Source organism: Xiphias gladius, chromosome 8, assembly GCF_016859285.1.
Source record: "Xiphias gladius isolate SHS-SW01 ecotype Sanya breed wild chromosome 8, ASM1685928v1, whole genome shotgun sequence".
NCBI classification, from domain to species: domain Eukaryota; kingdom Metazoa; phylum Chordata; class Actinopteri; order Istiophoriformes; family Xiphiidae; genus Xiphias; species Xiphias gladius.
In genome coordinates, this window is record NC_053407.1 from 8,014,315 (window position 1) to 8,086,403 (window position 72,089).

At 38.4% G+C, this 72,089-nt stretch overlaps 2 protein-coding genes across 3 annotated transcripts in view; both read right to left on the minus strand.

Annotated features, from left to right (window-relative positions):
* Positions 1-1,509, minus strand: part of gnao1a (guanine nucleotide binding protein (G protein), alpha activating activity polypeptide O, a) — a 100,064-nt gene extending 98,555 nt beyond the window's left edge. For both annotated transcript variants that reach the window (XM_040133998.1, XM_040133997.1), the window contains exons 1-2: positions 1,392-1,509; positions 545-587 (exon numbers count right to left, since the gene is read on the minus strand). In XM_040133998.1, coding sequence (XP_039989932.1) covers positions 545-587; positions 1,392-1,509 — 161 coding nt within the window. The remainder of the gene's footprint in view (positions 1-544; positions 588-1,391) is intronic.
* A 22,381-nt stretch (positions 1,510-23,890) lies between these two features.
* Positions 23,891-57,062, minus strand: hsf4 (heat shock transcription factor 4). The gene is made up of 13 exons (XM_040132075.1): positions 56,937-57,062; positions 53,515-53,623; positions 53,254-53,381; positions 51,204-51,328; positions 43,824-43,899; positions 40,264-40,331; positions 38,564-38,663; positions 37,056-37,174; positions 36,521-36,751; positions 36,173-36,290; positions 35,907-35,972; positions 28,114-28,211; positions 23,891-26,987 (listed from the first exon to the last, which is right to left on the minus strand). The coding sequence occupies exons 1-12, from the start codon at positions 57,060-57,062 to the stop codon at positions 28,152-28,154; spliced, it is 1,326 nt and encodes a 441-aa protein (XP_039988009.1). The 3' UTR covers positions 23,891-26,987; positions 28,114-28,151.
* Between the last annotated feature and the right edge of the window lie 15,027 nt (positions 57,063-72,089).

Below are 72,089 nucleotides of genomic sequence, written 5' to 3' on the forward strand. Positions count from 1 at the left end.
TCAAACCAGTTCAGTACATGCTACAAGAGGAAGCACTGGACTTAACTGAACATAAGTGTATAGGCAGTAACAGAAGTGTGTATAACATATTATATGACAAACCATTTGATATAATTCAGTTCAAACAATTTCAACGCATACACAGCAGCAGAGCAAATCACTGCACCTGCTTTATATGTTTTTATTCATACCAAGTTGGTATATCTTTCCATCCACTTAGAGCACCATAAGCAGTTTAAAAAGGGTTGAAAGAGTGTTGCTTGGTCACGTGTTTGACAAGACCACATACCTCACAGTTTGGATTTTGGTCAGGCTCGATAGCAATGTTTTTTTCTTGGGGAAAAAAGTCTAAATGAAGGTATTATAGGCCATCAAGCCACAGCTACAGGCTCATATGTGTGTGATGTGTGATGTGTGTGTGTGTGTGTGTGTGTGTGTGTGTGTGTGTGTGTGTGTGTGTGTGAGAAAGAGACAGAAAAAAAAGTGAGAGAGGGACACATATACACACTATAGGGTTATTAGACCGTGCTTATTAAAGACTTACTTCATCTGTTTGACGATGGTGCTTTTGCCTGACTCTCCAGCCCCTAAGGGATAGGGAGACAAGAAGACAATGTTATACAGGGTGTATGTGTGTATGTTTGTGTGTTAAACAGCAAGATGGAGACAGAGTAAGAGAGAGGAGGGGGGTGGGAGAAAGAGAGTGAGAAAGAAAGGGAGAATCAGCCCCTTACAAACCTAAGTGAATAAGAACAGAGGGGTGGAGATAAAAAGATGGAGAAAGTGGCTGCACCCTTTCTTCCTCAAAATCCTTCTTTATCCCCTCCTTTCATCCTCCATCTTTTAATTTAGCAATTCAAATAGATTAAATAGGCTACTTACAAGATAATTTCCAACAAAGAATCATTGAATCAATCTCCCACACCAAACCAGTGAACAACACTGCCTTTGCTTGGCCCTCCATTGCTGCATACTGCCATTTTTTTTGGCATCCATATGCAGTTATCATCTCTAATGTAGTTCCCACCTTTTACCGACATATTGACTGATTCTGCAGAATAACATTTTACCCACCTCGCATATCTTTGATGGATAACATCCTATTACAGCTAGTAGCGTGAAAGTGATGCAATAAGAAGGCAGGGTGTGTTTAGGAGGCACAATCAAGCAAATCAGTTCCTCTTTGCCCATATACTGGATTTTTGCTCGTCACTGTCTTTTTTAGCATATAAACGTCATTTTTAAACATTTATTTCCACCACTACCCTCAGGCGATCATCTCTTACCAAACGCCCACCCCCCACACCACACCTTTGAAGCCCTGAAGGGTTTTATTTCCCTGTCTTGGCTCTTCAGGCCCTACGGTAGGCAATTCAACCGGCGTCTCTTACCGAGCAGCAGCAGTTTAACATCTTTGGCCGCGGTGAGACCGTCTTCCTTGAGGTTTTTTTCGATGGCTTTGCTCCGGTCCAGAGCCGCCCTCTCCTCTGCGCTAAGAGTACATCCCATGGTTAGAGAACACAGCTTGATAGCGTTACCGGTAACGGGATCCACGAAAAAAAGCAATTAAAAAGGTGGATTCAGCGAAACTTGTGCGTGGAAACAAAGCTGGCTCCTTTTTTTTTTTTATAAATCTTGGTTTATTTCCTCCTTTTCTGCGCTATGCTTTCGATGCCTCTATGATCCCTCAGTCTCTTTCTTTCGCTCTCTGGGCAGCTCCCTCTGTCTCGCTCTCAAGCCGGGGATTCGGCACCGTTAAAGCATTTAAATCAAGGATCCACTCGGTTTGATCCACGGAGCAAAAAAAAAAAAACACGATGTAGCCTCCGCAGCTTGTAGCAGTTTGTTTCTCAAGCGTGGTCTCGGTGTTGGTCAGTCCGTCCGTCCTCCGTATCTATTCTGTTTTTCTGTCGGTAAATCACGGTAACGGTTCTATTCTTTTCCGCTCGTCAATGGTCTGTGTTACTGGGCGGCGGTGAGCTGCGCTGGCATCGTTTGGTTCTCACGGCGGCTCACAGTGGACCTTCCTCCGTTCGGCTCCTCCGAGGCGGGCGACGAAGACTCGCTCTATAATGCTACTGCCTCCCGGTAGCTCCGGTAGGGGCTCGGTCCTTCGTTAGTTCATTCGCTCAATTGCAGGTTGCTGACGTCAAAACAATAAAAAAAAAAAAAATTTAAAATGGGGGGAGAGGGAGAGAGCATCCATACTCCCAGTAGCGCGGCCTGGTGGTGCACTATGTAACACTTTTACAGGCACCTTTTCTCCAATACTGGGCTTTATATTAAACAAATATAAAACGCTATTAATAAAAAAAAAAAAAAACATAGAGTGTTCAATAAATCGAACAACCAATTGCTTTAATTGATAACACACTTACTCAATGAGGTCAACACCAAAAGACGTGAATTTGTGAGCTTTAAGTAACCTTAGCAAACAAAGTGATTAAGAGCAGGAGCAGCGATTTTTCTGTCAGCCATGAAAATCTTGATCCAAATTAAATGTTATACGATCAATTAGAGCGGAAGTGGACGTGTTAATTTTTAAGTGCCACATCCATAAATATAGATATTTTAGCCATAAACAAAAATGTTTAGCGCTTATTATGATAGGTCTTGGAAATTGTTTCACAATACACGTCCTTACTGGAAATTTTTTCAGGGTTTCCAACCACTTCACTGGCCTTCAGCAGATGGTGTTTGTTTGACTGTCACGTCATTACAAGATGGTTCAGTCGCTGTCATGTAACCTAAGTAGGAAATTTTGGTCACAAGTGGTTGCTCCAAGAATGTGTTGGTTCCTACTTTGATAATTCATTATTTTTTTTATTTTTTTTTTTACATTTATTCATGGGATTATTTGGTCTAACCAACAACTATTGGATCGATTTTCATGAAATTTGCTGCAGACATTCCTCCTCAGGAATTAATTGCAATAACTTTTGTGATCCCTTACTTTCCATGCACCGCCATCATCAGGTCAAAATTCCCTTTGTCCAGTACTTTGCTTTACAGATACCTGTAAAACTAATGTCATTCCAATCAACCCCAGCTATTCCTTGTTTTTAGGGTTAATTGGCAAATGTAAGCATGCTGACATGCTAAATTAAGATGGAGAACATGCTAAACTTTATACTTGCTAAACATCAACATGTTAGCATTGTCACTGTGAACATGTTAGCATGCTGACATTAGCATTTAGCTCAAATCACTGCTGTGCCTATACAGCCTCACAGAGGTGCTTGCATTACCTTTCTGTCTGTCATAAATAATTCGTTAAAGGCATTTTTCATGGAAGATATTTTGCCATGTCACAGTAAAACAAGTTTACATAATTAAATTAATGAGGACTTAAAAATGTTGTATTTATTAATATTTCACTCTCATTTCCCTGTGACCTATTGTATTTTTATAATTATACAAGCCTAAAACATGTACCATGGAGATTCTGTCTTTAATTTTGTTTAGCATTCATTTTGGTAGCTTGATGTCTTAATATTCTTAATATTCCAAGGCTAGCTTTCTCTTATTTAAGTTACATTGAGTTCAGTTGGCATGGTTATCAATAGCTATTATAGATCTCTAGTGTGCTATAATATAATCATGATGACAAAGCTGTTATCATCTTTTTCTTCTCAAAAGATCCTGAATTGGCCTGAATTGCCCATACCCCATGTATGTCTATCACTGTTTCTTAATGACTTCATATACAAAGCCTCAGAAGATAACAGCTCAATCTCAGTAGTCTTTTGGCAAAACAACAAGACAAATTTACTGGCTTTCATTGGATTTAAGGGAACCATTATCTCCGTGGTTACAGTAATGGCTAATGATTGTTGGCAAAATCTCAGGTTACACGTCCATCAGCACTGTCTCAATTTTTACTTCTGTGGCATCACCAAAGATGAAATCTGCTGACACAAGTGCTTACTTCCCTCGGTGAAATATTTGGTGCCTCTGTTATGGCCTGGCATGGTTTAGATCAATTTAGATCAATTTTGAGCTTCAGAAAACAAGTTAAAGCTAAGACTGTTCTGTGTGGTTAGTTCCTCCTTTCTTAATGATTTAAAACCTGAGGGAAGAGGAATTAATTCATTAAACTCTGTATACATCCAATCACTGGGGTGGTTCATGATTAGCCAACACAAAATATTTTGTTTTAATCAGCAATCGTACAGAAATCCTTATGTTTAAATCGACTTTTTCAAACATGATTCATAGAGTATTTGAACTAAATTTTCCATCACTCAAAAGTGTATTACATTGTCTTTTATACTATTGTACATTTTCTCATACAAAAAGACATTCCTATGTTTTTACTATAAACAATATCACAAATATATATTTTCATCAAATAAAAATTCCAGGCATAAATTTTGGCTCACTTTATAGGGGTTAACATTATGTTAAAACAGTTTAATACAAGCAACAATGTCCTAGTTGAGTCACTGTCCAAAATCTTTCATGCATTTTGGACAAAAAAAGGGAATTAAGTGTTGTTGAGCACCTAGCTCTGTAGGTCTGTGTAGCTTTTAGCTCATTGTTTTGATTTTCTAGATTGCACATAGACTATACATTAGGGTTCAGTGCCAGAGCTCTCATCTGTCCCCACACACGAAGCCCTCGGCAGCTGTTTCCTGCACACACACGCAAACAAGTGGAGTGTACGCTGCCATGCCCATCATGAAATGGCAGTGAGCCAAAGTGAACAAGTGATTGGTGCAGGAAGTCCAGTATCAAACATTTCTTAACTGGTACAGTAGTCACATTCTGGTGTATTTTAAAGGAAGATTGTTTCACAACAAAGATAGAACTTAAGGAAGAAAAGAGAAACAAAACCAAAATGACTGCAGTCTGACACATCCATTGTATGACACAAAATTATGGATGTTATTGACTTTGTTAGCTGCTTTATATGCAACATTCTGCTTAATTTTGAGTAATCCAAAAGAAACCGCTATTTACCTTGCTTGTCAGTGTAACTACACCAGCTCAAAAATCACTGTTTATACACCAGCCTTCACTTAGGTCCCACAGTTAGTTATATTTGTTGTATAGTGTATAGTTGTTAACAAATATATTAATAAACACTTGTATCTGCTTACATTATAGTGTGTTATAAACCATTTATTAAATATTTACATACTGCTTATAAATGCTAAATAGGGGAAATTAAGGTAAAGTGTTATTCCAAAAGAGCCGTCTCCAAGGCTCATATACCTTGACTGCAAATAACCCCTGAGCCTCAATTCTGATGGCAGGTTACTTCAGCTGCACGAGAGCACAGCATTATACATTAGAGTACTATCTTTTCTGTTGGAGATGGTAAAACACTTTCAATTCACAAGCACTATTTTGGTGGTGTTAAGGTGTTAAATGCTTAGGACAGATTTGAAGTAGGATATAAAAAAAAAAAACAGAAGCAGTGACAGCGGTTCCAAACACGTGTGTTTCAGCTGCCTATTCAGAGTGAGCAGTTTTTTCTGTGAGGCAGTCTAAACATAACCTTACTTTATCAGCTGATAGGAGCTAACAGCCCATTTTGAACACAAGTTTTTTGTCTTAAGGAAAATATCCATAGTCAATACTTTGGAAAGAAACATGTTACACATTGGTCTTGTCAGATACAGACTTGTCAACATTAAGCATTCTTACTTGATTAGTTTTTGGGAAATATACTTTTTTGTTTCCTTGCTGAGAGTTAGGTGAAACGCTCAACATTCTCATAGATGTTTGTTAAATATGAAGCTGGAGCCAGGACATGGTTAGCTTATTTTTGCATATAGACTGAAAACAGGGAAAAATACCTTGCATGGTTCTATCAACAGGTAAAAAAAAAAAAAAAAAAAAAAAAAAAAAATCACATACCAGCACCTCTAGAGCTCACTGATAAAACTTTGTTTCTCACTTATTAATCTGGGTGGGATTTGTGGGAGTACTAACTTCCTGGGGTCTTGTTATCACGAATATCACCAAATATTCAGATCCTTTAAAAGTAAAAGTAATGTAAAAATATTTAATGTAAAATATATTCCATTACAAGTTAAGCATGAAAAAGCCTATTTAAATAGGGTACATAAGTATTAGCAGCAAAATGCAGTTAAAGTATTAAAGTAAAAGTACTGGTTTCTCCCTCTGACTGATATATTATTATGTATGACATCATTAGATGATTAATACTGAAGCAACAGTGTGTAAGCAGCATGTTACTTTTTTAGCTGCTGGAGGTGAAGGTAGTTTGAACTACTTTATATATTGTTTTATATACAGAGACAACAGATAAATCTGAGGGATCATGTGATGATTAAATTGGAGAGGAAAGAAGAAAAAACCAAGTTCTGATCCACAAACCTGTTTTCAGTTTTTGTTCATTTTCTCTAATTTTTTATTTTTGGTTAGATATTCAATCATTTGAACATGTATTGAAATGAAACCATGTGAGAAGTTTAGAGGGAAAAAAATCACTATTTTTTGGAGCTGTTAATCACTCATAGACATTTGAAATATGACAACTAGAGACTGCTTTTTTACAAGTCGTCATAAGCCAGAAAGGTTTGAAACCAATGGTTTAATCCTTAACAATGTGTTGTATTTTAAAAGGTTGTTTTAAAATATTATCCACTGTGTAAAATCATCATCTCAAAAGTAACTAGTCACTAAAGCTCACAAATAAATGTCATGGAGTAGAAAGTACAATATTTCCCTCTGAAATGTAGTGGAGTGGAAGTATAAACTAGCAAAAAAAAGGAAATACTGTACTTAAGTACAGTAATTGAGTAAATGTACTTAGTAAGTTTCCACCACTGGTTATCAACATAAGGTTGACATGGTGTCGTTTTTACACTTCTGTATTTGTACGAATTAAACAAACAAGATATAACTTGTTAATTAGCAAGCTTTACAGGTGATGGTAGGTGGACTTTTTAACTTTGGAGAGAGCCAGGCTAGCTCTTTCACCCTGTTTCCCTGTTTTGTATTCTAAAATAACCTGTCTTGGCTGTAGTTTATACAGTTGTGTTTGTCATCAAAGTCTGTTAGAAAGTGTATTTCCCAAAATGATGAACGATTCCTTTAAAGGCAAATGGCACCAATTTTACACATCAAAGTCTCCAGGTGTTGGGGAGAGGATTACTTATACACATTTGGAAAAAAGTTGTTAAATGCCTTTTGTGGCTCCAGAGACAGCTGCACAAAATCTTATAAATTGTCTCAAGTGATGTCGCTTGAGTCAGTATTAATTGGGTCTGAAGACTACAAGTTTGAAAATGACAAAAATTTGGGGAAGTTAAGTTAGCTATTAATCTCTGCTTGAGGCAAGCGACTCAAGGCTACATTAGCCGCTACTAGCATAACACAACCAAATCCCTGAAGGCTTGACTGATCTTTTCTTTTAAACTGTCCATTTTGAATACCACAATATTATGGGATTAAATTTAAGTTAAATAGTGCATTAACTCAAATGTCACAGTATCCTCTTTTACAACAGAATTTTAAACAGCTTATTCTGGATCTGTAGCATTCGTGAGCCTGATCGTGAGCTATTTAGGAAGAATCTCATATCTGCATTATATACATGGAATTCTAGTATAAAATTGTTTTTTATCTACGTATGTGGCATACTCCATATTCACTGATATAAGAGTGTTGTTGTTGCAGCTTCCTTCTCTTTTTCCTTCCTTTAGCAAATCTAGTCAGTCAGTTAAACAATGCAGGCTGTGGTTACTGTTGCACAAGCAGTACACACACACACACACACACACAAGCAGCACAAACACACACACACACACACACACACACACACACACACACACTCACACACACACACACACACACGCGCGCACACCACAAACGCACACACACACACACACACACACACACACACACACACACACACACACACACACACACACACACACACACACACAGATATACACACACACTAACTATCATCAGTGATATGATGCAAGTCTTCCGAGCAGCTTGTAAGAACTAAGCTGTTGCTTCAGACTCAGGGTGGGATCCTCTGTTAGAGGACAGAAAAACAGAAGAAACTAGAATGTCACTCAGTGACCTCATACCACTGCCAAGGTGAAAAATGTCCTTTCACTGCTAAAGAAAGTGAAAATTCCTGGATCCGCCCCTTTAAACAGATCTGCACCAAAATTGAATGGGTTCTGCTGACAGTAAAGAAACCAACAAACAGACACGGGTGAAAACATAACCTCCTTGGCGGAGGTAACTAAATGTACTAAGCAACACATGAATTGGGAAATCTATTCATGGGAATCTGTGGCAACAGTCAGTTTTTTGTTGACATTTTACCCAGTTTAATCCTTTGTTTACCAGGAGAAACCACAAATAGCAAAGCTAATGTTAATTCATTACAACCACCCAACTTATACACATTCATCTTGTATTTAGAGAGAAAGGAGAGTTACAAACTGCACCATTGATAAGTATAGCAGCATGGACAAAAGAGTGCAACCAAAAGCACATGAGCAGAAGTGTAGGGAATGGATTAAAAAGTGTCTTTATTCTAAGCTGAAATTGTTGTTCTGGCTAGCCTCCAACTGCATTAATTCCAAAACCAAGATGCGCATCATTAACTAAATACATTAGTTTGTGGGGTTACAGGTCTAAACCCAGTTCACAACTAACAAATCCACTATGTGAAAGATGGTCCTGGATGCTAGTAGGGTTTAGGCTCATGTTAAAGGCTCTGTCCTGCACTTTGGATTTGGGGAGGTTTAGACTCCAGCAACCCCAGCCAACACTACCCAAGATACAGTTACTTTTGCCAAACACATTAGTCAATGTAAAAATTGAAAACAGTTTAAAAATATTAATAAGTAAGCTACACAGCCAAATAGAGATTAACTAAGTACAAAGTAACAGTCTGATCTTACATTTGTTTGTATCATACTAAACTAGGACTAGCTAGTTCTACACTGCAACACAAAAACAATGCTGCTTCTTTTTTCAGCTGGTGAAGATACTGACTTTTTTTTTTTTTTTACCAGGAACCTGTGAGGTTTAGCCTCAGTGTTAGCATTATTTCATGTATTTAGCCATCAAGTCCACATTTAAAACCCCTTTTACAGGATGCTGTTTAAAACATGTCAGCTGGAGACGCAGTTCAAGCTTTTCAACCAGCTCATGGAGCTAACATTAGTTTAATTAGATCACTAGACACAAAATCCTCCAGCGACAATCATTTCAGCCAGAAAAGCAGAGGTTGCCAGTTAGAAATGAGAAACCTATTTTTCATTTACATCTTTCTAAAATCATTACTGTTTCAAAAATCACTAAAAATTTTGAGAGGTAAGTGTGATCTTGTTTTCATTGTAAATTTTATATATGTTGTGTGAGAAAGGACAGCCTGACAGAAGTAGCAACAGTAACTAAGGGGAGTGGGGCTTAGTGAATGGTGTATAGTAGGTAAGAACCATGGGTAATTTTCTGATAAAAGATGTGTAAATGTTTATAGAACATATACATCTTCTTTTCAAAGAAAGAGGCTGGGGACTGATGTAGCAAGAGTGAAAAGCAGAGTGTGGGAAGAGGGCTTACTTGAGGTGTAGGGATATAATTTGCATTCTTCAGTCTGCAATTTTCAAAGAAATTTGGTTAAAGATGGAAAGAGCTGGATTTTAAAAGGACAGAGTGATGTGAGGGGAAAAGAGACAGATCTAAAGAGGAGGTGGTGAGAGGAAAAAGGGAGATTGGTGTGGAGCAGTGGAAGAGATATTCCACAGTAATGCTTTTCATGATGACATTTTATACAGTGACTGCATTACTGAGTAAATAAACTAGTCAGTAAAAGAGAAGAGAAGAGAAGTAAGGGACATGAAAATGTATTGAATTATTCTTCACAATATAAATCTCTGTTATATTTATTCAACGAAGCAGAAAGAGCCACATTCAGACACAGAGACAGACAGAAACAATCAGGAAGGTTAACATGATATTAAAAAATACTACATGTCAGTAGCCTAATGCTAGGTTTATTTAAAGCACACATTATAGATTAGGGACAACAAACAATGGATAAAAATTATTTTCCTAATAAACTGAGGATTTCCAGTTGATGGATGTGTTTTCTATGTCTTCTCCTTTTCTTCTTCTACTTCTCTAGACCCTTTCTACTACAGGGAGCAAAATGGATTCATGAATAAACAACCTTATACCATTCTCCTCCCCTGCAAATACCTTGGAAATCTATAAAACATTTAAAGAAAAGTTTGACATTTTGGGAGATACACTTATACGTTGTCTTGCTGAGAGTGGCATTGAGAAGATTTATACTTTAGCCAGCAGACGATTAGCTTAGTTTAGCACAAAGACTGGACACAGAGGCAAACAGCTAGCCTGGATCTATCAGGGTAGCAAAATCCACCTACCAGCAAATCTAAAGAATCACCACCACATTATATGTCTTTTGTTAAAACTGTACAAACACCAACAAAGTGTAAAAAAGACAATTTGTGGGTTTAGTGAGGATTATGTGGTGGACTATTTCTTGGTCATTGCCTTGTCATCTCCGGGAGTGGGATTGATATTAGCTCACTGGAAGGACCCAGAGAGTTAGTTCTGATAAAAAATGGGGTGGAGGTGGGTCCCAATAGTCCGGTCAGTTCAGTCGGTCTGCCAGTCCACCACTCTGAAATCGTTGATCCACTGACTTTTACATTAGTGCCACCAGCAGGTTGGCATTTTTGCTTTTAGTGAAATATTTTGACAACTATTGGATGGATTACCATGTAATTTAGTACAGATATCTATGGTACCCAGATGAAACATAACTTTTGTGATCCCCTAACTTTCCCTGTAGCTCCACCTGCAGGTCAAAGTTTTTGTTTATCCTATGAAATATTCAAAAATCTACAATACTAGATGGATTGAAGCAAAATTTAGTATAGACATTCATGGTTCCCAGATGATGAAACCTGATGGTTTTAGTGATCCATTGATCTTTCCATTTGTGCCATCATGAGGTTGGCACTTGGTTTGAATAGAAATATCTCAGCAATTATTGGATGGACTGCCATGAATTCGTGTCCCTCTCTGGATAAACTGTAAAAAAATTTTGATCCTCTGATTTTTTTTTTTTTAATTTGTCCAGCACTTTTACCAAATCTCTGAAACTAATGACTTTCCCATCAGCCTCAGCTGTACATTGTTTTTTGTGCTAACCTATTTTACCAATGTTAGCATGCTAACATGCTAAACTAATATGGGGAATATGGGGAATTTTATAGCTGATAAAAACATGCGCTTGATACCATTGTCTTTGTGAGTGCAGCTCTATAAATTGGTTAGCATGGCAGTACACTCTTAGGGTTTTATTTTTCTGAAATGGGGAGCAGACACAAATGTAAACAAAATCCCCTGGTGCAAACACAAATGAGTTCGACCAGCTTTTCTTTTTTTCTTTTTTTTTGGCGTCAACAGGTACTGGCACAAACTGGGTGCATAGTGGTGGAGATGCTGAATATATTATTAGTGGGAGGAATACACAATCAGCAGGTGGTGTCGAGGAGAGCTTCAGTAATGACCAGTCTCATCCCCCTTAGACACCACAACAGAGGGAGAGAGGCTGAGGTCTCTCAGAGAGAGACAGAAAAAGTTGAATGACCTGAACACCCCAAAAATGAATATACATCACCCAAAATATGCTTTCAGTGGTAGAATTACCAGGCAGTTGATGTATGCTGGTGCAGCAGCTGCTGGAAACTCATTTATGTCCTTAAAGTACCAGCCCTTTCTTTAAACAACCAAATACAAAATGGGGATTTCTCACCATCACCCCCAACTTGGGCAGCTACATGGCTTTGAATTTTAAAGATGTTGACTAAGAACAAAATCTGATTCCTCTATCCTGAAAAGGGTGTTTCTGTTTTAGAGTAGCAGTTATTACACTGGTAAACAGTCAAACAAAGCACCAAAGCCCTGACAGATCTGAGGGCACTGCACTGTGTGGGCCTTCAAAAACAACACACCTACTCCTGCTTCCTGAGTGAAACCTGGACAGTTTGGAAAGTTGTGGGGCTATTGCATACATTTCTTTAAATAACACCAAATCTATCTGACTTGAAGTTTTCATGTACTTGTGTTTGCCTACCACACAACCACCAATGCTATATTCTGGTTTTGTTCATGGTTACATAAGAAATACAATAATATTGATTAGGCAATATTTAATTCTTCTGCAGCTGTTATTGATGTGTATTATATTATTGTTAATTTTAATTATTTTGTTTGAGGGGCATTTTGTGTGTGACTTTGGAAACTATTTTTTGCTTTATGCCCACTGCTGCTTGTCAAACTGTGTATAAAATTTTGTTTAAAAAAACAGTGAGATATGTTTCCATTAATAGTGAAGGGGCCACAGCAACAAAGACCAGCAGTTTCAAATTGAACAGACAGTGTATAGATTCTACTTCAATTACAACATCCATAGTTCACTTTGCTGCAATTTATTTACACATATTCTGCTGTGAATTCATTTTCCATTTTTTGCTAAGGTTTTCCAATATGATCATGGCCAGAATCCTACTCTGAATCTCATTCTTAGCCTGAGGTGGTTTATGTTACATGTCTTAACTGTGATCAATAGTTGCCATCAAATGCCATCTTTGATGAGCTATTCTTTAATCAGCACAGTTTAAGTGACCAGTTAATTAGAAAAATTGTGTAGGCTTACAGTAATGCAATTAACCATTCTCCTCAACATCCTCACTGTACACTGACCTGCTGCAGAGTGTTCATAGTGAAAACTTAATGTGTAGAGGCTGTAACCTGGCAGCCAGAGAGCAACTTAATTTGTGTGTGTAGCTTGGCTTGCATGGAATGAACTGTCATAAAAATAAAAGAAATAAGTGTTTGTGTATGGAATATGAAATCAGAAAAAAGATTAACATCTGAATTTTTACTTCAAAAGGGAATACCCTTTTAATCCCCCATTATAACAGCAATAATCAAAAATATAAGTGTACTAATTTTATACCAAGAAATTCAGTAGTACCACATTATATGATTTTGTCAAGTCCTGTTGAAGCAGTATACTGTATATTCAAATTAACATTTCCAAGAAAATTATTCAATTATATTTTGACAGAAATGTTACTGTTTCTGTAAACTGCATTACCATTTAGCAATCTTTACTGTAATTTCTTGGCAGTCATTTTAACATATTATTCTTTTTACTTACTGTAAACGGTATTTCCCCTTTCTGTAATGTAAAATTAAGCTTGAAAATTCAGCAGAATGAGAAACAGAGCACAACATTTGCCAGTAAAGCCCTATATATGCTGAGGAGTGAACATTAGGAGAGATTAAAAAGAAAGGGTAAACAACTTGGTGTCAAATTCCTGCCTTACTACTTGTGTGACATTCACAAACTAGCTTTTTGCCCCAAAACAAAACAGAAGATCATCATTATCTCCAGTTTAGAGAGATGACATACCCTGCTTGACAAAGTACATCACAGCCCTCCAAGGAATAGCTGGTGGAGAAAAAAATGGAATTAAACACAGAACCCTTTGAAGGTAAGTGATGGTGGAACAGCTAAACTCCTCTAAAGGACAGGACTGATCCTAACAAAAATGAGAAAGACTTTGAACTGACAGGAATAGCATAGTGTATGACTGAGCAGTGGTCCACAACAAAACCACACTTCCATAATAATCATTGATGCTATGGCAACCAGCTGTGTGTCACAGAATGATACAACATGCTTTCTTGGCAGCTGCTATTTCCATTTTCTTGTATCATATATCCTGCCCTGTATCATCAGCAAAATAGTCAATGAGACACTTATTCAGGAGGTTTGGAGTTTTTTTTCTGAACAGCTTCAAGACATCGCAGTGTCCTGCAACACTATAGTATTTTTGGATGCACAAATGCTGTTAGGCTGATTATTCATAAAGCCCCTCTGTGACAGTATTTTTCAATCTTGGTCTTATTCTCATAAGTGCAGCCTTTCTGACTATGGGTTATAATAATTTGCACCTGCTACCTCAATGTATGTGGTTTTGCTGGAGTTGCATTTCCATAGTTCTCTAAACTGATCCATAGCATGATCTATAGTCAGAACAGCCACAACTATGAGAATAGGACCAATGTTGAAAAATACCAGATTTTCCTTTCATTTTCAAGACATAAAAGAACAAACAGGGACTTTGAAGGAAGTTTTTTTTAAGAGCTGCAAATATTTAAGAGGGAGAGACATAACATCAAGTTAGATGTAGAGATGAATTGTAAGCGATGCTATAGCCATGACCAAGTACATGAAAGCAAATCTGAGGCCACTGACCGAAATAAAAGTTATCCTGCACACTTTGAACATGCAGTGCTAAGAAAAACCATCTGGGTGGATAATCAGACCGATGGTGGTGTATATACAGAAGAGTAGGGAACCAAACACAAATCCTTCTGGTACCAAAGTGAAATGAAGTGATGCTTGGACTCTTCTCCTTGCCATGACACTTTGAATGCTAGCTCCTGTTTATGCCTTTTGTGATGGTGTAAGAGTAATAGCTGTCATTTGGTAATTTGAATTTATGCTGAGAAACTTTCCACTGACAGCACTGACCTGCTGCTACTTTGCTGCCCTACGAGAAGACTTTGAGATCATCACTGTATATAGAAATAACCTTTTTTTTTGTTTTGGTTATGGTCTCAGTTGCTTAAACAAGTTATCGAGGGTTCAAATTAAAATTGAGACAGATAAATAATGAACAAGCCTTAGTTGCTTTAACCATAATAAGTTATGATAATAGTGGTCCCTTTTTCACTTGGTGTGGAGAAAGAGTTTATAGAAATGTGGCTTGCGTGTGATTTTTCATTTATCTGTATCAGTTGCAATGAGCTTGTGTTATCAAGGCTTAGATCTGTCATATTATTAGTGAATATGAAAGACAATTCTACAGTTAGCAACCATTATATCGTGATTTGATCTTTGGTTACTGTTTGACAATGACTGTAACCAACTTTAAAGCAATTCAGTAACTGTTTAGGTGAAAAAAAAGAGTGTCGCTAAAACTCTACAGAGATATTTACTGTAAACTGGTATAATATATCTATGAATTTGGGGGTTGTGCCCTTTAAGATCTTTTGTAAGCAAATATAAAACATCACTGATTCTATATCCCAGTCTTGTTTGACGTCAATAACTCTATTTCACTAGCAGCCAGCTTGGATCCTCGCAACACGCGCACAACTAAAAAAAGACATTTTGCATGAAAAATACAGAAGGGTTTCAACCCTGATGCCCCAGTCACATCATCATTGCCACCACTAACACTAAGCCTGACTTTGTTCCAGGAACATTCATAGCTCATATCTTTCATTTGTGTTCCCAGTAGTTAATCTGCACAGCTGAAAAAAAGGACTTTGCTGTCAGAACAGAAGGATTGTCGAGGTGTCACTGAGGCCACTTTTGCTGAAAAAAGAAAAAACTGAATAAAGGACTGCCAAAAAACTCACAAATCCACTTCAAACTGCAAAATGTTTTAGGAAAAGCAGAAAAAAAGGTTTTCTGTCTCTCCCAGATCAGCTTGGATTGCATACTTGATCTTCATATATACTTTATCACCATCAATTTTTCAATTAAAACATTTTCTGCACTTGATGTGTGTTTTAAAAAATGAACAATGTTTAACATTGCTCATTTCAGCAACATTTTTTGTCTTCTTACATCTTTTCTTGCCTCCTTCTCTCATCTGTTCTTCCTCCTCCTCTTTTACTTTTACAGTCACTAAAGGTGCAGGACTATCCAGTGAAGTGGCTCTTCAGTGACTGTTTGTATCTCTTCATATTTCCATTCAGTACTTACTGCTTTTTTAAGTGATTAAATATGCAGGGATTTTCCCTTTTTTTTTTTTTTTCATGGGTGCAGAACCTTGTCCCTGCTCTGTGTTGTAAGGCTGTGGCACCTGCAGCTGAAGTGCTTCATCTTGGTGCTGCTGGTAGTTATAAATAAAAAACGTCTTGTTCTGTTGTAGTCTGGTCCTGAATCTGCCTGCAGCTGCTGCTTAAGTGATCTCTGAGGACCTCTGGCTGGTATTTGGGGAGAAGGAGAAAGAAAGGGAAAGAAATAGCATGTGTGACATGACAATTGAAAGTATTTATTTACATTCACCTCAGTGTGCAGGGAAATGCCTGAATGTGAGGATTCTGAATGTATTTGCGTGAATTCATAAGTTTTTATAGAGTATGTGTGTGCATGACCTGATGCCTGTTTGTTTGTATGTTTTTGTGTATGTGTATCTGGTGCAGTCAGGGGTTTTGCAGGGAGGGGTTAAACTCCAGAGCGATGCTCCATGGAGCGCGATGAGAAGAGAGGTACTCAGGGACAACACAAGCCATTCCAAATAGCACGCAGTCTGAATAATGCAACAGTATGGAGGAAGGAAGAAGGGAGGGAGGGGGAGAGGAGGAGAAGGTGAAAGGATGAAGACGAGGGAGAATTACAAGAGAGGGTGTGAGAGATTGTGTAGCGAGTGGGGAGAAAAAGAGTTGCAGAATGAAGTGAGCACAGTGAAAGGTGGAGGAGACACAGTAACAGAGGAAATAAGGTGCTGGATGAAGGGGAAAAAAGAAATTGAGGAGAAGTATTCAAATGGGGAGGATGTCTGTTTCACACGGATACAGGAGGAACAGTTGAGAATAAGGGAGAAGTGCAGGAAGAGGATGGTAAAGGGGACAGAAGAAGAAAAATTGCACAGAAAACATAGGTGAGATGGACGTGGAGGCAAGAGTAATAACAGGACAATCTGAATGTAAAACGTTTTTTAAAAAGCTTCTTTTCTGAAAGCTAAAAAGCTTTTCTTAAAGGTTTGACACTAACTTCTCAAATAAAGCCCTGGTTGTTATGTCTGGTAATTCACAGACTGCAGCGTCTTCAGACGTGTTACTGCATTGCAGCTTGCATATGTCAACATAGCTGTAACATAATAACAACCTCCTGTACAGTCAACTGCCAAAACACTGCCATGTGTCTCAGTAACTACAGCTGCAACAGTTCTGGCTCATACACAACACTGGCTTCCAAATGCTGGAGCTGAAACTACAATAGCATCTCAGTGTAGACACAATTTTGGACTAATGCCAGAACATATCACCCTGTCCGCTTTGTAATTAGCAAGAAACTATAGCTTATACTTCAACTTCTTATGACACTGTATAAATAATACTAAAGTGAATGAGGGTGTAGGGTTGTAAGCACAATGCACCACAATGACAGCAGATTACCATATAATATACAGTGGCATGAAAAAGTTTGGGCACCCCTGGTCAAAATTTGTGTCACTGTGAAGAGATAAGTGAGTAGAAGAGTTAGAGTTAAAGATGAAACATTGTTTTCAACATTTTAAGCAAGATTAGTGTATTATTTTTGTTTTGTACAAATACAGAGTGAAAAAAAATGAAAGAAGCACCATACAAAAGTTTGCGCACCCCAAGAGATTTGAGCTCTCAGATAACTTTTACCAAGGTCTCAGACCTTAATTAGCTTGTTAGGGCTACAGCATGTACACAGTCATCATTAGGAAAGGCCAAGTGATGCAAATTTCAAAGCCTTATAAATACTCTGACTCCTCAAACTTTGTCCAAAAAATCAGCAGCTAGGGGATCCTCTAAGCAGCTGCTTAGCACTCTGAAAGTTAAAATAATTGATGCCCATAAAGCAGGAGAAGGCAGATAGCAAAGCTTTTTCAGGTAGCCATTTCCTCAGATCGTAACGTAATTAAGAAATGGCAGATGAGAGCAACGGTGGAGGTCAAGTTGAGATCTGAAAGACCATGAAAACTTTCAGAGAGAACAGATCGTAGGATTGCTAGAAAGGCAAATCAAAACCCCCATTTGACTACAAAAAACCCTCAGGAAGATTTAGTAGACTCTGGAGTGGTGGTGCACTGTGGTGGTGCATTGATCTTCATGGAAGAGTCATCAGAAGAAAACCTTTCCTGCATCCTCACCACAAAATTCAGTGTCAGAAGTTTGCAGAGAAACATCTAAACAAGCCTTTAACTGGACTATTTTAACTGGACTGAAGTTAAAATAGAACTTTTTGGCTGCAATGAGCAAAGGTATGTTTTAAGAAAAAGGGTGCAGAATTTCATCTGTGGATCGATCATGCTTTGGGCTTGTGTTACAGCCAGTGGCACAGGGAACATTTCATTGGAAGAGGGAAGATGGATTCAATTAAATACAAGCAAATCCTGGAAGCAAACATCACACTGTCTGTAAAAAAGCTGAATATGAAAAGAGGATGGTTTCTACGAAGGATAAAGATCCTAAAAACATCTCAAAATCCACAATGAGACCTCAAGAGACACAAGCTGAAGGTTTTGCCATAGTCCTCACAGTCTCCTGACCTAAACATCATCAAAAATCTGTGGACAGACCTCAGAAGAACAGTGCATGTAAGACAGCCCTGGAATCTCACAGAATTAGAAGTCTTTTGCAAGGAAGAATTGGCAAAAATCCCCCAAACAAAAATTCAAAGATTCTTAGCTGCTCCAAAAAGACTTTACAAACTGTAATATTTGCCCAAACAGGTGTTACCAAGTAGTGACCATGCAGGGTGCCCCCCTCTTTAGTTTCAGGCCCTTTTTGTGTTTTTTTATTTTGAAACTAAAAATAAAAGATGGAAATAAAACAGTAATCTTACTTAAAATATTGAAATGTGAAACTTGAAATGTGTCATCGTTAACTGTATGCCTTTTGGAAATCAGTTTATCTTTAACAGTAACAGAAATTTTAGCCATGGGTGCCCAAAGGTGGTTTTCATGCCACTTTTTATAATATACATATATATATATATATATATAGTTTCAGTACATAAGTATCTGGACTTTGACACAATTTTCGTAATTTTGCCTCTGCACACCACCACAGTTGATTTGAAATGAAAATACATACATGTATATAGTAGAGTAGTAGAGGAAAAAGAATCATAACAAGGGCAGCAGGTTTCCACAGTGAGAAACACAATAATCAGAATAGAAAAGATAATAAAGAAGAGGAGGAAGAAAGACAGTTTTAAAGGCCAGCATACTTCAAATGAATGCTTGTCAGATGGTTGAACAGCATCTGAAAACCCATCTCTCCACACTTTTTTCCACTTTTTCTTTTTTATTCTTCAAATTTTGAAGAATAAAAGAAGTACAACACTATGATTGCCTCTGAGCCGAGTCTATCTGAAACAGTATGTTGTTATATCTGTTTGAATGATTATTGCATCTCCCACTCTTTATAATGGCAGGCAGTCACCCTGCCCTCGAGTGTGGCCGTTTGGAACAGCTATAAACACTTTTTCCTTCAGATTTGATAAGAGGACATTTCAATTCTGCATTCTGAATGTTATTAGGACTGTCTTCCCCTTGAGAACCAAAGGGATGAGACCTACAAGGAAATTGTCCCGTAATGTCAAAGTGAAGTTTAAGTTAGAGCATCTTTAGTTTGAGTATTGTGACGCAGTTATGAGTAAATTAGAATATGTGGGCAGGATGTAAAGGTTGTTACAAGAGGGATTTAAATCAAATCCTTAACATGTGATCAAATCTAAACAAAATTTGTGCCACCTGAGATCAAAACACACATCTACGATATTGCTCTGCTGGCTACCCATAAGTTAACAGTCAATTTCAGGTTTATATGAAATCACATTTCAGCCCAACCACAATCATATCAAATCAGATCCGAGCACAGAATGAGTCATCAAAAATGTCTTTCTGTTCTACAGGAAAGGAGGAAAGGAACAGATTTTGTTATAAAAAATATTCAAAAATGATTTTTTGACAAATATTTAGCATATAACAAAAGACAAATGAACAATTAACAGAGAAACAAGTTTAAAACTGGAAAATCTATTTTTCATTTCATTGTAGTTAATGTAGAAGTCTCTGATTTAATATTCACCACAATTTCAGTATGTGTAAGTTCTTTAAGCAAGACCTACTGACTGTAATGGCATGTATGGCAGACATGTGAGTTACATAAAGATGAAAAACTGAAAGTAAACACAAACAAACATGAAAATTAGTAAAAACATACATAATCATCATCACGCATAAAATCCGTATGTAAAAAAAAAGCGATGTAATAGCCTTGCTGTTCAGGTATGATATTCCCAAATCCTGAAGGCCCAAACAGCAGACACACAGACCTGATCAAACCATCATCCAGATCACACTTCTTAAATACTTGCTGCACTGCTGCTGAACAAAATCTAGCTCCAATGAACTAGTTCAATGTAAATATTTAGGTGTTAGAAAAAAAGGAAGGTTTTGATATGTGAATCATCCAGTGAGGGGGACATGAAAAGCATAATTTTAGGACTAATAATAGGCTACTAAAAGTAGTAAACATAAACAGCAGCAATAATGAAAGCTAATGGGGCTAACCTCGTGAAAGGTTAATTTCACAGAAACAGTAACACCGGCAAGAACTACAACAAAGGGATTAGAAACATTAAAAACAAGAATAATGACAACCCGAAGTTATAATTTAGAAAATTCATTGATTAATTTGTACATTTAAAAAGAACATTAAGAGAAGGGAAAATACAAATTTTCACAGCGATATTAAGTATGACCTTGCTATGGGAAACAGCTGCTTGCCTTGCTTCATACCTGACTGCAACTCTGATGTGACAGTAATCAGAGAAACCGACATTTTATCTGACATCATTGTTGTAAGAAAATATTGGGCAGTGATTCTACCTCTTACACTCTCAGGTTGATGGCATGTTAAAAGGCAGGAAATCTAATTTGGAGGATTCACAAATGGAATATCTGCTACAGAGGCGTAACTGGAGAGGAGTGCAGCTTAACCACCATGAAACAAGGAGAAGACAAGTCGAAGAGACACAAAAGTTGAGAAGAGAGAGAATGATATTTATAGCAGCTATGCTTTGTTTTTTAGTCTTTACGTCAGAATGTGATCAACCAAGGTATGATTTTTTATCTGTCGCTGGTGTGTGCTGCCATTTTTTTTTTCTCCAACATGATTGGCTGGTGTCTGAATGAGGTATATTTGTTGTCAGGAAAATGAGGTGATCATTCGCTGCATGCTTTTTTACAACATAAATTTTACTGTAAGGGCTCGGGGAGAATATCAAGTCATTCCAGGTCAAAAGGCTAAAGTCTAGAAGTCACAAGTCACTGTTGTTGAGTTATGTGACGGGAGTTCAGACCGTCAATGTTATGGTCACGGCAGATGATCAACACGGACAGCCAGAAAGGAAGAAAAGGAAGCCAGTTGAAATAAAGTGGAAATTCAGAGAGAGCTTTGGATTTCATTACCAGAAGTATAATACAACAATACAGCCACAAATCTCTTAAAATCTCTTACAATAATAGCACAAATATTAATACACATATTATATATAAATATTTAAAATATCATTAAAAATTTGAAATATATACCTGTTCAAATTTCACAATAACCTCCCTGAAATTTTTAATAACTTAATTAATGTGCTTGCAAGTTTAAAGAACAACTTAATAGCAGCCTAAGATCTTGTTTTCTGCCGACTTCCGGTGGTTTGACTTCTCACCATGATGAAGTGATGATGAAGTGTACCCCAAGGTGTGTCAGTACACAGTGACGTCCATCTTGGGAGTGGTTGCAGGTGCAACAGAAAAACAGCAACAGACTTGAGCTCAAATGATCACTTTGATCTGTTTGCTTCGGCCACCAGACAGGTACTAATCTGTAATTGCATAGTTCAGTATGTCTGCATACATATTCTTGTCGATTTATAATGACAATATAATACAATATTATAGTAGATAAAGGCAGATTTATGTTACATACAAAGCTAAAGCGAATTAAAAACACCAAAGGTACTATCCTTGAGATTGAGTGTTTGACAAAAAGTCTTTTCACACAAAATGACACTGTAACAATCATTTCTTAAATATATCTTCTCAATGTACTAATATCTGGCAGCCTCGGAAATAAGCATTGTTAAAAGTCTGTTGCAGGTCTGTCTGAAAAAGGACATGCTACTGTACAGGTTTGCAGTTTCTAAAGTGCTAGTTGTTTGTGCCACATGGAGGATAAAAGATAACTGGCATTCCTAAATGAAAAGCATGTTTTGTGAAGGCTTTTTTTTTTTTTTGTATGTCCTCAGAGGGCCCCTGCGAAGATAATAACTTTGTTTGTACACTGCTGCTCAAAATAGGGCTCATACATTAGAGTACATTAGAGGTAAAAACAAGGAAGGAAAACAAAACAGGCAGAAGTGGACAAAGCATACCAGAATATAAAAGACAGACAAACAGAGATAGATGTGAAATCCACAATCTGCATGACAAAGGTTTTGATTTATGCTTTTTTGGAGTTGATGGCATGTATTTCATTAATGACATTATTCACAGTAAGACGGTGTGGAAGTGTAAACAGCCCCATGCCTGGGCTAGACTCTGACTGCGCTGATAAAAGGGTGTTGGAGATCTCTCCAAGATGCTTGGGGCCAGAATACAACTGCTGTCTGAAGCACCTCTCATCTGTGTAGCACTTCATAATGTCTCTGTCACGCATGGATGTCAGGGATTTCTTATGGACTATCCTCAGCTAGAGAGTGACCTCATTCCACGTGACCTGCCTGTCTGCCAGTACCTTGTTATAAACCTGGCTGGGTTTAAATTACAGTGCAGATGTACTTGTCTGCGTGAGTGAGGAAGTCAAAACATTGCCGAGTATGATAGCCAACTGTTGAAGACATATTTTTGGAACAAATGCTATGTTAACCAGTGAAATGCTTCACTGGTTTTAAAGGACAGGAGCTTGTCCTTTTCCACTGGTAAGTGTAAATAAAAAACAAAAATGTTATCAAAAATTGTATCTATTATTCTTGGACGCCTGCTTTTAAATCTACACATGCTCCAGCTTGGCATTAAGGAGCCACATATAACAAATCCATTATATATCCAGTCATTGGGGGCCTTCGGATGAAGATCAGAAGCTACAACAAAGCAGTCTGAAAATAAAATTAATCTTGATAGAACTGGTGTTGGAGATTTGATCATTTAAAACTTTCTTTCTCCTGTTCCTCAAGAAGTTCCCATAACATGGCGTAACATGGATCCAAATTATCATTTGCTAATCCCCATCACTTTAGTAACTGTTGCTCCGCCTGTGTGTACTAATTTGTACTAATTTTGGAACAACAGATCCTCGACGTCAGACTCAGCCAAACTTAGGCTTCTAATTTTTATTTGGGAGCTATTGATTTTGCCTGCTGAAATGACAACTATTGCCAGCAGATTTTGTTAGCCATAGCTAGCTCACTAACTAACTCAGTTGGTTGGAAATTCAAATAAGCAAGGGAGAACTAGTGTTATTCTAAGATTTTACATGTTGGTTAGTAGCATCCATAGTATTATATATTGGAAATTCCAATAAGCAAGAGAGAAATAGTGTTATTCTAAGATTTTATATATTGGTTAGTAGCATCCTGATATTACATAGCGTTACCTGTAACCCCACATGATAATGTAGTTAGCTAATGATATGGTAACACATGGGCACTACCATAGGTACCTAGTTACCTGGGCATGCTAATATTAGCAGCTTACATTAGAGCAGGCAAACACATTTTTAACCAATTTCTTACACTTCTTTTCTTGTATTTTGGTTTTGCAAAGGTGATTAAAAAAAAAAAAGACACAACTCTCTAAACTCTTGATATATCCAGTACTACTCTAACTGCTCTATGCACACTGTTTCAGAATGTGGAGAAATCCAAAGCTTTACAGTTGCTAAACTGGACAAACACGGTTTTGGGGAGGGGGTTCACCTATTGCATGCACAAGGATACATCAAATCAAAATTCAAGGACCAATTCAAAGAGAGTAATCAAAATGTCTTTTACTCTGCCTTCTTTCACTTTTATTTGTTTTAACAACTTAAATATTTCATACACAGGTGGAATACATGTTCAGTTTCTTTGACTCTGTGTAACAGTACACTTTAGTCTTTGCAAAAAACCATTTAAAACAATTCACATTTTCAGCAGGTTGTGGCCCACTTTCAAAAGCATCTAAGCACTAAGATCATCTTTGTGTCTTCACTGACAGCAGCTGTACTTTGTTGTAGCAGGAAAGGGTTTCACTGTCTATTTTTGTTAATATACTGTATGTTACATACTGATGTAGGCTAGTGTTGTCCTTTCATAGTGCAGAGGTGCTTTTGGGATGCCATGCTTTGTTACAGCAGAGATCTTTTCACTCAATGAACAAAAATACTTCCTTATCTATTTGCAATCTGACAAGCATAAATGTCATTTGAACACACATCCGTTTATTTCCAGTGCAAATGATTAAAATGGAAAACAGAATAAATTAAGAACACAACAGCAACTGAATGTGTGTATTTATCACTCCTTGAAAAAATCATTAACACTCATATTATCATGAGGAACAAGAATAAATGCTATGTCTAAAATGTACTTTATACTTTCAAATATCATACAACTGTGATTTTTAGTGCAATTTCACTTGTTATACACCACAGATTGCTTCTTCTCCCTTCTCCCCAAAGCATGCACACAGAAGGAGGGTCTGCCATAAAAGTTTTAATCTGCAGGGGGCAGTTTGCATTAGCTTTTTAACTGACAAATTCAATATAACGTTTAGGTAAATCTACACAATATGAACACATTTATTCTTCAAGCTTCTCTTTCGTAGTTTATTGTAATATTTTTCTCTCCTAATGCAACTGTAATCATGTCTAAGGGATTTCTTTTACTTTCGCAGAATCACACTGTGTCAAATCTAGATACAAAGTTAAAGCATTATTAATTCAGCAAATATTATTATTGTGAGAGTTATAATAAGTGGTAGTAGAACACAACAGATTCAGAAGTACATCATTGAGAAAATGCAATGCTTAGCCCCTTTTCCAAAAGCTAATGCAAATCGCTACCTGATTTTTAGCCCTGCTAGCAGCTGCATGTAGCCCAGATGATGGAGCTGCCGGTCAGCTGGTCAGTCAGTTGTTTGAGATTCTTTTGGGCTAACTCAGTGTAAAGAGGAAGCTGAGCTTTTGGATTCACATAGGGGACAAAATGTACAGCTATTCCATGCAAACATGCATTCTTGATTTATAGTTTTGTATCAAGGGATGATGGTGCAGCTACAAATCTACGCACATAGCCGCAGTAGCCTGGTCGTAGACTCGCCCAGGGTTATGTTGTAGCTCACATGTGCCACTCCAGAAATTAAACTACAACTTCAGGCTTTTGTTCGACTCAGTCTGAAGACCTAACAGGGCTGTTAGATTCACAGGCTAATATTGTCCTTCTGCAGTGCATCTTACTATACTGTGTTCCAGTCCACCACTCACAGTTGTTGTTTCCTACATTCCTATGGTCATCCATGTATTGCAATTTTGTGAGTTATCACAGTTCTGTACAGTATTGCACAATTCAGCACATCTCCAGGAAGTTTCCCAGTAGTATATTTAGCACTAAGTTAATCTTTAAACTGTTGCCTGCAACTATTACTTTACATTGAGGATCATAATCAGTTATAATTAGTAAGGATTTTTAGTATTTAATATGCATTTCTTCAAGCAGGTATTCATGGTTTTATAACAGATTAAATTCTCAAGTAACCACCCCACCATACATTTAATGAAACATAGTCAACCATAATGAAATCTTTTTAAAGACTGGCTCCTGGACAGTTGAGGTTTTTTTTTGTTTTGTTTTTTTTAATTGTTTCTACAAAGTATGAAAACCAGCATCCCATTGTCTTGACTGTTTATCAGAGTTTTGATGTTCTATGCTCACTCATGAAAGTCTTGACTCAAAGTGTGGTCTTTGTTTCCAGATGACAACAGTAGTAACATTCAGAGACCTCATGATGAAAGACTAAATTTCGCTTTTGAGTTTTGGGAAGCCCTGCCACTGAAGCCGGTATCTCTTTAAGACACGCATGTGTAGAGCAACAGAGTGTTGGTCATTTAAAAACAGAAAATAATTGACCTGTTGTCATAACTATATATAACTAGTGATACGGATTGTGCAAAAATGCAGTGGTGTTCATGCTTTTGTCAAATGAGAAGTCTTTTTAATATTTACTTGAAACTTCACATTTAAATGGACAGAAGAGATGTAACTCTAAGTCTCGGGCTACATGTCAGGCCTGTGCAAAGATACATTAGATGGGTCTTTAAGTGTGTAAAACCTCCTATCATGATATGCTTTTAAAAAGTCAAAAGTTTCTTACTGGATTTTGGGGTGTCTTGACTCCATATATTTGCTAGAAGAACTTTTCATATCACGAAGGCTAACGCACATCTCATCTGTCTCAACACATTTATCATAATTTGAAATGCATTAAATATATAAGGAGCCCTTAAATTTCCTTCAACCTTACACAGACTGAAAAAATTCACATAACTTGTAATATATTCTACATTGCCCCCCAGTGACTATTTTGCCAAAGTTTTCCCCTGAATACAAATACAGTATTTTTTTAATAAGCATAAAATAATAAAAAATATTCATTTGTATAAATCTGTAATGGATTCATTATAGGAAGAAAAAAAAAATCACTTCCACAAGCAGGAACTCCCTCTCTCACAAAGACTAAAGTGCTGGAGCCAAGAATGCACTGACTGCATCCAGCTGGCTTAAAATTGGAGTCTAGATATAATCATGTCATAACACACTTGTTTTTTTTTTTGGGGGGGGGGGGGGGGTAACTATGAGAAACTTAGATCAGCGTCTTTTGCAATGCAGGCAGTGGTGATGCCCACAGAGCCAATACCTAATACGGCCAATTGCAGTCAGCTAACCAGGAAATATAAGCTTTGATTGGTTCGTTTAAAAAAAAATTCACATTATCTATACAGGCCTTTTCATTTTGTAGGTATGTAGATGTTAAACTAAAGTCAAATGTAGGAAAGAGCTTGGCACGGCTGTGGGATCAAACTCAGAGTAGAATAATGAGGGTAACAGCAGGTTCTGTGGCCTGAGGAGAGAAGAAAATTGAAAGAGTCAGGAAACAAAAGTTAACTGAATAATCTGTAACTCTAGGTTGAATATAAACTAGGGAGACTGTATTTTCATCAGTAAAGATCAGTGAGGATACAGTGTTCATCTCTCCCTGAGCAAACACCTTTTAAGAACCTTCTAATCTTATAGATAGTTCCAGATTTATTTATGTCTGTTGATACTTATATGTCATATATAGAGTTACTGGTTGTTGTAATCATCCCTCCTCTCCATACTGGTAGAAAAATGATCCATTCCAGGCGTGACTACACTGTAAAAAAAATACATTAAACTATATACATGCGTCTAACAGGAGGTAACCCTCTATAAGCCTTTTTTTTTAGTGTAATTACGTTACAACAGGATTACTTAATGGCCATTAAGATGGATTTGAAAAAAAATAACATACTCTTTAATGACTTTTACAATACTGTATATTAATGGGAGACCTGTCACATGTCTACAACACAACTGCTTAAAATGCACCTAGAAATAAGCTGTGAGTTTCTTGTATGGTGTGGTCACTTTTCTATTCAACTGAATAGGAATATATATATATATATATACAGCGTTTTTTTGTTTGTTTTCTTTTACTGTATACATACAAAATCTTTACATACATCTTTTACTGTATACACACAACATTCAGCCACAACATTAAACATTAAACATTAAACTGCTGTGTTAGCGGTTGAGTCTGGCGATAGTATATATTTTTCTTATTGTCAGCAAATCACATGAAAAGAATAAAACGTATATGGGTAAAATTTGTTAAAAACTACAGTGACAAGCTGTTTAAGAAAATTATTACCCTTTTAAAATAAATGAAAGTATATATCCATGACCCAGTTTTAAAGATCAGCTATTTTTAATAGGAAACAATGGTCTTGTAGCTGAGTGCCGCAGACAGACAGGGGAAGTCGAAAAGATTTTAAAGACAGAATAAGACATTGTGGGTTTTGGTGTTTTCATGGGATTTGGTTACATTAACAAAGACAAATAATATCACCGGCCTGATCTTTTGATGACTTTAAGATTAGTATGTCCTCCAGCTGTTAAAGTACTGACCAATTCACTAAAAGATTAAGTCACAGGATTGTTACCTTCCACTTCAGAAAGGACAGTCCACAGCACAGATTAATCACTGTTCGTCGCAGCCAGCCGCTGGAAAAGCCTCTGTTTCCTGATTCTGGAACATGTACTATGAAAGAGAACATACGCACACATTTAGTACCTTAACCCCTAACTCTTAATTTTATAAAATGCCTATAGTATGTGTGTACACATAAAAAGCATGAACAAAAGTACTGTACAACACTGTGACATTGCACATTCATCAGTCATTAACTGCTTTATGTTGTCCTGTGAGCAATGATTTAAAAGGTTCATTGGACACCTGGACTTAGCCCCCCTATAAACAGCAAAACCCCCCTGCTGTTATCAAGAATAGATTGATCAGAAAGAAGATGTTGTAAGTAGAATAAAGTTGAAGTGACAATATTATGGTAAAAACCATAAAGTATGGCTTTTAAAAGAGGAAAGAGATAACGAACACAAAAAACAAACAAATATAAAAGCAGTACAGGCAGATGATAACTAAATTTAATGAGAAGCAAAGTGAGTTTTTTTGGTTAGTCAGTATGCTACAGTTTTAGTATACTTTTAACTCAGCTTTGTATTTGTGCTTTCACAACTTACTCTGTAATGTAGGTACAAGATGTAAAATATGTTATCCAGCATGTTCATCAAGTGTTCACTTAGCAGTTATCACTACACACAACTGTTCAGTTGACTCCCATCCCAAAGAGCAGGTACTTGGTGGCCTGACTCAGCCTTATATATCCATTGTATCGGCTTACTACAGTGGCTGACCCTATTGGATTGATAGGCAGCTTCAACTGAATGCCATGGCCCACTTAGTTTTTCTGCCACCATCAGCAAATTACCAATAGCCAATAGCAACTCCTCTGGTTTGAGAAACTTTTCCTGAATTATGTCCCTTGGACTGTCCTACCAAAGAAAACAACGTGGTTTCAATTTGAAGTTGTGTGTGAGTGTGAGAGTGCAGCAAGTCTACAGGTTCAGGTGGTCACACTCAGTAACTGGTGTTTTGTTGAAGTGGGCCCACGACATTAAGGTTTAACAGAACACCCCCCTCCAAAGCAAGCTATATTCATTTCTGTCCATAACATTACGAGCTAAAATCATCAGCAAACGTGCTAGCCAGGGCTCCTAGCTGTTATGCTTTCGATGTGAGACACCCACTATCAGGCTCTGTTGCACGTGTCTGCTCTGCCCGTGTAACGCCTTCTTCTGTCTGCCTGCTGAGAACTGCATGTGCACAGCTAAAGCGAAAGCTACCAGTCAATGCAATGATTTTGACAGCAAAGTATTGTTTAAAAATGATCTTTTTTTGTCAGGTTCATCAATTACAATAAATGATCTGGACAGGCAAATGAATGCAAACAGAGCATTAGAATGCAACCAGTTCTGTGGAATACCATACTCTTTCTCCCTTGACATCTAGGGGTGAAATAGTTTTAACAGCAAACAGTTTGGGCCATTTTGACTTGACAGTGTGAGTTTCATACATCTAACATTAATCTTGGCCGAGAAAGCAGGGGATGCAAATCTCTGCATCTCCAAAATCAGCTCTGTTGACTAATGCATTACCCCTTTATATTTCCCTTCTCATACTTTGGGATCAATGAAGTTACCAGCCCATATTTCAGTCTATTTTGGCTTAATAGTGAGAATTTCATATATATATATATAAAACAGTCTTCTTGGCTAGGGGATGCAAATCTTCTTTATCAGTACATATTTTTGGCCATTTTGGTTTGGCAGTGTGAGTTTCATACATTAAATAATGACCTAACCTGAAATAGTAGGGGATGCATTACTCAGCAGCTACAATTAGTTTTGCTGAATAATGCATCCACTCCTTATATCAAGTTAGGACACTTCAAATCAGAACCAAATGGTGTTATTATCAGCACATATTTTATTTGATCGACTTTGACTTGACAGAGTGAATTTGACACCTGACAGTCTGTGTACTAAGTGTTAATTTTAGCATAACACTTCAGTAAAACTGTCTGTTCTTGAAACGACATCGATAAAGAGGGTTTGCAAAGAGGGTTTGCACTCAGATTGATATATTGAGAGATTAATCAAGAAAACCGTTCAAATTTGAGACAAATTGTGTAAAAGAAATTCTACTTCTACTGAGCCTGATAAGACCTCGATGACTCTTAAGGTTCATACACTGTGGACTTCATTCACGAAATCATTCATCATCACTAATAGACATGGACAGGTTTTTAAGTGTTTAGAAAATACTAATTCATCTAATAAAACAATTTTGTCAGCAACACACACAGCATATTTGGGGTGATGCATATTGATAATTTGGGGTATTCATTGTTTATGGAGATGAACTGTTTTCTTCTCAAATACACTGACGCCACTCTCTTCCTGGGCTATTTAAAGGAGAAGTTCACCAAGATTACAAATAAAATTTCTATTTTCTCAATAGCCTCTAGTGGTATCTATCCATCCAGATAGACAGAATAGTTTCCAGCTGGTATTATGAAAGTTGGCAGCCCTGATGCTAACTAACAACAACCAGCTAACTACAAAACTAGTTGAGTGAACTAGCATGCTGCGCCACCAATAAACCAAACAATCTTCTTCAGCTACGTCACCTTAGCAATCAAAAAAGCATATGTCTCTGTCTACAATATCACAAGCTGATGACATCAGCTACGAGCAGCTAATTAATCTCTTAAGCTAAGTTAACATGTTAAGCTAGCTAGCATGCTGCCATTTAATGGCAATGGTTTAATGGGCATGTGATGTTGGATGTCCTGTCCTACCCAAAAAGAGGCTGCGTTGCACCAACAATATCAAGTTCTACACTTGACCCTAGTACAGCACTTTTCGCTCCACTTTGTTGCTAATATACGAGGTTAGCCCTGGTTGTGGTCATCTGGCTTTGGCCAGGAATGATTCAAACCCACCAAGACTGGATGGCTATTACCTGCCACATCCTTTCACATTAAAGTGCTTCAGTTAAACTACATACATTTGTCAACAGTTTTTGCTGTGTATATCTGCTCTATAGAGCCTGGCTCGGAAGGAAGTGAAGCCTTGTCAGGCAACAGAGAGGAAAGAAAGGTAGTAGAGCAACAACAGTAGTAATAAAGAAGCTAAGGATAGAGAGAGAGAGGGCGCAAGTGGGGAACACAAAGAAAAAATGGACGAGAGAGGAATATCATAATTTGGCTGCCGGCCTAGGACTGTGGCCTGAGAGAACAGAAGATAGTGACAGATGTAACTGGCTGTTAATGGCTGTGGATGAACCACCAGAGAGAGACCTACCATGCCAAAGCCTGAGCATCGTGAAAGCAAGTCATTTCTTGAGTAATATTCAGTGTATGAAGTCAGTTAAAGAAAAAGACATTTTCACTCATGAATAAAAAGAGATCTGCAAGTAGTGCAGAGGCTCCTAAGGATGTAAATGACACAGAGGATATGATAAATTACCAGAATATGAGGAAACAGGGCACAGGAAGACTGTGACTGGAAGTGGAAAAAACTGCAGCAACATAATTAGCGGGAGTAGTACTGACTGTCAACTGCGCAAACAAAATCAAACAGGGATAGAGCAGAAATGAGCTCTCTTTTAAATGAGATATTACACTGATCATTGAGAATCTGCCTTTTAGTGGGAGGACTACAGCTCTGGATGAAGGAAGATAATGACTTTTTCTAGGTGCGCAAGAGCAGTTAACATGTTATGATCCTCTTTTACAAGAGCACTTACCAAAAACTTGACTATTAATGATTCACCAGCATGACAGATTTTTCACAACCATGCAACCTTAAAGCTGCGCTTATTAATGGCTTATAACTAATCAATAAAGAATTTATAAATAATTCATTACCATCATTAAAGTCATTAGTCATCATAAACCTTTTATAAAGGGCTTCCTATGAAAAAAAATACTGGTACCAGAATATCTTGTGTGCACCTAATTAGCTTGCTCTTATCCTTTAGGGAATCGTTTGCCATATTGGGGACAACACTTATTTACTTTCTTACCAAAACTTAGACAAGGAGATCGATAGCACTTTCATATCTCTCTGTGAACAACGCAGCTGGAGCCAGGAGATGATTAGTGTAGCTTAACATCAATAGTGGAAGCAAGGGGTAGCACTTAGTGTGCCTGTAATCAAAATTTAACAGAATCTGCCTACCAGCACCTCTAAAGCTCATTACCTAACATGTACAAAAAAATAGACAGGTAAACATAACAGGTTGTGGCTTAACCGGGAGTTATTCGCTGGAATTTTAGGCCTTTTTCAGTCTGTACTTGTGTTTTCATGGACTTGTGAACAATCATCCGTTACAAGGACTGTTCCAATTCAAAGTCTACATCCAGCCAAGTACAGTCCGAATCGCTGTAAGGATTTATTGAGGATACTTTACAAGCTGATTTGTTATGACTTGGGGAAGCCAAGGTATCCCAGCATGCATTTCAGGGGGTACATTTTGAGCCAGGCTCAAACCTGTTATAATTTTATCCCTACAACTTTTATTGTATCACAAAATTAAGTTTTGATAACTTTTTCAGGCAAGAAAAAAGTAACTATTCAGATTTTGAATATGTGGTCAATTTATCCAAATAATGCCTATTTGGAAATTTGCTGCAATGCTTTCAGTGATGTGAGGACCCGCCAGGCGGATGAAACTCACCGGTCATCTCAGCTGCTTACATTGACCAGTCGGTCAATGTGTATCATAATCCCGGGGAGAAAAGTCTTATCTCAGCACGTCCTTTTATAATTTACTACTGACTCTGATGTCTCTGTAGTGTTTTGGTATATTAATCTATTGGAAGATAAATTTTGGTCTCAGATATGAAATATAATATTTGTTGCTCCTACATTAGTTTGTTTGCAGATGAAGTTAAAGTTCATGTTTTCATTGTGCAGTTAACGTACAACAGCACCACCTATGTGGATGTGGGGTCCTTCTATGTGCAGATTTCGTAATATTTTAACAAAGATGAATAAATATATATATAAATACAAATGAACAGAGGCAGTGCAGTCTATATTAAATCTACAGCACAGGGTGGACAAGAGGCATATAAAGTATTTTGACTGAATCTCACTGTCAATTAAGACCTTAAAATACAGTGACGTACAGTTGTGTTATAGTGTACTTTAATCACAATCACCAGAGGGCTCCAGATGCTCGGATGTCAGCAAGAATGTTGCACAGTTGCAAATTGATCGTACTGCATCCTCCCATTCTTGGGAGTTTGGACCCTCCATGTTGAACTTGCTAGCTTAGTGTGGCCTTAAACAGCATCTTCTCTTCCTGCAGTTAACAAGTGATGCAAGATACGACACACTTGGTCTTAAGAACTCTTTTATGTCTTTCAATGCATTTGTCTTCCTCACCGTTTGGTTTAAGTATTGCAGTGCATTGATGACAGAAATATTCTTCATTCCGCAAATATTTTTCTTGATAAGGAGGCAGCCAACAGTGGGGCATTTAAACATGGGAATCTCTGTGAAGGCGCACTTGTGACAATTGTGACAGGTGTTGCACCCCAGTTCCATATCGCATGAGCCATCACAGGAAAAGAAAACTTTTTCATATTGAAATGGCCAAAGATAAGACAGTTCAAGAGACAGCTAACGGATAGCTGCTATTTGATATTAAGGGTCAGCAATAAGGAAAAATTCCATGACTTATCAGGCAAACAAGTATTCACTGACTGAAACCACTTTTTTAAATCAGTCATTATTTCTTGGAACCATTTTCCCACCTAACTTCTCTCCATTTCAGCTGTTACATGAAATCTAGCAGATGGCAAAGCATTTTTGAAGAGGTACTGTATGCTATTAGGCTGTATTGTAGAGTTCCTGTGACAGTTGATGCTGGTGAGAGCTTTTCATGAGGTGAAGCGCAATGAAAAACTATTTGAGCTCCACAATATGTCCCGACAGATTGAACAGCCTCACCATCCTGTCTATTCCGTGCAAGGTGGCCATAAAATTGGACTTCAATGACATTATTGATTAGTTTGCCAGCTTGGAATTCTAGCAGTGGGGGCTCTGACATTGCAGGTACAGACTGTGAAGAGGGAGGTGGGTGGCAGAATCTTTTAGCAATGCCCCAGTTTGTTTTGTACCGGATTCTAAATTGATGACTGACACTGGACATTTTCATCTTCACCCTCAGCTGCACAACTGACTCTGGTGGTGACTCTCTCTGGTGGATCGTTTCCACACTGCACAGATGTGAGTGTTGTTTATGTAGTTAACTACTGCGTATCTATTCAATCTTTGTTGATGGCTTAAGGCTGTGTTCTGACTGACATTAAAACTGCATAAAAAAAACACAGCCCCCTCATTCACTTCAGTAATAATTGCAACAAAATGCAACGGCATCGGGACCCAATTGAACACTGTACATGCATGTATTCATTCCTGGTAGATTACTAATGTTAATTCTGTTTAACTCACAGTTAAATGAAATTTGGGATTAAATGATTGCTGCCATTACAACTGGATTATTGTCTACAAGTACCATTAGACACTGTTTAATGTTTATCTGACAATCCTCATGGATCCTCATGGACTCATGGATATGTTACTCAGACTGGGCCTGAAGGAAAACATGGAGACCAACACAGCGGCATGCGTTTTTCAAGCACAGCGCTATTCAGTCTAACGACCCCTAAAGGTAAAGCTCTACGAGCCATGGTGCCTTGCAGGGAGATGTTTACCCTTATTCATTTTACATGGCAAATGAGTAAGTCACTTCTGTGGAATACCAGATGGCATGATTCACCCACTATGCAAGGAAAAAGGTGGGGTTTTGTGTTTCATGGTAAAGCTGCTCTAATCTATATTTCATTTTAATGATGGATAACACAACTATGTGTAATGTTAAAGGCGTTGCGCATGGTGATGAACCCACAGAGAGTTATCACCTGATTCTGCAGCTCCCCTCAGCTCTACAAAATGTTTCAAGATCTTTTAGGTAGTTGTTTTTGTTATATGGCCCACAACTTTACTGTTTTGGTTCAGTCTCACTGCTATAATCAGTGACAGCTCAGGTAAATCCAATGTACGCTACCTGCATAGCATCAAACGGACATAGTTAGCACCTATCTAGTGAACATGGTGGAGCATTTAGCAGCTAAAGAGCCAGGTACAGTATTTCCCAGCTGGCAAGTGAATATTGGATTTAAAATTGACAGGTGGCCAGAAATAGTACTAAAAATGAATGCTAATGTTGTTTGGTAAATGATTGATGTATAAATAGGCAGCTGTTTTCAGCATGTTCACCAGAACAACCTTATAACTTGATAATGTGTCAGTGCTGTGTTGTGGTGCCTCCAGGTAGCCAAAGAAATCAGTTGATACAGGTTTAAAGACATTAAATTTAACATAAAAAAGTAAAAGAAGTCTATGTACCTTCACCTTTGGTAATGAACGTAAAATTTCACTTTCAACAAATGGTGACTGTGGGTGTTTTTCTAGAGAAGTCAGACATTATTCACATAACCACACCTGTCCGCAAAATGAACAGAACAGATCTTTTAAGAAGTAAAACAAACGCCTAATGCTGTTTTTTTTCCCCATCTAGTCTTCAAAAGAATCGTCAAATAACCAAGTAAACAGCGCTTTTTGTAGTCCTCCTTCATATTGTTGTTATTATCATCAGTAATTAATAAGTAAATCTATAAGTTGTATATAAGTCAAATTATTTTATAACCAGATCTATATATATATATATATATATATATATATATACACACATTTTTCACTTGACATCTGCTGTATAAAGTAGTCACACTATATGACTTACTGATTTGAGGTTGGACTCCATCTCTGTGAAGTTCCACTCAGTCAGAGGTAGGCTTAAACTGAAGGGCTACAGAGAAACAGAAGAGAAAGAAAATATATTCAGTATTCAGTATTGAACAATAGTTCAGTTAAATGGCTGCCATGTATAAAAAATGGCAGATACAACTACCAGTTTGAAATTTTAAATATATATGTATTTGCAGTTGAACAAGCTGCCTGTCAATTTGTTTCTATCTACGTGTCTCTGTACAGTGCAGATCTACTGACATCCATAACAGCGCTGGTCCCAGCTTCCACGGTACTCTGCTGATGGCTCCTGAGCAGTAGCTGCTGCAGCTCTTCCAGGCTCATATCCACGTTCTCCACTGTATCTGAAACCTCCACTCTGCACACACACACACACACACACACACACACACACACACACACACACACACACACACACACACACACACACACACACACACACACACATAGTAACATGTTATATATTGACATAGACACAAAAGGTAACTACTTATTTCCCTGTGCAGTTTTGTGTCTCTTCAAACATCTAAATGTACATTGTAGTTTTCTATGTGTGTGTACAACCTGTGATCTCTTCTGAGCACCTACCTGTCCAATGCGGGTCTCTTACTCCTCCTCTCCACCACAGAGGCCGCAGACCCCCTCCCCTCCAGAACAGACTGGACCATTGCGACAGGGAGGACAGGAGGTTCTGAGGAGCACACCTCACAGGAGGATGTCAACGCTACGGCCTCTCCTCCCCCTACACTGCCTCCTTTCCCTCCTCCCCTCACTCCTGGACTCACAGGCTCTTCTTTAATAAGCATCATGCACTTCTCCCTATTAGTAGAGTCAAATACTGTGAGTCAAAAGTACTGATGGTGGGCCAACAAACATTAAAATCACTTACATCTCTATTAAGCCTATCCAGAACAGTTTGATACATCTAAGCCAACTGTCAAACCATACTTGTACACGACTATATACAAATTGCCTTTGATTAAAGTTTTATGATCCAATATCCATGATCTGTTTCATAATATTCTAGAAAAAAAACAATTGTTTGGTGCTGCAGTAGATTGTGGAGGTGGACTTTTAGAATTGGAAATAATGTAATGTTGTAATGTTGTATTGTATCACTCACCTAGTCTCATCAGGCTGCATTTGGAGGGCCATGCTGGCCTGAGACATGTCAGTAACATCTGATATGATTGGTCCTCCTGTCAGCCCACTAGTAGAGCAAGAAGCAGTGTCACTGGATGGCTGAGGATGAAGAGCAGAGGACGGTTATAATGTTTCTTGCCGTGGTTCTACTGTGTTGCTCATTTAAAATAGTTGAGGCTGTTAGTAATATGACATCAGAGATCTACCGAAGGTCTATACTCTAAACACTACATACTGTATGTGCCAAAAACTGAGTTACCGTAAAACCAGAATCAAAATTTTATCATATAAAAATTTGATGCCATAGAAATGTATAATTTTCCTGAAAACAGTATTTACATCCATTTGTGGTAACAGAGCTAAAATCCAAGCCAAACCAAAACTATAATGTGGCTGTGCAGTTATTATGCTCCGGTTGTAGTGCCACCCAGTAACTTTGGATTGCTAATATCTGGGATATAAAACCCACTGCTCCACTTAGTGCACTCTCACACAGAGAGAGATAGCTACACAGCTAAGTAAAAGAGTCAAGTTAAAGCAAGCTGGAGAAATAGCCCTTAACTAAAGTCACAGTAAATGTAGCCTACTTTTTTCCCTACCTAGCTCTAGCTGTAATTGAGAAATTAGTTTTTTGATAAAGCAACATTTTAATCATTCAGGTTGATATCCAACATAACTAAACAAGGCAACAGTTTAAGTCATGATGGAGAAAAACAAGCTTATCGTTAGCAGAATACAGTAACTGCTATCTCAGCTTTTGACTCTGGTGGAATTCAAGTGATTTTGTTAGGTCAACTTACCTTTATTTAAATGTATTTAACTGTAGATTAATTGTATTGATTTATTGATTTCAATATACATTTTACACTTAATCCCTATTTAATTATGGAAAATAAAGATAAAAGTTTATTTTCTTAAACAAAATAGCTCAAATGGAAAAGAAAGCTGGACAAACACTCTTTGATTATATATGGTATTATTTATGATCTATGGCAGTGACATTTGAGGTAAAATAATAAGCATTAAAATGAATGCATTACAACTTTTCTATTTGTTCAGTGGAATTAGGTCACCAAACCTATACTTATTGCTCTATAGTCAAATCACTTCAATCCAAGGTTTAAGTTTGTATAGTCTGTACACAATTTTACACAGCACACCTTTAGCCCTAAATCTGTCACTATGCGCTGCTTCCATCTAGTGTTGATATAACATAATAGCTATAGAGACTGATGGCAGCTGGGCGTTTATCTACAGATAATATATTCAGAATGATGTGATGTAGTGGATATCATGTTTCAAGTACACAGTATCTCAGACTTTACATACAGTCATGTAAACTGAATAGTGTATAAATATCTTTCTCTATATATATATATAGATAGATATTTATCTCTCTCTCTCTCTCTCTATATATATATATATATATATATATATATATATATATATATATATATATATATGTATATATACATATATATATCTCACCGACTGAATGTAGAAGGGCTCATGCATGGGCTCCATGGGGTGAGTATGGCTGAACTTGGAGGCAGGAGGGCTTGGAGAGCCATCATCCAACATCAGGGGCCTGGAGGGAACATTAGTTTTCAATCAGTCACACATCTGGAGTCGTGACAGTTATACAGAGTCAGTGACACTGGGACATAATCACCAGAGTACTGACTAATTAATAAATACAAAGGGTTACAGATGGAAGCTTAAATGTGTAGACATCTGTTCAGTTTAGTTTTGGCATTGTTCCTGTTTCTGCAGGTGCTCAATGGTACAAATGTTGAATTTTTATGTTTACTCTATAGCGACACTGTACTGACTTCAAAGCTGTATATAACTACTTCAAATCTCTGCTGTATGTCATTGCTGTGTAGCATTGCTTATGCTGAATGTCACTGCACTGACTTTTCTGGCATCTGGCATCTTCTTGTTAAAGCTACAGTAAATATTATTTAGTGTTACACATAAATGCCTCTGGATAACATGATAGATAATTGACAGTAAGTTTGAATACCAATTTTTTTCCACACTAGCAGTTTGGCTGTAGGAATGGCACAATTGGTCGGTCTGTCAGTCTACCACTTTGGTCCAGACTGAAAATCTCCACAACTATTGGATAGATTGCCCAGAGGATAAATCCTTTGGACTTTGGTGATCCCCTGACTTTTCAGCTAGTGCCAACATCAGGTCAAAAATTTTAATTTGTTCAACACTTTGGTTTATGACCAAATACTTGTAAAGCAAGTCTCATCAGCGTCAACTGTACTTTGTGTTTACTGCTATTTAGCAAATGTTAGCATCCTAACCTTCTAAACTAAGATGGTGAACATGGTAAACATCATACCTGCTAAAGATCAACATGGTAAAATGGACATTGTGAACACTTTATCATTTGCTACTGACATTAGCTTTCCTTCTGACGTTAGCATTTAGCTCAAAGCTAAGCGGCTAGCATGCTGGTATATTCATAGTCTTTGGTTTTCTATGTTTTGTGTTTTTTTGGGGGGGTTAAAGGTTTTCTGAGCATGTTTTGCCTAGAAAGGTGACAGTGGAGATATGACAGAACATGAGGGAGGAGGGTAAGGGGATGAGTGCATCATGAGAGTGGCTTGAGATCATTGAGATGCTAAACACAGATTTGAGATATTCAGAGAGAGTATGAAAGCATAAAAGGACATACATAAATATCAGTAAAACGTAGGGCTAAATGACTCCTTTCCCAGGTAGCACACTGACCCCGATTTCTTCAGCACTTTTGTGTTCCAGCGTGCCTTTCCTTTCTCATGTCGGCCTTGTTCACACTCAGCAACAAAGCTGAACCAGCACTTTACACACATATGCTGTAGCAGGGTCACGCACTCTGCTCTGCCTTCACTGTGTGTGAATGTGTGTGTGTTCGTGTGTGTGTGTCTGACTGACTGATTCAGCACTTGTCTCCATTCACAGCGCTTGTTGAGTTAGATTGTTCAGTTTGTCAGCTGAGCCAGCCCTTCCCTCTGCCCCTCTGTGGCCCTGTTTGTCTCTTTTTTGTTGATTGCTCCACTGTGTATGTGTGTGTGTGTGTGTGTGTGTGTGTGTGTGTGTGTGTGTGTGTGTGTGTGTGTGTGTGTGTGTGTGTGTGTGTGTACACGTGTGTATGTGTGTGTGCGTGCATGTGGGTACGTGCATGTACTCACAGCTTTCTCTTTAGGCCCACAGTGCTGGGTGTGTTGGACTGCATCTGGCTGAACAGAAACTGAATCAGCTGGCAGAGAGAGAAAAAGCACAGCATGAATCAGCATCTTCACTTGGTCTCACACACACACACAGAGAAAAACACACACACGCAATGTCCAATTATTTACTGCTTGGAACATAAAAGCATGAAAAGGAAAATAAGTCTTATAACCAACCCCGTATTCTCTCATCAAAATGTGTTAGATTAGATTTTGAAAATTTTCACATATGAAGTTTGTACAGTATGAAGAATCGTAGCAGGATTTATTTTTGGGGAAAAGTTTAAAGCATTGCAACTAACTGCTATTTAAAGTTTTGAGCCAAGCAGAGTGCTTGAGTAAATATACCTGTTGTAAATGTTTGAACCAATCAGAACATTGGGTCATGTGACATAGCACACCACTATACAAAGTTTAATAGCTCAGCGCATGAGAACAATACTGATCATTTGTGTGTCAGAGTCTCACAGTGAAACTAATTAGCAACCAAGATCCCAGGATGAAAAAAACAATCCAGCAAGTACTGAGAGGGAAATGATTTTCTGTTACACACAACTGCAGGTGTCTGGCTGGTTGTATCCATTATAGTTGTAGTGGTAGTAGTTGTTGTTACAGTAGTTCAGCAGTAACAGAATATGTAGGGAAATGTACCTGCGGATTATTGTTTTATTGATACTGAGTAGATGCAGATATACAGTATGCATATCATGGGCGTAAATTTGGGTATGGACAGTAGGGACGGGTACCTGCCAATGTCAAGGTGTTGCTGAATTGTCCCTACCAATATATTTACCGATCTCAAACGATCTTGCCATTTTAACTCCCCTCTGTGTTACCAGTAAGATCTATGCAGCAACAATGAGTTGTCAGATTTGTGTGTTTTCTGCAAAATGGTGGTTACAATGATAAAGAGGGAAAGACTGGGACATGAGGTAAAATTTACTGTGATCTGGTAACCCTCAACGTCCAACTGCATTATGCATTGTTGACGAGCTGTAGCCCGTTAGTAGAAGTAGTGGTGGTAATGCTGGTGATGAGAGGTGGTGGATCTGACACAGTAAGTATTTATAGTTTAAAGGTTTCAAATGTCACAGAAATGAAAATTAACATCGGTTTCCGTGGTTAAGTGTTAAGACATCAGGTCCTTATTAAAGAAGAAATGAAGTGTAAGTAACGGCTGAGCTGAGCTAATAAGACTGTTCAATCAATCAATTAATCAATCCAAACATTTATCGTCTTTGAAATTGGTTGGATTAATATTTATTGTTTAATGCCTCCCTCCCCCTTTCCCTGAGTGGTTCAAGAGCAGCGTTATGACTGTATATGGGTCATTAATACATGAACATTATTTATGAGGTAAATTAGCCAAAGTTTGTGCAACTGATGTTTGTTAATGTCAGGCATCGTTTTATTCTGAAAATCCTTCCAGCAGCAGCCTGAGCAGTGCCGAGAAACAGACAGATGAACTGCAGGCTCTCACATGAGCTCAGATGCCATAGGTTCAGGAGCTGAATGAAAAATAATACGAGAATTTTTTTGATATAATTTAAAGATGAGATTGAGCATCGTTTTGACTCCATCATGAAACTCTTGAGTTGTATTGCCCAAATCAAAAAAATGAAACAAGGACAGAACTACAGAATCTCTGGTGAGATTTGAAAATGGCTTATAGCCGATAGTTGGTTCAAACAGAGTAGCACACTACCTATAGGTTTTTATACATTTATTGGTTTGTAACATTTTTTTGAAACTCCATCACGTCAAATTTAGATATATATATAATCAATTTAGAGAAAAAAATATGATACAAATCTGGTTTTAGGCGAGTTATATCAGCAAAAACAAACCTAGGCCCTTGATGCATCCGCACTCAGTGCACAATGAAGCAGAGCTGCACATACAGAACATGCACCCTACACTACACAGTTGACAGTAAGAGTTCCTCCACAGAAGGTTAGAACAGAAAGATCAGATCGGGATGTAGTTCACTTTAAATTGTATTATTTTGACTCAGATGTGACTCACACCGATCAGCCAACATTAAACAACACACACACACTGATGTGGCTGATGTGTGTGTGTGTGTGTGTGTGTGTGTGTGTGTGTGTGTGTGTGTGTGTGTGTGTGTGTGTGTGTGTGTGTATGTATATGTATGTGTATATATATATATATATATATATATATATATATATATCATACATAGTCAACTGTTGAATCTAAATTGCCCGTAGGTGTGAATCTGAGCATGACTGGCTTTTTGTGTCAGTCCTGTTATAGACTTCCAAATGGTCGCCAGGATAAGCGATATAGTTAATGGACGGATGGATGGATGGATATATATATTTACAGATTGGTGACAAATTCAAAGAGAAATCTGTGGAGACGTGGAGAAGCATCAATATGCTTCCACACAGTTGCACTGCATGGTACAATTAAGCTATTATCACCTAGTCATGCTCTGTGGCTAAAAATGCTGAGCAAGCCCACTTGATTCTTATTTTAAGAGGAAAAGATCTAAGTGACTTTGAAAGAAGGTTCATTGTTGGGGCAGGGATGGCAGGAGCTTCAGTCGGAAAGGCTGTGTAGCTGGTTAGGTTAGTGTTTCAACAGGAACAGTGACTCAAGTGACATCTGAATTTAGATCTATGGGAAAGACATCAGGAAATAGGGTCAAAAAATTGTGGTTGACAGTGCACATTTGATGACAAAAGAGCAACTTTTCCTGTCGTGACTGAGAATGTCAGAGCAAGATGTGATCAGACTGTATCAACAACAACAGTCCTTCGACAGTTACAAAGAGAAGGATATTATAGTAGGGTTGCAGTGCATAGATTTGACCCATTTGAGAATTCAGTGGTGCGAAAACCTTAGACACGGGTCTACAGAGATGTGGAAAAAAAGTGATAAGCTCAGATGATTCATCGTTCACCATGTTCACGATAAGTGGGCGAGTGTATGTGTGGCGTACAGCAAGAGAACGGTAAAGGCCTGAATGCTTGACCCCTAGAGTGAGGGGATACAGTGGCTCTGTCATGCTGTGGGGGGCATTTTGCTGTCATGGTTCTGTACCACTTGTCTCCTTAGAGGGAAGGGTCACTGCAAATCAATACAAAGTTGTTCTGAGTGATCATCTTTATCCTATGACGAAACCTTTCTATCCTGATTGGAGTGATCTCTTTCAGGATGACAATGCCCTCATCCATAGGGCATAAGGGGTCACTGAATGGTTTGATGAGTATGAAAATGATGTGCTAGGATCCTTAACATTCACCAGATCTCAACCCAATACCACCTATGGGAGATATATGTGTGTGTATATATATATATATATATATATATATATATATATATACACACACCATTGTACACATGTTGTGGCTTATTGGTGTATTGTTCATGCCGTACAAACACGCACCCACACACGCACACACACACACACACACACACACACACACACACACACACACACACACACACACACACACACACACACACACACACACAAACATACATAGACTGACCTTGTTCATGACCTTCTGTTGCTGTGTGTGGTTCTGTCTCAGTGAGACCACCTCTCTCCACAGCACTTCATTCTGCCTGCAAACAGGAGGAAGACGACAAAGAGGGGTAATGGAGAACAGGACAAACATAGAAAGCAAAACCATGTTTAGTAGGAATTTTGAGTTGTTGTAGAAGTTGCTTTCATTTTCATGTTGTTAAAAACTTGACCCAAACATGGCTTGTTTTACAGACATCCTTTTACCTATTCATGCCTTTAAATGTATTCAACACCCTTTACCATTTCACACAATCTATGCCTCAGAATTCTTCTAAAAATTTGAAAACTTTGGGTTTACATATGGTGTAGGGAATTAGATTAGTTCTTCCATGCAGATTTTCTGCATTTTCTTTCTTTAGTGTGGACTATGTATGAATTGAGGTAACAGCTCTCTGCCCAAAATTTTAAGTCAGTCAGTTGATCAACACTAAAACAAGAGTCTGGGTAAGTACATGTTTTTTGTTCTATTTCCTAGTGATAAAGCCTACTGTGCACAAACACACTGAAAAACGATTTAATATCCTTCATATCTTCTCTCCTTCACAATTCTGGCTTCGGCCACTAAAAGTCTAGTTTGTTGGAAACTTTTAATACAGACGTCACCCACCAACCTGACACTGAAGAGTGTGCCCATTCAGCACAATGCAGCCTTCCCTTGCCACTGTTCCTTGATATATAAACCTCATTTACTTGTCCACTGTGACAGAAGAAGACAGTATCACTATGGATAGGTTCATCACAAGAGAGTGTGTGATTTTACCCCTCTGCCCAGAGTTGGCTTTCACAGTCAGCCTACACCAGCAGTGCTTTATTGTATCTGTCAGACACCACCATATACCACCACAGAGGGAACAACTGTTGAGGAAATGACAGTATGTTTATAGATAGTCCTTATTGTGTTCAAAACACCGGCTGTCAGCTACAGGTCTATTGCTACCTCAGAACAGTCCACCCCGAGATGGTTCACATGTTATCTCTCTGACTTCTTAGTTTGTTGAGCGATATAGCCTGATAAGTTATTTTTGTTGTCCCCCTCTACGATCTTGGGAGGGACAGGATGGTGGTTTTAGTATCATCTGACAGACTTTCTAGAAAGTGCACATGGAGACTAACCCTCAAAATGTAATGCAAAGTGGCTTGACTTTCAGAATGTGATGAGAAAAGAGATCTCTTTCTGCACAGCTTTTACAGCAGCCCATTACATTCTATTATTTTTAGAAAAGAAGAACATTGTGCAGTGTAACTGCACATTTAATATATTTGTTGTTCGTAAACAAGGGTACTTTGGTACAACCAGTGCTTGATGTATCTGATTCTTTCTCCAGGTTTTTGTGAAGCAATGAAAAGGCAGAGTTATGAGTGAGATCCCCACTCAGCCGTTCCTTCCCTTCTTTAGAGCTTAGAGACATGTGAGGAGTAGCAGCTTATTCCAGACTGATCCATTTTTCAGGTCAAACCTAGCACTTTGGCATCTGTTTACTGATTATGGTGGTGTCTTGCATTGTTGGACTCTGGCAAGACCTGTCCAGTCTGCTTGGCAGACAGTCATGGTTTGACACATTGTGTTCACTACCTTCTGTTTATTCTAAAGAGAGATGGTTATTTTTTAATTCTCCTGTTGTAATATGACTTACAAAAAATCAGGCTTGTTAACGGCAATGTTGACCATCCCTCCTCTTTCTTATTTGCAGATGGAGAGTGACAGCTTACTCCTACTTCAACATTAAATTTGTAAACACATCTTTTTGTCCCAGCCCTCTGTCCAGACTAAAACTACATTCTTCTCCCCTCAAAATGGATCTTTTCCAAAATGGCCTGAAGAGTGCATAAATCTTAAAAAGCCGGCATGGTGTTTCAGTGTGTACGAGATAAACAGAGCTTTTGCAAAACAAGGACGTAAGCCAGCACGACGAGGCTGTGTGCAACAGTGCTAGTAAAGTTTAGTCATGACTACCTTTCTCTTTGATCATTCAACTGTAATGAAAGTATAGCTAAATACACAGCAGAGCATTGTCATAAACCTAGCTTTATGCAAATTTTGTCAGATGACCCTGTGATTATAAAATATGGATATCAACCCCACAGAGCAGCAGGCTGGGAATGACTGCTGGTTTACAGTACATACAGTGTTTACGGGCCGTGATTTAATCATGATTTAATTCTTGTTCAGTTGTCCTAAAAAAGAAAAATATGTAAATGAGAACAGCTGTATTGTAGGTTGAGCTGCATTATAACACAGTATAGGTGACCACTGGGAGCAGGAAAAGCTCTCAGTGGAACATCTAACGGCCTATTCACAGGTTGGAGCTGTGTGAAGAAGACAACTTTCCGTCATCCATAACTTTTTCTGTAATCACGCATTAAAAACATCAGTGTAGCCAATCATACAGCACAACAACAGACAATGTCCCATCCATGAAATAACGATTCGGTCAGCCGGCTGTCTGTCTCACTCCGTACCAAGTTTTGGCCATGATGCAGTTTTGTCATTTACCAACTGAAAAGAGGGTGAAGTTGTTAACGCATTTCATTGTGGACAGAGCTCTCTACAAAAACGACCTGGAAATGCTAATGTTGATGCAAATTGTTTTCACGTAGTGTTTTAAAATGTTTTAATTTATAGAACTGAATATGAAGTTATAGCGTCATTTCAGGTGGTACAGTTAAAAGACCAATTTAGCATTACAGTCCTATAACATTGTTAGAATCGTGATGGACAGTTTTTAAAAAAGTATCAAAATCAACCCAGCAGAACCAGAGATATAATATTTTTTATTTCACACATTCTTCTTCCTTGTCAAAACCTGGTGCCTACATTACCCACAATGCAACTCAACCACCAACAGTTTATGTATGTTATGCTATATAGCGGCTAATGAAGACTTGAGCTGCTAGCCTCAAGGAGAGATGAGGAGCGGGCTACGGTGGTCTGGTAATATTCTTTCTAACTCTACACCCGCACATTTTTTTCATTTTCAATCTTGTTGTCTTCGGACCCAACCGATAATGACTCAAGTGACATCACTTGAGGACACTTATCAGATTACACACACAGCTCCCTCTGAAGACACAAAAGGCTTTACAAAACTTTTTTCACGTTTAAAGTCATACCCCCCAACACCTGGAAACAGGCCTTGATTTGTAAAATTGGTGGAGTTTCCCTTTAACTTATAGTCCCCAGTTAGAAGGTGAAGCCTGTGTTAAACAGAGCCGTTAGTATTATATAGTCTAGTTTATGAATTAGCTGCTTGCCACTCTCCTTGAGTAGGGAGATTAAGGTCTATAATCCTTAGAGGGTCAGTTTCTGTAGTATTAAATAGGCTCATTCTAATTTACATGCAAATTTTCCACACATAGCTGAAAGATGGAGCCTGACAGGCTCTTCATGTTCGTGGTTATGGACCTAAGGTTGCAATATACAGTATGTAACCATCATTTCTGCTATTCCAAATCTGTCATGGATGGGTCATTTCAAGAAATTTAGAAACATAAAAAACTGCATCCAAATGTGTATTTGAATTCAGACTTTCATCCATTTTTTATCTCGATGATAAAATACAAAAGACCATGTCTGTAGTGGAATATTTTTCTAAGAGCATTGTCCATGCCCACATGCATGGCCGTACATGTGCACATGCACACATCTGTTCATCCTTTCTAAGAATGTCGTTAGTCATTACTGGTGTATATGTGTGCGTGTTAGTCAGGTGAGCAGGTGAACATTCTCTCCTCTCATTAGCAAACAATACTGAGAACAAAGCAGCTCCATCACACAATGGACACACAGCAGCTATTTTCAGCAACAATAGCCTCTAGAGAAAAAGTCAGTTCATCCACTGGGTGATTTGTTCCAACTTAGCAAGAGGAATAACAGACAGGTCAATTGCTCTTCTCAAATTTGCCCCCTAAAATATGGGTGGGTGCATTTAAACTATAAAGCACCCTAACTGTATTTTCTTTACAAAAACTAGAACAAAATGTAGTGGTTTAAGGCCGCGTGATTTTCATTTGTGTTTAATGTTTAACGTGCCTGATTGTGTTTCTACTAAAATCATACTCAAACACAGGAAAAGTTATGACAATGTGAGAATGAGAGGATGTCCTGGTTAGTTACTGTCAAATGTCAAATGGACCTGACCAGAGAATTCTTATTTTCTTTTACATACCTTTTAAAACATGGCAAGATTCAACTGTGAGGGGACATAGATGCAAAAATTGTTGTATTGCTGCTTTTGACTACTTGTGTACTCTTTGCCACGCTGCCTCTTTTAAATTCCCAACTTTCTGAGAGAAAACAGCCCTGCATTAAAATTGCGAGGGGCTGCGTTGATGAGAGCATGTTGTTTCAAGTACCGGTGAGACAATGACATAGGATCCGGGAAGTCCAGTTGGCATAACAGATCTATGAGTTGTAAGACAGGATTTTACAAATCTGGAAGGTTATCATTATATCTTTTGAAATGGTAAAAAAACAGGGTTGGTATTACAAAGTAATCTACCAGGAATGCGTGCTTGCATATATTTGATTGGCCAGTGCAGCACCTTGCTGGATGATGCTGCTTTGGAGGGGTTTCAGGCAACTTTTTTGCCAGACAACAAAGTTGCTGTTGCCTGACTGAAAAGAGCATCAAACAAAGTGCACAAACCACAACTGAAATTATTTGCTGAGACACCCAGAGACCAACCAGTAATAATAAATGCCACCTGCCCAAGGTTTCCTGTGCATCATTTAGTGGACGAGCATTTTCATTCAACACAAGGATAACATTAAGAAAAACAATCCTACTCTTAGAACTAGATTTTTAGGCCCCTCTGCAAAACAGAGTCTCAAGATTATGTAATAATGTGGGACCTGTGTCAGTCAATATTACATACTAGCTTTGCAAATGTATAGATAAATTTGCAATAAACCAAATAACATGCGCCCAATTTACAAAAATAGAACCTGGGTCTTTTACAGCCTATGAGAATCTGGAGCTCAAGGGCATTTGCCCATTTGCCTGGTTGGTGATCCAGTCTTTATTCAAACTTGGGAACTAGCATTAACATTTGTAGTCCTGTTCAGATAGCTGTTCGGCCACTTGACTTGAACAGTTGCGGGTTGAGTACCTTCCTCATGATAATTGTTTTCCCAGTTAAGCAAATAATTTGAACTAGATATTGTTGCATCTGCCATCTAAACAGCATTTCACATGGACAGTGTAAAATATTTTATGAAAAGAGAACATATTACTAATGTTCAAGCACGCTGTACATTAAACCATTGCTGTGCCAGTGTCATTACCATGAAAAACTTGTCTGAGTGTCAAGTGCTTGAGGGGCCATGGCACACACACACATGTGGCCCTATTTTCATGGCAGTGCAGCAACCAGTGCAAGTGGCACTCCAGCTGTTTGTTATTTACCTGACCTTAAAATTTGCCCATCTGTGTGGTGTTTTGGTGCCCAGTGCAGAGTGCACGGTGCAGAGATGGGAGGAGAGATGCAAACAGGTGGAAAGGACATTCAGTGAAGCAGCGCAAAGGCAGTTGGTGGTCGTTTAGCTAGCACCGGGATGTTGGGGTGTTTTTTCCCTATAAATGTATAAAGTATTTTCAGTTTTCCAGTATTGAGTGTTGCGCACCTTTCACACTAACATAATGTCCCGGTATCAAGTGGAAATCATTAGCCCAAAATATCAAACTGCAGTCTACATAAAGCTGATAATTTATGAAATCAATACATATTTTTTACTAAACATACTCAACAAACTCTACCACATACCAAATAACCTGAATATGACATAAGTATTTAAATCAAAATGCAGAGCAACTGTCAACACTTATAAGCACTAAAAGTTGTGTAAATAAACCAAAATGCAGCAGCGAGTCTCTCCGAAGTCCGCAGGCAACAGGAATCGGAAGTAATATCCTAAGGTTAAGAAGCTACTAGTCTAACAGGTTAACATGCACCGAGTGTACTGTCTGAACCTGGGACATTAATGAGTCCTACAAGCCTCGAAGCTCTTAGTGGTCTCTTGAGCATTCTTCAGCATACGTGTTGCAGTTCAGCATGTACAGAAAGTGTCGAGAGCAGCGAGTATGTACAAGAGCTGGTATCAGCATCAACCGAGTCAAGTCTGTAGTACTGAATGGTCTTAGCAGCAAGAGCACACACCTACGGTAAGCCTCGAGGAGAAAACATGTAAGTTCGGTTACTACCTGCACAGCTTAAAGCTAAACTTGGTCACACAGAGTTCAAATGAATTTTTAACACTATTTTGGGTTGTTATGTTTTCATATATATGATTGGCAGTTAGTTTGGTATCTTTTGTCAGTGTTGGATTTAGAGTGTCTCTCAGAACCTCTTGTGGCACAATGTCAGTGTGCTGGCAATCTTATGGTTTTTATAATCAAGAGCAAACTAAAAACTAGTAACAAATGCAAAGTAATTAAACGAAAATGCTTTAAACATAAATAAACAATTGTTTAAATCAGGATTAAAAAATAACATTTAAAGTGGTTAAAGCAAAAATGTCAGTAAATCGGTCTTCATTTATCAATAAATAAATATGACTGATTCTTAAAGTATCTGTTGTCCACAGCTGCTTTATACTGTATGAAAAATTTCTTCAGTTTCTTCAGCCATCTGAAGGAAGCAGGACAGACATGTTGATAAATGTGCAGCCTCCGATTTGAGGAATGCTGCATCAGAGGGCAGTGCCACTATGCACAGACTTTTTCTGTGTTACAAATCTCTAAACACATCAGAAGGGTTGGTTATAACTTGGTATTCTGTCATTTATGCGGGAGACGTTTAACAGGGCTCATTAATCCTGTGTAGCGCATCATGTAGCCTTCTAAAATACAATTAGACCATTTAGAATCTGAAATACATGAGAAATATGACTGGATAACACCAAATTGATTAGATTAACTGCTTCTCCAAACAATTTTTTTTATTATTAATTTCTACCATCATTGTACTGAGCTGTTAAAAGACTACCACATCTGCCTCTGGCTGCAGATTTTAGGTGCTATGTCTTCACATTGTGCTGCTCTGTACCATCCAGACAACAATATGATCTCCTATTGTCCTCATGTGTCCCTGTGATTGGCACAGCTATTTGAGAGCGATGAGACTAATGCGACGTGAATTTATTAATCAACAGTCCCTCCAATTTATATTGCACCAAAGTCAGCCCACTTTCTGCACTTTGCGTTGCTGCACCTACATGAACCAAAATAACGGGTATGCTTGGGGATGTCCAAACAGTCTTTGTGCCCAGGACATAAAGCTTTGCACTTTGCACTCTGCATAACACTTGCATGATTAAAATAGGGCCCACAGTCTCTCTACTCACTGTTTCATGTCCTGCATCTGACACTCCATGTTGTCCTGTTGTGTTCTGAGAAGCTGAACTTCATACAGCAGTTTACTGAGGTCCTCCTGCCGAACTTTGGTCTCCTCACTCTTTACTATTGATACCTGCAGACACAAAGTATAGCCTAATTTGGTAACTTATTCAGATAGAGCACATGCAACCGCACATTCCCCCTTCTGTGTTTGTGAACAGAGACATTAGTGGACCTTTTACCCAAGCTAGTGCCATGGCTCTAGGGTTGACAATGTCCACTTTGTAGACTTACAAATTTGTTACAGACATTGATGATCCCCAGAGGATGAATCCTAATGACTTTGGTCATTTGTCTTTTCCTCTAATGCCACCATGAGAATGACTTTTGTTTTTTGATTAAATGTCCTGACAACTTTTGGATGGATTGCCATGAAATTTGATAACTACAGTACATTCATATCCCCATCAGGATGGATCGTAATAACTTTGAAAATCTCTTCATGTTTCATCTAGCACCATCATCAGGTCAAAATTTCTTAGATCAAAAACCTGCAAGACGGACATTCCCATCTGCTTAGGTATAATTTGTGTTTAGTGCCTAATTAGCAATTTTTGGCATGTTAAAATGCTAAGCTAAGCTGGTGAAAATAGTGACTGCTTACAGTAAAATGCCAGTGTTTTTTAGGTATCATACTGTTACTGTAGCATTGTCATTTTGAGCATGTAAGCATGCTGACATTAGCATCTACCTCAAAGCAAAGCTTTACCTTATAAACAGTCAAATTCATGACAAAGTCACGACAAAGTCGTTCCTCTATTTCACTAGCTCCTGTAACTCAAAGCAAACTGTCATTCAGCATGTCTTTCATCTTCTGGAAGAAAATGAAGCGTGTTCCAGGGGTTTATTGTCGGTATTCTTAGACAAATCTCCATCCACTTCAGCAGTAGCAATAAGAAATTAAAACCTTAGTGACTTTAACAAAGTTCAGCCACAATTACCTTAAAATACTACAGCTCCCATGAACATAATGAGCATTTTTTCCAGTTTTTTAGTTCTACTCCCATCTGTTTAAAAACTTCTACAGTTTTCAGTCATCTCTGTCCTGCTGTTATTACAGACATGTTTGAGCTAACCGCAACCCCGTGACTCGCCAATGGACTCATCTCTTTTGTCAAGCTGCAAAATTTAGCCCACAAAGGTATATGAGGCTTTTGGGTAATGGGGTTTGTTAAAGATCACTACAGAAAAGATATAGGGTATTGAATAAACAACAGTATTAGATATTTACTGATCAACTACTGTTCTCATCTGAAGCAATCTACTCGATCAGACTGTTGAGTAAGGCTCTGCTCCAAGGCTGAATTATTAGTTATTAGTGTAGTTACAGACATCAGGGGTATTTTGGATGAGGTTTTCTTTCTTTTCGAACACAATCCAAAAGGATTCTGCTTTCACTTCAGCTATCTATAAGTACAGCCTCACCAAGCAGCTAACATGGTTGTAGCCTCTTAGTCTTGTTACTCAGAGAGTCCAAGGATAGAGGGTGTAGATTGCAAACCCCTATGTTTACAAATTTCATATTTGTGATTGGGGATAATAAAAATAAAATTTGACACGACTCTGTGATCCATGCTTGTGTACAGAACGACTGTGCAACTGAACCCTGGCTTAGACATTTTAACCTTTACTGGCTTTGATGGGAGTCTCTTTATGCTAGGAAAGTATATGGCTTTATGTTCTAAATAAATGTAGTTTTGTGTAGATGTACTGAAGGAATCTTGTACATGCTTCCATCAAATGTGCACTACATCCAATTAAAGACATTCCTCCAATACTACAACATAAAACCTGTCCGCTTTATAACACTTTAGAGACTATAGACACTTTCTGGTCAGTTTTTGCTTGAGACACTGTTAATTTGTGTGTGTGTGTGTGTGTGTGTGTGTGTGTGTGTGTGTGTGTGTGTGTGTGTGTGTGTGTGTGTGTGTGTGTGTGTGTGTGTGTGTGTGTGTGTGTGTGTGTGTGTGTGTGTGTTTGTGTTGTGTGTGTCTATACCTTCCTCTTGATGTGTTCCAGCATGTGTTCGTGCCCCTGGAGGAAGTACAGATGCTGGAACTCTGTGTCGTCTCTCTCAGGCTTCACCAGACCGCTCTGCTCAATGTTCACCACTTTACGGAAACCATCTAGACACGCACATATACAGGCATACATACAAATATACAAAGTAGAAATACATACTATAATTGAGAGAAGAGAAGAGAAGAGAAGAGAAGAGAAGAGAAGAGAAGAGAAGAGAAAAGAAGAGAGTGCACTCACACATGTTGAGCTGTCGAACGAAGCTTGCCATATTATTGTGTTTAAAGTACTTTGGCAGAACTTCCTTGGCAAAGCGTCCCTGGTCAAACACATGAAAACTAGTCCCAGTCTGAAACAGAAAACAGAGTCAGGGGTGTAGCGTTACTTACCTGTGATCATATCTCACACAGAGTAGAGAGATTCTAATCTGACGTTTATAGTCAGACACAACTCAGTGTGATGGGAAACAAAATTTTCTGTGACTGATATAATGTGTTATACTGTAAATACTGGTCCAGATAATCAGTCTAAATATCAACCAAAATCAAAGGAACGAGTTTTCTTTACATCTTTAGTTACAACAAAGGAAAATGAAAAAGACTAAAGTTTCATGTTGTTTAGAAGTAAAATTTCTGTAACTTTTAACATAGAGTTGCTGCAGAAAAATGTGTAGAAACCTGCCTTTAAAAGACACTGAAGGAGTGTCTGCTAACAAAGTGTGGAACCACAAGGATCATGTTTTTTATGGATAAAAAAAATGATGTAACATACTGTATTTCAACACCAGTGAAAACCTTTGCAGTAATAAGGAAAAGAGAAGAAGCTCTGTCAGAGCATATCACAACAAGTTCAAAAAGGACAGAAAAGACTATAAAATAAGTCCAAATGAAGAAATCCATATGAAGTCATGCAACTATACTTCAAAAATAAACTTGACACTTCAAATATTGTTGAGGAAGGAAAGAAGTGAAAAAAGAGAATATTTTTGACCTGCACACTAAATCAGCTTGTCTAGGTATTGAGTGAGAATCCATTTTTTCATTTAAATATCACATGGTTTCAGACACCTAGATTACCCTAATGTGCTTCTCTGGCTGGGTTACACCAAATGTATCACTTTCATCTTTTATGAAGAAGAGAAACAAAATGTGACAACTTCCACTTGTTCTATCAAGGTTACAGTCAAAGTGAAAGTCTGACTCTGTTAAAATAGAAAGCCATTTGGCATGGATTTCAGGGAACGGAAGATAAAGAATGGTATTCTGCACAGATAACAGAAAAGTGGACTTTTTTTTAATCACATGAACAGGGACATATATTAATTTTCTTACATGTTATTTCATGCAAACATCATATCCCAAATATGATGTTGACTCATAGCCCAATAATGGGGCTAAGAATGTTACTAATGCACATTATTAACTGGGATACTAATGTGCATTTAAATGTAAAAGGAAATATTGGACTTTTGAACCCAAAGCAGAATTAGTTTGAGAACACTTTTTTGCAGATTACAGATTATTCTGCACGAGCTGTTTGGAGGTATTTTGTGCTCATTTTTGCACTTTTTGGATTCTAAAGACACGCAAACCTCTCTGATGTTTTACTAGTATGAGGGCTGAGAAGAATGAGAACTTTTTGTTTCATGCCTTTAAAACATGTAATGTGAGCAAACGTTACTAACGTTATTGTCGGTGATAATGTGCTGCATCACTAACACCCACGCGACTCACCACACCCTACTGCAGAGGAGACAGATACTAGATGGATACTGTATGTGAAATAATGTTGCTTGAATGATGAGAGGAGTTTTTTAAGGAGGCAATTTATTTTTCCCCATAGTGCAAGATCTAATCATCAGCAGCCATATAACAGCTCAGTCAGCCAATCAAACAGTCTCGCTCTCTCACCGTGAGTAATGAGTCATGCTCTCTCTCCCAGTCTTGGTAAGCAACTGCAGTCGCTCTGTTTAACTCTAAAAAACCCTATTATGTTGTACATACTTTACATTTACATTTATATTTATTTATATCTAAAATGAGTAAGCAAGAGCCATTTGCACTACTGATGTGAAATTTATAAAGTTTAGACAATTTGTCATAAGATGTTGTTTTTACCTTTTATGTAGTGATGCTCACTTGTCTACTAATAGTCTGACAATGCAACAGCTGATGCTGCACTCTCTAAATGTCATGGGATTGGACAGCATCTGCTTTGTGTGTTTGTCTCCTTTGAAAGAAGAACAGAGAGGCTGTCCTCTTACAGTTTATTACTGAAGCCTCATCTTTGTGTCGCACATCAATATTCATACCCGAGGAAAAACAGAGTAAATAGGTGGGCACCATATGGGGTCTGTTTTATATTATCTCAACAATGCTATCAAAATTAAATTAGAAAATGATGTATCTTTTAAATGTCTCCATGGAAAGTGCTAAAATCTTCATTTTGCAGCATATTTTCTTTCTGTGGGCAATGAATTTACCAATAAAATGTGTCACAGTGAAACTCCTGTTTGCTCACAGAATTTTAAATTTATCCGCTTTTTCTGGGTCAAAGGTCAAAAGTAAAGTGTTAACAATAACAGAATGTACATGCGCGGTCATTAGAGTGCAATTTTAACACCAAAGAAACCACACTACTTTGGCATAGGATAAACACCACTTAAATTGATCTTGCTTTCAAACGTAAGTTCACTTCATGAAAAACAAAAATTTAGGATTATTTACACATTCTGATGGCTTATCAATGATTTGCAAAATTCCACAAAGAAATGGTTTATAAATGGTTAAAGAAAAATTAATACAACCATTTATACAACATATGAACCGTTCTCAAATAAACTTTGTTGTAAACTAGTGCGGTCGGTCAGTCAGTCTTACAGCTTGCACAGAATGTATCAGATAAGTTTTATACAGGTGTTTAGATACAACCAGTTCAAAGATCCATTCTAAAGGATGGTTTCGGACCACTTACAAAAATATCAGTCTAGTTGGGGCCTCTTTCAGGTGTCTTGAGTTGTTAGCAGTCCTTTCTTATCTTAACTTCTTATCCAATATTTAAAAAAAAAAAAAAATATATATATATATATATATATCTATACATATTATAAGTACTTTTGCTTTGACACTTTAAGTTCATTTAGCTGCACTTTTACTTTAGTATTTTTGTTTGCAATGGCGTATTTTTACATTGTGGTATTGGTAGTTTTACTTGAGCAAAGGATCTGGGTACCTCTACCACCCCTGTTCCGTTCTTCCTCCATTTATACTAAAGACTTCAACTTAGCAGGTGTCTCCAATCAGGGCAGCATGACTGTCAAACAACCTGCCCTGAAAGCACCGCTAATGCCTCTTTTTAAAACATCAACTTTATTAACTGGTTTTGCGTCACTGATTCGTAATATAGAGAGGTTTATGTTTTCAGTTTGTCTCCAGAGGATATATTATATTAAAGTCTGTTTTCACATGGTTTTATAGGGCTAACATAAATGTTAACTTCTCCAGCAGGCAATTTGTCATCTGCACTTTATGTAACCTCAAGCAGGTTTTTTAGGTCATTTATCTGAGTAATATTCAGCTAGATTTTTATGTGACAAAAACATTAAGTTAATGAGAAACTGAGAAACAGAGTTACGGTCCTATGTACAGTATGTTCTGACTCACAGCGCTCCAGCAGATGAGGTGGTTGGTATCTGGGTCCTCTACCAGGGTCCACAGCTTGGTGAGAAAGGCTGGAACATTGCTGGCGTAGCTGCCATCTACACCCATGGCACCTGGAGACTCCTGCATACTGAAACCTGTCCACTGCCAAGACCGTTTACAACAGGAAACCAAATGTGTGTGTGTGTGTGTGTGTGTGTGTGTGTGTGTGTGTGTGTGTGTGTGTGTGTGTGTGTGTGTGTGTGTGTGTGTATGTATGTATGTGCAGATTCTCAGACTAGTCCATGTTTGAGAAACTCCACTTCTGATGATCTGTTACTGATAATCCCAAGTTTGTCTTAGTCTCTTCGATTCCATTTCAGTCGGTCAAATTGTCTCTGTACGCCCTTGATAACACAATCTCACCTTGTCTCTGATTCCTTGTTTTTTCTTTGCTGTTCCTCTTCTCTTGACTTGCCTGTTTAATATATACCCTCCTGTAATCTATCTTTTTTCAAATCTTTTTCTCTTTTGCTCTCCTCTCTCTGTCCTCCCTACCACACTAGTCATCCAACTGAATGTCATCACAGAAGGTCCATGTCAGCACACACACACACACACACACACACACACACACACACACACACACACACACACACACACACACACACACACACACACACACACACACACACACACACACACAAACACACACCATTCAAGCCCAGCCCCACTGCGACCCCCCCTTGCCCCCGGCCTCCCACTGACAATCAAGAGACCGCCCAGTAAAACAATATAGCCTCCACACAAAAGCTTCAATAATACACTACTGTCCAACTATCAAAAGGCTACTGGTTAAATTGAACAGTGCAGAGTTCAGTGTGCTTGTGTGCCGAATAGAAAAGATAGGTCCCTTATTACTTCTAAGAATGATCATAAATGACTTGACTTGGACATACTGTACTATATGTGCATTAACAGCACAGCAACTGTACTGACCTACTTATTAAACCTAAATAACTTGATTCAATTACAGAGACGTTATAGTGTCTCCAAATGTACAGTAGGTTTATTATATTATAATGTAGGGTTGTGTAGGGTCCCAGTAGAGAGTAAACACAACAGGCTAAGCAAATCCATCACTGTGGAACTTCATATTCTCCAGAGATTGAATCCTGCTGATTACTTATTGACTTTTCCTTTAGTGCCACCATCAGGTCAAAATTTCTACTTAGACACAAAAAAAATTAAATTCTAATGGGCAGATTCCCATTTAATTTATTAGGAACATTCATTCCCCCCAGAGGATGAACACCTTCTATTTTGGACAGTTCATCCTTTTTATGGCAGTACCCTCAGCCCGAAATGTCACATGTAGACACAAGAAACTCAGCAATAAACTAAAACGTTTCATGAGTTTCATCAAACTTCATATGTAGAGCATAAACAATTCTTTGAGAATGTGACAAATCTACACGATTTGATGTTCCACAACATATTTACTGTATTTATTAATGTTTTAAAAATTGTTTTGTTTTTATTTTACAAGGGGAACAGTGAGTAATTAAGTTTTATGACAATCATAACATCTAGCTCAGCATCTATGTGATCATTTATAACTGATACTGTACAATGCTATGATTTACAACCTGTAAGCTACAACTACAGCTACACTAACTTAACACGCTGAAAAGCAGCATTTTACTGCCCTCTTTGAAGGATTCAGGTGTGCTTCAGCTCTGACCACACCCAGCATCAGGGTTGTGCTCTATTGCCCCTGTAACCATGAGTGACTGTGATGTAAAGGGGCCGTGGAGTGCACCTCTACATCGCTGGGGCAAGATGAAATGTTAAACCACTGGAGGTCAGCAAAAACAGGATTTCCAGGGATGGTGTTAAAGTTCTATTTAAAGCTCAGTAGTCAGTTGTTAGTGTGTGTGCGTGTGTGTGTGTACTTGTTGTTCTCTCTTTTTGAGGACCAGTTTGAGTTATAGACCTTACGGAGTGAGGAAATTTTGGGAAAGTAAGGACCTTTTGGTGGGTCCTCACAACTTTAAAGATTGTTTTTGTGTGTGTATGTGTGTGTGTGTGTGTGTGTGTGTGTGTGTGTGTGTGTGTGTGTGTGTGTGTGTGTGTGTGTGTGTGTGTGCACGTGTGTGTGTGCACGTGTGCGTGTTTGTGTGTTTTTGGACACTTGGGGGCATAAGTCCTCAGCAAGCTGATCATCACACACAAGGTTTTGAAATTAAAATCTGTCATTTCTTTTGAAGATTTTAAAATAATATACTCAAGTACTTTGGATGCTACTCATACTGTAACTGTTACTCTGAATGTGTAAACGCTGTTCTGTGTGTGTAAATTGTGTGTTGTGGATTTCTGTGCTTTTGTCCATGCTTATACTGTACAGGTTCTCTTGTGCACAGGTCTCTCTTGATAAAAAGAGTGTGATGGCTGCACCTGCAGCCACACAGCTTATTTAAATGTTGGTAATCCTCCTGGACTCTTAAACCTTAGTTTTCTTTATGGTCTACACTAAAGTAACGGTTCATGCTCTCGTCATTTGGTTTGTTGACATTTACATTGCATATACATAAAAAACAGATAATTGAGGACAGATTGCTTTTGTTTCAAACATTATATTCATTGTTGGCAGTACATTACTTTCAGTTAGTAGGGCACACATTTATTTAACTGTACAGTCACACTTTAGGTTGTCTTTAGTTAAGTTTACCTTAAGTTGTCCTAATTTCTATTTCTTCTGAGTCACCAGGGCTGAGGGTGCTGTTGGTTGCTGCTGCTGGATCAAGAGGGCCTGGAGAAACTTATCAATTATCTAAAATGCAAAGTTTCATCAAAAATCACTTGTAAAGGACAAAGAATTCTTTGAGAGGGTGAAAAATTTACAAACGATTTGATGTTCCACGACATATTGGTTGTCAGTTCTATTGGTTGCTGTGCTCAAAAACAAGAGCCTGCAATCAACGAAAGCGAAGGAGGATATATATGAATTAAATACTGGTGTCGGCAGATTAAGTAACATGGGTTTTACTGTATCATGCTTTAACAACTATTTACATAAAGAATATAAAATATAAAAAAAATTACAATTCACACATCAATACTCACATAGTTCCCATAACTGTACAGAAAGGTGTGAAATACCCTAACTCTACATATACAGTTCTTCAGTCATTGACAGCAAGCCATCAGGTGGCTGTCAGAGGCTGCTGAGCGTAGCAGAAACTATCTGTGGTTAAGAAGAAGGGACCCAAACTGGACTGCAAGATGACCATTGTGCGGGGGGGGTAAAAGCAGAGGGGGGTACGCCAGGGACACCAGGGGTCACCGATGAGCCCTCTGGAGGTGTTGTGGGCCCATCATCGTCGAAACACGAAGGATGGAGGGAGTCCACCTGATGACCCCTAAGAGGCAACTTGACCTACCTCCGCTCAAGACTTCAGGGAACTGCTGATTATCATAAGGAATTGTAAAATCAAGTCCTTTAAGCTAAAAAAAAAAGTAGTCGAAGAGTTTTTAAACAGTATTTTTAGTTTTACAAAGGAAAGGCTTCAAGGATGAGGACTAACTGGTTATTTTGGCATCCATCTAAAAGTTGAGATATTTCAGTATGGACCAAAGTGGTGGACAAACTGATTGACAAGGCATCTGTGGATAGTTCATTATGTAAAGGAAGGCACACAGGTACATAACATGCTAGTTTCATACCATCTGCTCTGAACAGTATTCTTCCTGGGGGAGATGCACACATCTTATCCAGTTCATCCAGGTAGCAGTCTATGAAATGCCGCGGTTTACCAGGAACTCTGGGCTTTTTGTTCCCAGCCAACATCTTTCATTTGCAGTCTAAAAAAATTCTGGTGAAACATTTTTAAATACTGCTGACCACCTCTGGTAATTTCCCCCTTTGCAATATTCAGTAACAGAATAACAATGTTAGTCAGCAGCCTTGTGAGGTTTTGCTTTTTTAGGGCATTTCAATTCACTTCGTCATTGCACTGTCACCCATTCAATTGTCAAGGGAATAGTTGGGTCATGTTGCAATCTGCCTTCGGTTTATGCAGAGAATGACCTACTAATCAGGCAGACTCATCCAGTAGGGCACACATATCAACCTGCAGCCACCTTTACAACAATATATTAATTCTTTCTGTCCTGCTCTAATTATTTGTTTCCTTCTTTCTTTCATATGTCTTTGTTTACTTTTTTCTTCCCTTTCACCATTTTTATTCTTCCTTTTTACCAGCTGCAACAGCGAGGCTGGTATTCACCCGTGTGTGTGTGTGTGTGTGTGTGTGTGTGTGTGTGTGTGTGTGTGTGTGTGTGTGTGTGTCTCATTGTGGCAAAATGTGGTCCTGAAGATACCTAACGTAGCGGGAACTACCACAGAGGTGGGTTTGAGTGCTTTGGTGTAGGTGTTTATATGTCTGTCTGTCTGTATGTATGTGGACAGATTTTGTCACCACGATAGCATCACAACTGTGCAAGATACAGTAACGAAATTTTACAGCTATGTTGTTGAAATCAAAATGAAGGCTGAGTTGGAAGATGGGTGTGGTCTGACCCATGAATACTGAGCACTCATGTAATAATGTAGTAATATCTACTGAGTGCTCATGGGTCAGAGTGTCAACATGTCGACAGACATCGTGTCTCGGCTTGTCAGTAGAAATTTGATGATAAATTGGTTGGTTAGCTAAATACCAAATCTATATAACAATAATAAAAGGTATAAGGTATTACTGGGAAAGGATCCATCTCCAAATCCAATTCTTTTTGTTCTTACAGGTATTAAACATAAGATAATCCTGACAATTTCTCACACTGGGAGAATGTTCATAATGTTATATCTACACTATGTTTATAGTTGTGATGCTATGTTACTGAATGGCTTTGTTGTCAAGAATGTAACTCATAATACCCCAGTGAGGCCAACAAAAAAATTTGTGAACTCAAAAAAAAAAAAAAGATATAAGAAAATGGTTTCTGGTTTTCAGCTAAAAGTTCAAAAGGGCCATTTCTAGATCCTGATGTCGTGCTCAACTTCAATGTTTAGCCATATAACAAACAATCCCTGTGTCCTGTTTAGAAAGTAGAGATACCGACACTCTGTTCCAGAAGCTTTATAATGAGAAGTATCTCTCCCAGAATCCTCTGCTCCATGGACTGTTTGCCCAGACCAAAGTTTCTGAGGGTCATCAGCCCATCTGGTCACTGCTCTCTCCAGCCAGGGCTGTAATCTGCTAAAACCACTCCTGGAGCGTGAGCTACATGCACAAATGGTTGATTTAGAACTTAGGAAGGTGTATAGGTGTATCTACTTTCAAATACATTTTTTAAAGGCAATGACTGATGTTTCACTGCTTGAGCCTACTTCTGACTCACCATCATCAACGAGACATATCAAATTATTTTGATGCTTTAATGTCTGTGTGTAGAAAAATGAATTTAATCTTTATGAAAATGTGCTCAGCAGTGTGTATGTATGTTTACCCTACCAATTTTTTTATTAGGATAATATTGTACTTTTTACTCAACTACATTTATTTGACATTACTTTTCATTACTCTTCACATTAAGATTTTACATTAAAAAATATGATGAGCTTGTAAAATACTCTACACTGGCTTGTTTTGGGCTTGTGAACCCTTATGAAAAAGCAGTGTCTGGGGGCCTCATGCCAAATTTTAGATGTCTATGAGTTGTTAGTAGTTTCTAAGAGTTATTTCCTTTCTGAAATTCTTAGGTGGTTTCTTTTAAATGACTTTTTGAGACCCAAAAAGGTAATCAGATTTTTCACATATAAGTAAACAATCAGTCAAAAATCCAAAATAATGAATTCCTACCTTATGAACTATCTCAAAACCCCTCAGATTTATATTGTGACCCTTTATAGGGGGCCAAACCTGTAGATTGGTAACCACTGGATTAAACTAGCCAAACTGTATACTGTATAATACTGTATAATAGTTCAAACAAGCTCCACCTTGACCTGCTACAGCAATAGATACTGCTTACATATTGATCCATCAAGTTAACAATCTAAAGAAATAATAGAAAATACAATATCAGTAACGCCCTTTTTTTGTAGAACATGTAACTTTACTTTTAATGCTTTAAGTTTTTCTGATAATACTATATTTATAAGATTTTGAATACAGGACTTTTAATTTTACATTGTTATATTTTCTCTTTTACTTAACTGAAAGACGTTTTACTTAACGTCTTTCAGCACTGCTGCCACCAGATGGTGCCATAATAAAGACTCTTTTAAATCCAACATGAAGTCAGTTTTAGTTAATTGAATTATTTAGTTAATTGAAATATTTAGTTAATATTCTTGTGATTTATAATATTGTTATTATTGGCAATTAGCAGCAAGAAGTGCCCTGTTTCCTTCTTGTAGGACTATTTTTGAGATGTCATTTAGGTGACTGAAATTTGTAATTACAGAATTTAATTGGTTAAAGTAAATATTCCTTATCTCATTGAATGACATACATTTTTTGGAGGAAAGGCATCCTTACCTGTCAAATAGTGACTGCATGTTCTGTTTTCTTGTATCTTTTTTTTCTGTCTTTTTTTGTTTAAATTTCAGTTTGTGGTTACTGAGCCTATACTTGGCTAAGATCTGCCCCTGCTTTCTATCTCTGACAGTTAAGTTAAGTTAAATATTCTGCCAATTCATAATCTCTGTTTAGGGAAAGATAACATTCTAATCTACTTTAGTTTTTACTTTTGAGAGTGTGAGAGTGTGTTTGAGAGGGGGGCAGTTAGTCTAAGCACCAACTGACATAGACGACTTTTTTCTGGGCTCAGCTCTTGGGTTTCGAGGGCTGCGGAATGGAGGGTGTCTAGGGGGCCAGATTTAATGTGCTTAAAAAACTTGAGTGCTCTCTTTCGAATGTTAATTATGAGTGGGTACCTAACTCTGCTCGACAGGCATTCATTGCTGCTGACAGGCATTTGTTGGTACACACACACACACGCACACACGCACACACACACACACACACACACACACACACACACACACACACACACACACACACAAACACTTTACATTATATATAATAAATCTCCCTCTCATCCCAACTCCATGGGGGGGGGTGTCTTCCTCAAGCTCGGGTCCTCTACCAGAGGCTTGGGAGTTTGAGGGTTCTGCGCAGTGTCTTAGCTGTTCCTAGGACTGCGCTCTTCTGGACAGAGACCTCAGATGTTGTACCCGGAATCTGCTGGAGCCATTCTCCCAGTTTGTGGGTCACAGCCCGCAGTGCTCCAATAACCACTGGCACCACTGTTGCCTTTACTCCCCACATCTTTTCTAGCTCTTCTTTCAGCCCTTGGTATTTTTCCGATCTTCTCGTGTTCCTTCTTCTTGATGTTGCTGTCGCTTGGGATTGCTATGTCTATCTCTACTGCCTTCTTCTGTTGTTTGTCAATCAACACGATGTCCGGTTGGTTAGCCATCACCAGTTTGTCAGTCTGGATCTGGAAGTCCCACAGGATCTTGGCTTGGTCATTCTCAACCACCTTAGGGGGTGTCTTCCATTGTGACCTTGGGACCTCCAACCCATACTCAGTGCAGAGGTTCCTGTACACTATGCCAGCCACTTGGTTATGGCGTTCCATGTACACTGTTCCTGCCTGCATCTTACATCTTATTAGTGCTTCTGTGCTGTCCTTCAGTCCAGCCTTTTCCAGCCACTGGTAGAATTTCTTGATATCAGCCACCTCTTCTACCTGTCGGGCTTGTCCCTCCATGGTGGTTCCTCCTCCTCCTCTGCATCATCAGGTTTCTGCTGCCTGAGGTATTCACTTAGTAGTTCATCTTTGGGGGCCATCTTCCTGATGTATTCCTGGATGTTGGTTGTTTCGTCTTGGACAGTGACTCTGATGCTCACCAGTCCTTGGCCTCCCTGGTTCCGCTTAGTGTACAGTCTCAGGGTGCTGGACTTGGGGTGAAATCCTCCATGCATTGTGAGGAGCTTTCTTGTCTTGATATCAGTGGCCTCTAGCTCCTTCTTTGGCCAGCTTATTATAGCAGCGGGGTATCTGATGACTGGCAGGGTGTACGTGTTGATGGCCCGTATCTTGTTCTTCCCATTCAGCCAACTTTTTAGAACCTGCCTTACTCTGTGTAGGTATTTGGCTGACTTCCTTGCGGCGTCCTCAAGGTTCTCATTTGCCTGCGGGATACCAAGGTATTTGTAGTCCTCCTGAACATCTGCAATGCTGCCTTCTGGCAGTTCAACCCCCTCTGTTCTAATCATCTTCCATCTCTTCGATACCATCCGACCACACTTATTTAGTCCGAAAGACATTCCGATGTCGTTGTTGTAGATCCTGATGAGGTGGATCAGAGAGTCGATGTCTTGCTCATTCCGGGCATACAGCTTGATGTTATCCATGTAGAGGAGGTGACTGATGGTTGTCCCGTGAGGGGGTTCAGCCCTCAGCCAGATCATCTCAAAGAGTGGCTACGGGTACCGGTTCTGAAGCGGACCAACCATCAGCCTATGAGGAACAGCAGAGGGGATAGTGCATCACCTTGGTATATGCCACACTTGATGGTAACTTGTGCAATTGGCTTTGAGTTGGCCTCCAGAGTTGTTTTCCACAGCCCCACTGAGTTCTTTATGAAGGCTCTTAGTGTCCTGTTGATGTACATTTCCAAGCATTCCAGTATCAATGTGTGTGGCATTGAGTCATAGGCCTTCTTGTAGTCAATCTAGGCGTTGCACAGGTTGGTCTGCCTGGTAATACAGTCTTGCGTGACTGCTCTATCGACCAGTAACTGGTGCTTAGTACCCCTGGTATTACTACCAATTCCTTTCTGGGCCCTGCTCATGTATTGGGCCATGTGCCTATTCATCTTAGCCGCTATGATGCCTGACGGGAGCATCCATGTTGTACAGAGGCAGGTTATTGGCCAGGTGTTGAATGGGATCGTGCCCTTCTGGGGGTCCTTCATGATCAGGACTTTCCGCCCTTGGGTTAACCACTCTGGGTGCTTCCCATCCATCAGCAGCTGGTTCATTTGTGCTGCCAGGCGTTCATGGAGTGCAGTCAGTTTATTTAGCCAGTAGGTGTGGATCATGTCCAGGCCCGATGCTGTCCAGCTCTTCATACCTGAAACTTGTTCTTGGATGTCTGTCATTGTAATGGTTACTGGATCTTGTTTTTGGGAGATTGCTGTGGTCTGGTCTTAGATCCACTAGCCACTGAGCATTGGTGTTATGTTATGCCTCCTTCTCCCATATGCTCTTCCAGTATTGTTCAGTCTCAGCCCTGGGAGAATCTGTTCTCGTGTTATTACCTTGCCACTGAGAGTACACTTTGGATGGTTCTGTGGAGAACATCCTATTTATTCTCCTGGCATCTGCTTCTCCTGTGTATCTCTTCAGGCGGGTAGCCAGAGCTGTGAGCCTTTGATTGGCAGTCTCCAGTGGCTCAGGTATAGGCAGCCTGTTGTACTTCCTGGGTATCCCCACACCTTTCTGTAGCTCTGAGAGTTGAATAACTTCTCTCCGTGTTGCCATGATCTTGGCCTCCGGCCTACTTCTCCAGGGGGTGTAATGCTCTTTGTGGCTTATGGTGGGTTATTCATCTTGTAGCCAAGCATCTCTAGGATCACTCTAGGATGCTGTGATGTATATCAGCTATATATATATATATATATATATATATATATATATATGTATATATTTATAAAGTAGTTCATTTCTCTGACAGTTTGGCAATGCTATTACACTGTAAAATCAAAGTTATAGCATACAGTATGTCAGGCCAGCCTTATGAAATATACAGTAACTTATGCTGGTTTTGATCAAGTATAAACAGTCCCCAACATGGGGAGGGCCCTCAAAAAAAACTGTAAATAAAACATCTTAAACAACAGTAACATCAGTAAGATCCCACATCAGTTAGTTAGGATGTCAGACATGATGAACACATAAAGGAACTACTCAGACTCAGTTATTATTTACCATTACTCCCTGTATTAAGACCCCTCAGTCGTTTGGGACTGAGGGGTTTGTTATGTTTGTGTGCTGCTGCAGTGTAAAGTCATCTAACCAAGGTCAGGCTCTCACAGGGAGACAGTGTACATAGCCTAAAATCACAAAGCTGCAGTACTTGTTCCTTATTTAATAACCCAGGAGAAATCCCTTCACCATGTGGAGGTAGAACTGCAGGCATGAAATGTAAAGTCTCCATTAATTAAACAGTAAAATATGTTCAGTATAGTGGTGCCAAGGCAAGTGCTAATGAAGAGCCTTAATGTTTTGTTGTTTTTTTTGTTTGTTTGTTTGTTTTTACCCCCAAAATATAATTACCCACGCTGTACAAACTGTCTGCAGCACCAGCTGGAGCTGTATGGACCACCTCATGAATTGAAGTATAAAGAGAAATTCTTCAGTACACTCAATCTTAACCATAACTCAGACCCAGTGCTAGAAGTTCATATTTTATATGAGTCGTGCAGTACAGAGAAATTTATTTTTTTTAAAAACCTCATTGCTTGCTCTGCATTAACCATCTTCCAAATGTTCTCAGTCACATCTTCAAAATTGAAAAACAGATCATTCCTAATGAACAATTTTTACAGTTACAAATTTGGATACAGAGTCATCATGTTAAAATTACTTGGTAAATTCTTAGGCTTTATCATCACGACAGAAACAGCTTTATTATTGCAGATAAGAAATACCCCGAGGAATGGATTTGATTACCATCAAAATTTGTTGTACCCATGTAATCATTGTTTTAATGGATGGATAATCAATATTACAAGAAATACACATGTTAACAAAAAATGCCTAATCTGAAAAGTAACTAGTAACTGTAGCTGTCACATAAAACTAAAAAAGAAGTAAAAATAATCAAAATTTAGTGTAGTGAAAAAGGCTGTGGCTATTTTTTGTGCCATACTTTGTGAGTGGTTTGACTCCCAATTAAAGACTTTTTAGAATCTTTAAAAGTCATAGCGTTTTCATTCATTTTTGTTTCATTCATTCCTGGTCTTCCAGCTGTCGCCACAACCAGCAACTAAAGGAGACTGCACACTTGCAGCTAAGCCCCTAAACTACAATTAATCCTCTTGTTTTATTGGGTTTCTTTTATTATCTGTCAACTCATAATATTTTACCTATTAGCTTTAAGCCTTTGCATCATCCCACAATAATTTTATTATATTATACACTTTTATTTAAATTTCTACTTTCTCTACATTTTGATTTTTTTTAAATTAATTTATTTATTTATTAATAAGATCAAAGTACCCAACTTCAATCTTGAACAAAGTCAGTGACATCGCAAAGTTCAACATGCACTGTGACATCACTTGGGTTTACAGAGTGCCTGGTTCAGTTTCAGGATTCACTTGGTTTACCGAATGCTAACGTGGACAAACACAACAACTCTGTTAGACACATGCAAAGAACAAACACAAAGAACACAACAGGGGAAGTGCAGAAAAGCATGAAGTTAAGGTTCATGCCAGTTGCTTTGACAGCAGGAGAGAAGAGAAAGATCTATAGGAGGCTCAATGAAAGGGAGCCAGTTGTTTTTGTGGAGCCTTCAGCCTCCTCATGGAAGAAGAGCCAGGATGAGTTTGAACAAAACCATGGCAGAGATGACATTTTTGAGAGGAGCAGAGAAGGCTGGAGACTGCCAAAGATGTAAGAAATATGTTCTGAAAATGAAAATCCAAATATTCCCAATAATTAGTATTGACCTTGTCAAAGAACGAAGTTAAACATGTATGTTTCCTTGTAATATGTCAACAGCAAGAAGAACTCCAGAGATTAAAGAAAGAGCTGGATGATCCCAAAGCTTCCAGTCGCAGGTCATGGACATGTACTTTGAAAAAATGGATGGCCGTAGAAAGGAGGGGAAAACATCAACCAGGGTTTCCCTCATGCTGAAGGACACAGTGGCCTTGAGATGGAGAAACTGGTTGCCTGAGACCGATCTGAACTGGGTGAATAGTAAGAACACTGGCAACCAATCCTCAGCCTTGCAGGCTTCCTCAGGACAAACTGGCTGAAGAGTTCCTCAGAATGGAGATGCAGCCTCAGGCTCTGACGCTCAGTCCGAGCTCACTTTTGACAAAAAGTCACAGGTGACTCTCAACAAGAATGAGGAAAGCAACAGCCAGCTACTGCTGAAGAAGAGAGTTACTGACCCTACTTGCTCTCCTCCTGTTAAACTGTCACGCACAGAGGAAGACATGGAGACCTTCTTTGAGACCATATTTGATAAATATTTGAACACAAACAACTTGAGAGAAGCCCTCCAATGTGTGGAAGAGCAAACCTCTGTCCTTCATGTCTTTGTCAGGTCTGCTGTTGACTTGACGTTCGAGTGCTGCAGCAGCACTCGGAGGAAAATGGGCCTGTTGCTGCTCGAAATGCACCAATCAGGAATCCTGCCAGCAGAGCAGATTTTTATAAGTCTGAAAGAGATCTTGGAAGTTGCAGACTACATCGCTGCAGATGTGCCTAACATCTGGCTCTGCCTCGCTGAGCTTATCAGCCCCATGCTGCGTACGGGAGGTATCTCCGTGGCTGAGCTATTTGAAAAAAATCAGGAATCTTTTGCCTATTGAACAGGCTAGTGTACTGCTGGCACACATCCTCTCTCCGATGCCCCATAACAGTCCATCCAACAGCTCTCCCATTTCCTGCGCCTCGACTCCCCATTAACCCCAGCTTCCCCAGTCATCCCATCCCATTCTCACCTTTCCTTACAACCCCCACCCTACATGGCCTATTCTTAAACTTAGAAAAAATAAAAAGAAATGATACATGACAATGTATATTAAGCCCCTAACAGGCAAAGTAATATGTTTTGTATTACTTGCTAAACATCAGCATGTTAGCATTAGTCACTGTGAGCATGTTATCATCCTCATGTTTGCGTTTCGCTTAAAGCACAGAGCCACTAGCATGGCTGTAGCGTTACAAGACTTTTTAGTCTTGTTTTGGTTCGGTCTCATCACTCTCATCAACCTTGTTTTCAGATGTAGCTGTTTTCAGCAAAAGCCACTGTTTACAACCTGCTCAGCAGCAAACAAGAGGCAGCAGCATTGCATTTATAGATGACATCATTATATCACACATTATGATTGTCTGTGCATTGGAAATTGTATGGATGCCATGTTTTTGTGCTGCAGACTACTATTTAAATGAGCGAATTTTGATTTTGCAATTGTTTGTTTAGAAAAAGATCTACATCTAACAAAATGTAATGTAAAACAAAATGTAAAATGCAAAACTTTACATGTAATTATTTCATATCTGTTTGTGTAGACAATTTAATTTCACTATGCATATATTTGTGTGTGTGTATATCTATATCTATATATATATATATATATATATATATATATATATATATATATATATATATATATATATAGGAATTCCTATATACTCCCATATATACAGTCCATTTACTTTTTTCACACTTTACGTTGCAGCCTTATGCTAAAATGTATATATATATGTGTATTACGGCAGTATATATTTTTTCCCTCATCAATCTACAGTCAATACCCCATAATGACAAAGCCAAAAACAGTCAGTATTTTAGAATTCTGTTGCACAGGTCAACAGAATTGACTCCTTGATTTGAGTCCACCTGTGGTAAAATCAATTAATTGGACACGATTTGGAAAGATTTTGAAAAGTTGACAATGCATATCAGAGGAAAAACCAACCATGAGTTCGAAGGAACTGCCTGCAGAGCTCAGAGACAGGATTGTATCAAGGCACAGATCTGGGGAGAGCTAAAAAAAAAAAACATTTCTGCTGCATTGATGATTCCCGAGAGCATAGTGGCCTCCATAATTCTTCAATAGAAGAAGTTTGGAACAACCAAGGACTCTTCCAAAAGCTGGCTGAGCAATCGGGGGAGAAGGGCCTTAGTAACAGAGGTGACCATTGGTCACTTTTGCTAAGCTCCAAGTTTTAATGCAAGAAAACACGGACAATCTAAACTGTATACTACATTGCTCTATGGATGAGTTTTATGCTTCATTAAGCGCAGCCAAATTTCCAAACATCCAGAAGATGGCACAGAGGATGCTGGTGTTGTTTGGCTCTACGTATGTGTGTGAACAGACTTTTAGTGTGATGAACACCAACAAAGCACCCCACAGATCCCAGTTGAGTGATGAACACCTCAGATCTGTTATAAGAACTGCCACAACAAAACTAACACCAGACTTCGATGCACTGGCAAAAAAGTGTGATCAACAACACTGTTCCCACTAAAAGTAAATGTAAGTATTAGGACTGTAATGCCTTTTTAATGTTTATGTTTGATATGTATGCATCTGGTGCTGGCCTGGCCCAGCCCCTGAGCCAAAAAGTTTGCCCACACCTGCTCCATAGCAATGATCCATGAGACCCATCTATCAGAAAAACAATATTTAAAACCAAAAATAGTATGAGTGGGTCAGGTACAGTGAGGTCCAAAGTGGTCTCAGACATTTGTACTCCACTGTATTTGCTTATTTTAAAATGGAAGGAAAAGATGAGTCGCCATACTGTTCAACAAATCAATGTACTACAACCATGACATAACAATTGATGCATTGATGATAAAAAAAAAAAGGGTAGATTATGTAATGGTAACAGGGACTATTGGGGGTACTAAAATAGCAATGCTCAACCTATACACCCTGAATGAAGACGTACAGATTTATTTAAGAACATAGCATCTTTATTAGCAAACAAAGCAGAGGGAACTATTTTAATAGGTGGCAACTTCAATTGTTCAATCTACTTCTGGCAATGATGGGTGAACTGGGCTTGGAGGATAGCTGGTGCCACTTACACCGCAGAGAAAAGGACATTCATGCACCTGCAACATGAAAGTCCACTTACTCTAGGCTGAATAGGTTTTTAATGCTTTGTTTTGATACAGTGAGTGTAATATAGAGCCAATTACCATATCAGATCATGCCCCAGGTCACTTTAAAGATAGAGATAGGACTAAATGAACAGTTTAAAAATTGGAGACTTAATGTCTCATTGTTAAATGATGAAGCAATCAAACAAGAAACACTTAAAGACTTAACAGACTATCTTTCTTTATGATAATGACACCATTTCCCCCTCTACTCTCTGGGAGTAGGCAAAAGGGGTGATG

Bases quoted from the DNA above. Each gene is read 5' to 3' on its own strand.
- hsf4 (XM_040132075.1), bottom strand. From the start codon at position 57,062: ATGCAGGAGTCTCCAGGTGCCATGGGTGTAGATGGCAGCTACGCCAGC. The intron at 43,900-51,203 runs GTGAGTAGAGAG...TCCTGTTTGCAG, and splicing joins CAGATGCAGGACATGAAACA to GCAGAATGAAGTGCTGTGGA. The intron at 28,212-35,906 runs GTAAGTCATATA...TCTCTTTCATAG, and splicing joins TGGAGTCCAACCTCAAATCA to TACATGTTCCAGAATCAGGA.